Raw genomic sequence first — 72,089 nt, 5'->3', positions numbered from 1 at the left:
GGCAATTAAGGTCACAGTTATGAAAACTTAGGACACTAAAGAGGCCTTTCTACTGACTCTGAAAAAGACCAAAAGAAAGATGCCCAGGGTCCCTGCTCATCTGCGTGAACGTGCCTTAGGCATGCTGCAACGACGCATGTGGACTGCAGATGTGGCCAGGGCAATAAATTGCAATGTCCGTATTGTGAGACGCCTAAGACAGCGCTACAGGGAGACAGGACGGACAGCTGATCGTCCTCGCAGTGGCAGACCACGTGTAACAACACCTGCACAGGATCGGTACATCCGAACATCACACCTGCGGGACAGGTACATGATGGCAACAACAACTGCCAGAGTTACACCAGGAACGGACAATCCCTCCATCAGTGCTCAGACTGTCCGCAATAGGCTGAGAGAGGCTGGACTGAGGGCTTGTAGGCCTGTTGTAAGGCAGGTCCTCACCAGACATCACCGTCAACAACGTCGCCTATGGGCATAAACCCACCGTCGATGGACCAGACAGGACTGGCAAAAAGTGCTCTTCACTGACGAGTCACGGTTTTGTCTCACCAGGGGTGATGGTCGAATTCACGTTTATCGTCGAAGGAATGTGTGTTACACCGAGGCCTGTACTCTGGAGCGGGATCGATTTGGAGGTGGAGGGTCGGTCATGGTCTGGGGTGGTGTGTCACAACTGAGCTTGTTGTCATTGCAGGCAATCTCAACGCTGTGTGTTACAGGGAAGACATCCTCCTCCCTCATGTGGTACCCTTCCTGCAGGCTCATCCTGACATGACCCTCCAGCATGACAATGCCACCAGCCATACTGCTTGTTCTGTGCGTGATTTCCTGCAAGACAGGAATGTCAATGTTCTGCCATGGCCAGCGAAGAGCCCGGATCTCAATCCCATTGAGCACGTCTGGGACTTGTTGGATCAGGGGGGTGATGGCTAGAGCCATTCCCCCAGAAATGTCCAGAAACTTGCAGGTGCCTTGGTGGAAGAGTGGGGTAGTCCCCTGTAGCTCAGTTGGTAGAGCATGGCGCTTGCAATGCCAGGGTTGTGGGTTCGTTTCCCATGGGGGGCCAGTATGAAAATGTATGCATTCACTAACTGTAAGTCGCTCTGGATAAGAGCGTCTGCTAAATGACGTAAATGTAATGTAAATGTAATCTCTCACAGCAAGAACTGGCAAATCTGGTGCAATCCATGAGGAGGAGATGCACTGCAGTACTTAATGCAGCTGGTGGCCATACCAGATACTGACTGTTACTTTTGATTTTGACCCCCCCTTTGTTCAGGGACACATTATTCCATTTCTGTCAGTCACATGTTTGTGGAAGTTGTTCAGTTTATGTCTCAGTTGTTGAATCTTGTTATTTTCATACAAATATTTACACATGTTAAGTTTGCTGAAAATAAACGCAGTTGACAGTGAGAGGACGTTTCTTTTTTTGCTGAGTTTATTTACCGATGGTTTACCACCCAGTTCCAGATACTTCAACCATGTAATTGTATTCTTATGGTGAAAAACCTTGCCTTATTTAACTGCCTAGAATAGCAATGGGATTGACACCAACTCTGCAAAGGAAAGTCTCACACGAAAGGGTAGATGGAACGGCCTGCGAATCCACACTGGTTGTATCCTCTAGCGATGAGGAGATATCCTTTATCTCCCCAAGTGGTACCCCAGCTGTAAAATGTAAAGACAACACAGACTTTCAATTACAACACAATGAAGTTATATTACCCTTTAATCAACTGAATAATATTTGTTTGTCACTGAATTTACTTCATGGAATTTGTTGTCTTAATAAATATACAGATATTTTAGATAAAGTTTCCATTATCATGCCATGCCTGTCTTTGATACTGATGTCATGACAACAAACTTCATACTCTTACAATCTGCCAAAATGTGTATATCACTTGCATGTAATGTTTTATTCAATTTTGGTGACTGACCTGTTCTTCACAATCCAGTAGCCAATGTTGTGTCTGCCATACCCAACAGCCAAAACATTATGATTATAAGTTTTGGAGCATATAGAGGACTCCTAAAATGAATGATTGTGGTTGTTTTAATACACTTAAGTGTGTTATAATTCTGCAATGCAACGAAATGTAAAACCAATATTAAACGTAAGGTCCCTCCCCTCAGACCTTCTTCTCCAATGCGTTTTGAGAAGTAGGTGAGGAGAGAGGAATGGAGAAAAGGCTCACCGGCGTGGTAAAACTGGAAGGTCCGAGAGCTTAAATTCACGTACACAGTAATTAAGAATAATAATAATTAGTCATTTAGCAGACGCTCTTATCCAGAGCGACTTACAGGAGCAATTAGGGTTAAGTGCCTTGCTCAAGGGCACATCGACAGATTTTTCACCTAGTCGGCTCGGGGATTAGAACCAGCGACCTTTCGGTTACTGGCACAACGCTCTTAACCACTAAGCTACCTGCCGCCCTGCCGCCCCACAGTGACTGGGCCCACATTGTACAGACTGTCACGCATGTGCTCTTTCGTTGTCAACAGGAAATCTCTGGTATCCCTTGACACGTATTCCTTAAAAAAAGAAAATAAAGAAATAAAGGAAGTTCCTATGAATATTAGTCATGCAAAAATAATAATGTACTACTACACCATAACACCATTGTGTAGCTTTTCTGACACTTTACCTTGGGGGAGTAAGGATATCCTGTTTCTGACATAATCTCATACTTTCTGATCATCTCATAACAGAGAGCAATACGGCCCTCTTTGCAGCCCATGTTACCCAGTGTCCTGGTACAGTCCAGCAGGTTCTTCGCACTGAGGGAGCACAGCATGCCGGTCTTCCTGTAGACTTGTCCCTCCAGAGACCCAACAGCAGCAAATATGTAAGCGGAGGGGGGGCTGCAGAGTGGGGTGCGGGCTTTTTGTACGGCATGTGTCAATTGTCCGATTCCCTCTCATCTTTAAAGCAAGAGCAAATACGGGGGATGGAGTTTTGGAAGGTTACCTTGCTGCACTTTTCTCTAGCTACATCATCAGTGTCTGTTTACATGTAAGATATATAAAGAAAGTATTGTGAGTGAGTGAGATTAAGGAAATATGTGTTGTGTTCTTCTAAGGTCACATATCCGTAATTATGCCAGACCCATGATGACACGACTTTGGCAGTCCCGTTCCACTCAGAGAGGGGGATCTCCTCAAATCAGTCCTGATCCTCAGCATCATCAGGCAGCATGGCATTGTACTCTTTGTGTGTCTAGACGTGTGAGAGAAAAAAACAAGCTGTCAGTCTAATAAAAGAGCAATCAAATAATAATTATTACATTTACATTTTTACATTTTAGTCATTTAGCAGACGCTCTTATCCAGAGCGACTTACAGTTAGTGAGTGCATACATTCTTTTATTTTAATTTTTTTATTTTATTTTTATTCTTTTTTTATATATATATATATTTTTTTTCTTACTGCCCCCCCGTGGGAATCGAACCCACAACCCTGGCGTTGCAAACGCCATGCTCTACCAACTGAGCTACATCCCTGCCGGCCATTCCCTCCCCTACCCTGGACGACGCTGTGCCAATTGTGCGCCGTCCCATGGGTCTCCCGGTCGCGGCCGGCTACGACAGAGCCTGGATTCGAACCAGGATCTCTAGTGGCACAGCTAGCACTGCGATGCAGTGCCTTAGACCACTGCGCCACTCGGGAGATTGGCGCAGTGGATTGGAGATCAAATGATCCATTCACAGATCTTTTCAAGGTTATGGAATAACCTCAAATACAGTGGATATCATAAGTATTCACTCCCTTTGGATTTTTTCACATTTTGTTGCGTTACAAAGTGAGATTGAAATAGATTTAATTTACATTTTTGTCATTGATCTATACAAAATACTCCATAATTTCAAAGTGAAAACAAAATTCTACATAAGTATTCACCCCCTTTGATTAGGCAAGCCTAAATTAGTTCAGGAGTAAAATCTGGCTTAACAAATCAAATAATAAGTTACATGGACTTACTCTGTGTGAAATAATAGAGATTGACAAAATTGTTTTATGACTACCCCTTCCGCTGTCCCCCATACATTCAACATCTGTAAGGTCCCTCAGTCAAGTACTGAATTTCAAGCACAGATTCAACTACAAAGACCACAGAGCTTTTCAAAAGCCTTATAAAGAAGGGCAGTGATTGGTAGATGGGTAACAATAACAAATCAGACATTGAATATCTCTTTAAGCATGGTCAAGTTAATAATTATGCTGTGGATGATGTATTAAACCACCCAGACACATCAAAGATACAGTTGTCCTTCTGAACTGAGCTGCAGGACAGGAAGGAAGGAAACTGCTCAGGGATGTCACCATGAGGCCATTGGGGATTTTAAATCAGCTACAGAGTTCAATGGCTGTGATGGGAGAAAACGGAGGATGGATCAACAACATTGTAGTGACCCCATAATAATGACCTAAATGAGTGAAAATAATAATACAAAATATTCCAAAACATGCACAGCAAAGGAATACAGTTTTTTGGTGGTGGCTGCATCATGATATGGGTATGCCTGACATCGGCAAGGACTGGGGAGTTTTTCAGGATAAAACTAAATGGGATGGAGCTAAGCACAGGCAAAATCCTAGAGGTAAACCTGCTTCAGTCTGCTTTACACAAGACACTGAGAGAGGACTTTACCTTTCAGCAGGACAATAACCTACAACACAAGGCAAAATCTACACTGGAGTTGCTTACCAAGAAGACAGTGAATGTTCCTGAGTGGCCAAGTTACAGTTTTTACTTAAATTTGCTTGAAAATCTATGGCAAGACTTGAAAATTGCTGTCTAGCCATGATCCCCAACACCTTGACAGAGCTTGAAGAATTTTGAAAAGAATAATGGGTAAATATTGCAGTCTAGGTGTGCAACGCTCTTGAGGCCCAATTCAGACATAGGAAAGGTATGCCTTTCTTACGCACGCCTCAGTAGTTGATATTCAGACTTACCTTATGCAGGTGTGTAATGGGCTTTGCAGGCGTGGTTCCCTTGCGCACGCTGAATAAATGTAATTCAACCACTGAGAAATGTTCCGAATATTAGAGATCAATGAAAGAAAGCCATGTAAATACATGCAGATACACCATATTCTGACCTTGACTTAATTCCCTCATAATTCCACCACCTTTGCATGCGATGAAACTATTAATAAAGTCGAGCAAGTGGAACAACATCTACTTAATTTTTTTTTAAACTGCAGAGAAGAATGGGAGAAATTCCCCGAATACAGGTGTGCCAAGCTTGTAGCGTCATATCAAAAAGACTCAAGGCTGTAATCGCTGCCAAAGGTGCTTCAACAATGTACTGGGTAAAGGATCTGAATTACTCAAACCACTGTATTTTTGATTCACCAATATATTTCATGCGTAAAGGCTCACCAAACCTTTTTTTATTATTCATAAATACTTTCCTAACCCTTAATAATATACAAGATCAGAGTATTTTTTTTATCTACTAAATGGTGCTGAAAAGGAGACGAATATGCGTCTATTTACATAACTTTCTTTAATTGATCCCCAATATTCTGAACCGTTCTCTCCATGTATTCTACTGAATCTGTCGAGAAAATTCTAATTAAAAGGTACACCAAATTTAAAGGGATGGAGAAAAAATATGATGACCAGCAAGTGGGAGGACTTAATTACATTTATTCAGTGCTCATAAGGGAACCTGCAAAGCCCGTTACGCACCTGCAGAAGGTAAGTCTGAATGCCAACTACTGAGAAGTGCGTAGGAAAGGAGTGTGCAGGAAAAGTTGAAAGTCTGAATCGGGCCCTTAGAGACTTACCCAAGAAGACTCACAGTCTTAATGTAATAGCTGCCAAAGGTGTTGACTCTAAAATGTATTGACTCAGGGGGGATGAATACTTATCTATCAAGGTACAGTACCTTCGGAAAGTATTCAGACCCCTTGACTTTTTCCACATTTTGTTACGTTACAGCCTTATTCTAACATGGATTAAATAAATACAAATCCTCGGCAGGGACTGGGAGACTAGTCAGCATCAATGCAAAGATGAACGGAGCAAAGTACAGAGAAATCCTTGATGAAAACCTACTCCAGAGTGCTCAGGACCTCAGACTGGGGCGAAGGTTCACCTTCCAACAGGACAACGACCCTAAGTACACAGCCAAGACAATGCAGGAATGGCTTCCCGACAAGACTCCAGGCTGTAATCGCTGCCAAAGGCGCTTCAACAAAGTACTGAGGAAAGGGTCTGAATACTTATGTAAAAGTGATATTTCCGTTTTTATTTTTGTTTACATTTGCCAAAAATTCTACAAACCTGTTTTTGCTTTGTCATTATGGGGTATTGTGTAGATTGATGAGGGGAAAAAACAATTTAATAAATTTTAGAATAAGGCTGTAACGTAACAAAATGTGGAAAAGGTGAAGGGGTCTGAATACTTCCCGAATGCACTGTATATTAGTGTTTAACTTGTCATTAAGCATAGAAAAATATATACTTTTTCTTCTACTTCGACATTACAGAGTATTTTTTGCAGATCGTTGACAAAAAATTACAATTAAATCAATTTTAATCCCACTTTGTAACAAAATAAAAAGTGAAGAAATCCAAGGGGGGTGAATACTTATGATAGGCACTGTAAGTCCAACTATAAATTGAGGCACAATATCTGTGTATTTACATGGTAATCAATGTAGTATTTACAGTGTAATCAACTAAGTAGATATGCATCCCAAATAGCACCATATTCCCTATGTTTTTTAATGTTTTTTTTATTTCACCTTTTTTATACAGGTACACCAATCAGGAGCAAATTCTTATTTACAATGACGACCAGTCGAACACATCAAAAAACAACAGATCGTATTGACCAGAGCCTACTTTTGGGCTCTGGTCAAAAGTAGTGCAATACAGTAAGTAGTGCAATACATTGGTAATGCTATTTACTAGTGCAATACATAGAATAGGGTGCCATTTGGGACATAAGCATAGTTACAGGCCTTACCATGTCTCCAATGTGGTTCATTCTCAGGGTGTAGGTGTAATTGCTCTCTGCTGCCTCCAGGTTGTGTTGGTCGATGAATCGCATGTTGTCCTTCCAGACCATCTTCCTGTGGCTCTCCTCCACCTGGGCCATACAGTAGGAACTTTACTACTCGACTGTGTCCCAAATGGGACCTTATTTAGTACATTACTTTTGACCGAGACTCATACTGTAGGGTTCTAGTCAAAAGTAGTGCACTATATACCCAGCTAACAATTCTAGGGAGAGAGAACATTTTTGTAATGTTCCCCGTAATGTTCCCCTAATGTTTGAGTGTCCAGTTTTACGTTAGTTAGGGGAACATTCTACTTATGTTAGCAAAAACCTTCTGAGAACCTTTTTAGAATGTTTTGGTGTTCAAGTTAGGAGAACATTCCCTTAATGTCAAGCAGAACTTATATAGAATCTGGCTACGATGTTCTCAGAATATGCAACATTCAAGAACATTCATGTGTCCAGTTTTCTGAGGGTAAGGAGAATATTCCATCAACGTTCCACCAAACATACACAGAATAAGACTTTTCTGTAATCTCAACAGTAAAACACTGTAGAATGCACAGTATAATACCATCAATTATCAAAATGATCAGTTTCAAGCGGCAATATCATGTTGTTGGATGAGACACGACGCTTAGACTACTTTAGTAAAATGTATTTTTTAAGCGGCTATGAACTGTAAGAATATTTTCAGCAGCTGCTGGGTAGGTACCATGACTTGTTTCTAAGTATCTTTATTGCTAGCCAAGTAGCATGTTTATTGCTAGTATAATGTTTTCTTAGCTAGCTAGCTGGATAACGTTTGGAAGCTAGCTAGCTAGCTAGCTAGTTAGCTAGCTCAAATTGACACAAGCCATTTCGGTCTGTTCTAAATTGCTGTGCAACCTAGAAAAACATCACCCAAATAATAATTATTGTGATGGTAGGCTGTATCGCAGCCCCTGAGTGCCATAGAGAATACACTCAGTGCAGATTCATGACCATTATATTTTTTTGCTACCATTACTAAAGAGAAAATTGCTTGTTTCTAGCAGTTCAAAAGATGACCCATATTACCAGCGCAACAATTTTTTTTGCTTAATAGGTGTGATGAGTGTGATAGAACGACTCAGGCGCAGGAGGGTATATCACCGAATACAGAGTTTATTCCGTCGTACACAATTGCGCTGGATAGCGACAACAGAAAACAGGCACAGGGGAAACGATCTACCCTGGCAATACAAGGTACAGGTAGCTCCAACAATATACAGGCACAGGGGGAAAATCTACCCCCGCGATACAAGGTACGAGTAGCTCCACCGAGCTACACTACTCTCACAAATAAACATTCACCCACAAGGACAAGGGGGCAGAGGGAACACTTGTACACGGACTAATGAGGGGATAAGAGCCAGGTGTGTGTAATTGACAAGACAAGACAAATGGAATGATGATATATGGAGCGGCAATGGCTAGTAAGCCGGTGACGACAAACGCCGAAGCCTGCCCGAACAAGGAGGGGAGGCAGCCTCGGCGGAAGTCGTGACAGTACCTCCCCCTTGACGCGCAGCTCCAGCAGCGTGCCGACCCCGGCCTCGGGGACGGCCAGGAGGACACTTAGCAGGGCGAGCCGGATGGCGACAGTGGAAATCCCGCAACAGGGAGGGATCGAGGATATCCCTCACCGGGACCCAGCACCGTTCCTCCGGACTGTACCCATCCCACTCCACGAGGTACTGAAGGCCCCCCACCCGACGCCTCGAATCTAGGATGGAACGGACAGAGTATGCCGGGGCCCCCTCAATGTCCAGAGGAGGTGTTGTCCTTGTGGGTGAATGTTTATTTGTGAGAGTAGTGTAGCTCGGTGGAGCTACTCGTACCTTGTATCTCGCACCTCAGACTCCTGGAGCGGACCAGCCACAACCGGCCTGAGGAGAGACACATGAAACGAGGGGTTAATACGGTAATCAGGGGGGAGTAATAACCTATAAGTGACCTTGTTGATTCTCCTCAGGACTTTGAACGGCCCCACAAACCGCGGGCTCAGCTTCCGGCAGGGCAGGCGGAGGGGCAGATTCCGGGTTGAGAGCAGACCCGATCCCCCGGTACGAAGACCGGGGCCTCACTGCGGTGGCGGTCAGCGTTGGCTTTCTGACGACGCATTGCGCGCTGGAGGTGGACGTGGGCAGCGTCCCACGTCTCCTCCGTGTGCCGAAACCAGTCATCCACCGCAGGAGCCTCGGTCTGGCTCTGGTGCCATGGTGCCAGAACCGGTTGGTAACTTAAAACAAATTGGAATGGTGTTAGGTTAGTAGAGGAGTGGTGGAGAGTGTTCTGGGCATATTTTGCCCATGGCAAGAAAACCGACCGCTCCCCTGGCCGGTCCTGGCAGTAGGACCGCAGGAACCTACCCACATCCTGATTTACCCGTTCCACCTGCCCATTAGACTCGGGGTGGAACCCAGAGGTCAGGCTGACCGAGACCCCCAGACATTCCATGAACGCCTTCTAGACCTTGGACATGAACTGGGGACCTCGGTCGGACACTATATCCTCTGGTACCCCGTAGTGCCGGAAGACGTGAGTAAACAGGGCGTCCGCAGTTTGCAGGGCCGTGGGGAGACCGGGCAGAGGAAGGAGGCGGCAGGACTTGGAAAAGCGGTCCACAACGACCAGGATGGTGGCGTTACCTTGGGAGAGTGGAAGATCAGTCAAGAAATCAACACTTAGGTGAGACCATGGTCGTTGTGGAACTGGTAAAGGTGCCTAGGTGCCTTACTCTGGGCGCACACCGAGCAGGAGGAGACGTACACCCTCACGTCCTTAGCCAAGGTAGGCCACCAGTACTTTCCGGTCAGTCAGCGCACTGTACGACCGATACCGGGTTACGTGTGGGCCCAGTAGATCAGACAATCACGGATAAGAGCAGGCACATACCGCAGCCCAGCTGAACACTGAGGTGGAGATGGATCTGTGCGTAATGCCTGCTCTTTAGCCCATACTACTGGCGCCACAATGCAGGAGGCCGGGAGTATGGGTTTTTTGTCTCTGGGCCTCTCCTCTGTGTCATACAGCCGGGACAGTGCGTCTGCCTTCACATTCTTCGTACCCGGAATGTATGACAGTGTAAAATCAAACCGGGTGAAGAATAGGGCCCACCTGGCCTGGCGAGGATTCAGCCTCCTCGCTGCCCGGATGTACTCCAGGTTACGGTGGTCCGTCCAGACGAGGAAAGGGTGTTTCGCCCCTTCGAGCCAATGCCGCCACACGGTCAAAGCTCGGACAACAGCCAACAGCTCCCGATCACCAACGTCGTAGTTCTGCTCCGCCGGGCTGAGCTTCTTAGAGAAGAAGGCACAGGGGCGGAGCTTGGGTGGCGTGCCCGAGCGTTGAGATAGGACAGCGCCTATCCCTACCTCGGACACATCCACTTCCTCTACAAACGGTAGTGATGGATCGGGGTGGGCCAGTACCGGGGCTGAGGTGAACAGTACCCAGAGTTTACTGAAGGCCAGGTCAGCCTCAGCAGACCAACGGAGCCGGGACGGTCCACCCTTCAACAGGGATTAATGGGAGCTGCGACCTTGCCAAAGCCCCGGATAAACCTCAGAGAGTAGTTGACGAAGCCAAGGAAGCGCTGCACCTCCTTAACCGTGGTTGGAGTCGGCCAGTTACACACGGCTGAAATGCGTTCTCCCTCCATCTCCACACCTGAGGTGGTAATGTGGTATCCGAGGAAGGAGACGGAATGCTGGAAAATCATACACTTCTCTGCCTTGGCATGAAGGTCATTTTCCAACAGTCTGGCCAGTACTTTGTGAACCAGGGACACATGCTCGTCGCGAGTGGTGGAATACACCATGATGTCTTCAATGTAGACCACTACACTGCGACCAAGCATGTCCCGAATCACCTCGTTCACAAAGGACTGGAAGATGGATGGAGCATTCATCAAATCATAGGGCATCACCAGGTATTCATAATGCCCCATGGTTGTGCTGAATGCTTTCCTCCACTCATCCCCCTCCCGAACACGCACCAGGTTGTATGCACTCCTGAGATCTAATTTGGTGAAGTAGCGCGCCCCATGCATTGACTCAATCACTGAAGGAATGAGGGGGAGAGGATAACTAAATCTTATCGTCTCCTTGTTCAGTGATCGATAATCAATGCACGGGTGCAGACCACTGTCTTTCTTCTTCACAAAGAAGAAACTCGAGGAGGCGGGTGAAGTGGAGGGATGTATAAACCCCTGGCCCAGGGACTCGGTGACGTATGTTTCCATAGCCTCCATTTCAGCCTGCAACAGGGGGTACCCATGACTCCTGGGAGGTACAGTGTCTAACCCGAAAGGTTTATCGCGCAATCCCCCGCCCGATGAGGTGGTAATTTTGTCACCTGCGTCTTAGAAAACGCGTACGCCAAATCGAGGTATTCGTGGGGAATGCGCACGGTGGAGGTACCGTCTGGACTTTCCACCGTGGTTGCACCAACGGAAACACCTAGACACCTACCCTGATACTCTCGCGACCACCCCGTGAGAACCCTCTGTGGCTATGAGAAGGTGGGGTTGTGGAGTGCTAGCCAAGGGATACCTAATACCACAGGGAAAGCAGGAGACTCAATAATCAAAAAAGTTACCTGCTCACAATGAGTCTCCTGCGTGATCATGGTGACTGGTACAGTAACTTCCTTAACAAACCTGGACCCTAATGGTCGACTATCAAGTGCTCTGATGGGGAGTGGAATGGATAGGGGAACCAATGAAATGCCTTGACGGCGTGAGAATGCCCTGTCCATAAAGTTCCCAGCTGTGCCTGAATCGACTAGCTACCATGTGATCGGGAAAGTAGATAGGTAGGGTACAGTGTGCAGCAGAGGGCTCTGAACGAGTGTAGGTGTTTGATACCTGGGGTGATGCAAGAGTGCCCTGCCTGCCGCCTCCAGACCCAAAAGAGCATTGACGACGACGTGTGGTGTACTGTCCCTTCATGCCACCAGAGTGGCACTGTCGCTGTCGTCCTCCGCTCTCTCGGACGGCAACTCCACCCAGCTCCATCAGCTCGGGATCCGAGTCGTCCGGGGTGGAAATGGGAAGACCCCTACCAGGACGTCCTCTGGCTGCCAGCAGGTTGTCCAAACGGATGGCCATGTCCACCAGTTCCGTGAAGGACAACATGGTGTCCCGGTAGGCTAGCTCCCGTCGGACGTCCCCCCGCAGATGGCACCGGAAATGGTCGATCAGGGCCCGCTCGTTCCACCCGGACCCCGCTGCAAGATTCTAAATTCCAACGCAAAGTCCTGCGCGGTCCTCGTCCCCTGCCTCAGGTGGACCAGCCGCTCGCCCGCCTCTCTACCTTCGGGCGGGTGATCGAAGACAGCCCGAAAGAGGAAAGCAAACTCCCCATAGTTCTCCAATGCGGCTCCTCCTTCGTTCCAAACCGCGTTGGCCCACTCCAGGGCTTTCCCCGAGAGGCAGGAAACGAGGACGGACACTCCGATGGGGCCGGCCTGATGCTGAAGAAGTAGAGCTCCCGTTGGAGGAGGAATCCTTGGCAGAGCGCCGCCGTCCCGTCGAACGCCCGTGGTCGGGATATCTGGATCCCTCCGGGTGCTGGGGTGTAGGTGTCTGGATCTGGTTGGCCAGCTGGTCTCGACAGATCGGATCCTCTCCTCTTCAGGCGTTGGGCGACCTGAAGAACCCGATCCATCGCTTCCCCCAAGCTGGCCAGCATCGTGGAATGCTCCTGGACCCGTGACACGACTCCATAGCGGGTGGGTGATTCTGTGATGAGTGTGATAGAAGGAGTCAGTCGCAGGAGAGTATATCACCGAATACAGAGTTTATTCCATCGTACACAATTGCGCTGGATAGCGACAACAGAAAACAGGCACAGGGGAAACCATCTACTCTGGCAATACAAGGTACGAGTAGCTCCAACAATATACAGGGGAAAAATCTACCCCGGCAATACAAGGTACGAATAGCTCCACCGAGCTACACTACTCTCACAAATAAACATTCACCCACAGGGACAAGGGGGCAGAGGGAACACTTATACACGGACTAATGAGGGGATAAGAACCAGGTGTGTGTAATTGACAAGACAAGACAAATGGAATGATGATATATGGAGCGGCAGTGGCTAGTAAGCCGGTGACGACGAACGCCAAAGCCTGCCCAAACACGGAGGGGAGGCAGCCTCGGCGGAAGTCGTGACAAACGGGCTGCATTTTACACATAAACCACGTCGTGGGCCGTACTTGCGAGCCACTAAAGCCGATAATGCGAATGACCAGTGCACCGTTTTTTTATCGAGATGCCTGCCGACCTAAGAAGGTGCAGTGCCACTGGGCTGCTGTAGCCTATTCACACTCAGTGTCGCCGGCATAGCTAGTAATGTGGCCAGTTATTTTTCCCTCCCAGGATTATATTTCAAGTAGGATAGCAGCCTACACAAGAAATCACTAATATTGGTAGTCATCTAGATGTCACTGTGATATAGTCTACTAAATGGGGAGAGCATGAACTGCAAAAACACCGGGACACAGTGTGCTCCTTAAAGGCGTCTGCATGCTTCCCAGCCGAAACAGTTTGGTTGAGTTCGTGCATATACGTTTTTGTTCGTTTTGGACTTCGGCAAGGGTTTTTTCAGCTGTTCGGGCACACAATTGTTTTTCTGGAGGCAAGCCGAAGTCTACGCCCCTTCAAACATTTTCTTGGGGTTGCCTCTCGGGTCTCCGTCGTCGGCACTGTTGGCGCCGTTTCTCCTCTCCTACCTGGGCATCTTCCTTCATCGCCCTCCGGTAACGGACGGCCTCCTCCTCCGTAATTCTCCCCGAACCGAGGAGGACATCTACTAATGTAACCTCCTGTTGAATTCCCGGCATTTGCTCCTGAACACGCTGCTTGGTCCTCGTTTGGTGGGATCTTCTGTCACGTTCGCTTACAGACGGGACGGACCAAGGCGCAGCGTGATATGTGTACATGTTTATTTTTCCGAATAAACACAATGACAAAACAACAAACGAAACGTGAAGTCCAAGGTACACAAAACAAACATACCTAACACGGAACAAGATCCCACAACCCACTAGTGCCAATAAGCTACCTAAGTATGGTCCCCAATCAGAGACAACGAGCGACAGCTGCCTCTGATTGGGAACCACACCGGCCAACATAGATCTAGACGATCTAGATCTAAACTTAGAAAATACAACATACCACACAGAAAATACACACCCTGACTCAACAAATACGAGTCCCCAGAGTCAGGGCGTGACAGTAACATATACAATGACCGACAAAGACAAATGGCAGAGGGAGTATAAATAAAGTGATAGAGTGGGGATTGGAACCAGGTGTGTGTAATAATGACGAGACAAGTTCGGTGTTGATGAGTGAAGGGCGTTTGCCAGCAGTAGGTTCGGCAGCAGCTAGAAGGCCGGCGACGCCGAACGTCTGAGCTGGACAGGAAGGGGAGCCAAAGCTGGAATGCATTTCAATTAACAGGTGTGCCTTCTTACATTTACATTTACATTTTAGTCATTTAGCAGATGCTCTTATCCAGAGCGACTTACAGTTAGTGAGTGCATACCTTTTTTTTTTTTTATACTGGCCCCCCGTGGGAATCAAACCCACAACCATGGCGTTGCAAGCGCCATGCTCTACCAACTGAGCTACACGGGGACCAAAAAAGTTAATTTGTGGAATTTCTTTCCTCCTTAATGCGTTTGAGCCAATCAGTTGTGTTGTGACAAGGTGGGGGGGTGGGGGTGGGGGTGGGTATACAGAAGATAGCCCTTTTTGTTAAAAGACCAAATCCATATTCTGGCAAGAACAGCTCAAATAAGCAAAGTGAAACGACAGTCCATCATTACTTTAAGACATGAAGGTCAGTCAATATGGAACATTTCAAGAACTTTGAAAGTTTCTTTAAGTGCAGTCGCAAAAACCATCAAGCGCTATGATGAAACTGGCTCTCATGAGGACCGCCACAGGAATGGAAGACCCAGAGTTACCTCTGCTGCAGAGGATAAGTTCATTAGAGTTACCAGTCTCAGAAATTGCAGCCCAAATAAATGCTTCACAGAGTTCAAGTAACAGACACATCTCAACATCAACTGTTCAGAGGAGACTGTGTGAATCAGGCCTTCATGGTTGAATTGCTGCAAAGAATCCACTACTAATGGACACCAATAATAAGAAGATACTTGCTTGTGCCAAGAAACACGAGCAATAGACATTAGACCAGTGGAAATGTGTCCTTTGGTCTGGAGTCCAAATTGGAGATTTTTGGTTCCAACCGCCGTGTCTTTGTGAGATGCGGTGTGGGTGAACGGATTATCTCTGCTTGTTTTTTTTCCCACCATGATGCATGGAAGATGAGGTGTTATGGTGTGGGGGTGCTTTGCTGGTGACACTGTCTGTGGTTTATTTAGAATTCAAGGCACACTTAACCAGAAGGGCTACCACAGCATTCTTCAGCGATACGCCATCCCATCTGGTTTGGGCTTAGTGGGACTATCATTTGTTTTTTAACAGGACAATGACCCAACACACCTCCCTGCTGTGTAAGGGCTATTTGACCAAGAAGGAGAGTGATGGAGTGCTGCATCAGATGACCTGGCCTCCACAATCCCCCAATCTCAACCAAATTGAGATGGTTTGGGATGAGTCGGACCGCAGAGTGAAGGAAAAGCAGCCAACAAGTGCTCAGCATATGTGGGAACTCCCTCAAGACTGTTGGAAAAGCATTCCAGGTGAAGCTGGTTGAGACAATGCCAAGAGTGTGCAAAGCTGTCATCAAGGCAAAGGGTGGCTATTTGAAGAATCTCAAATATAAAATATATTTTGATTTGTTTAACACTTTTTTGGTTACTACATGATTCCATATGTGTTATTTCATAGTTTTGATGTCTTCACTATTATTCTACAAAGTAGAAAAACCCTTGAATGAGTAGGTGTTCTAAACTTTTGACCGGTAGTGTATATTGCTAAGAATGTGAGGGAAGGCCGACTCCCCTAGCTGGTCTCAAACCCAGGCCACCAGCACCAATGATGAACGCCCTAACCATGGTGCCAATAAGGGATATACAGTATCTAGAACATGTGCTTATTGGCCCCGTCCAGAACAAACCCTAAACCCTCCTCCCTAGGCACTTGTGTAGATCTGAAACACATTTATAGGTGTAAGCAATAAATTGAATGCACTTTGAAGTAAATCTCAGCTCTGTTAAAGGTACACTCAAGAAAATATTTTATTGATCATAGTGATTTAGGAGTATCATTAAAACAGGTTAATATGCCCCACCAACATTAGACAACTATACAGAAAGCCTTTCAATTGCTGAAATAAGTAAATCAAATCAATGATGAGAGAATGGTCAGATTAACTGATACCAGACAAGGACATGGTGGCACAGCAGGAAGATCGGAGTACTGAGAACAAAGAGGTTGTGAGTTCAAATCCCAGGTGTGGACATGTTGAATAATACTTAAATGAACATGCACAATGTAATCGTGTGTCAAATATGTTGAAAACACTGTATGCTAAAAGCATTGTATGTGTGAGTATCCCTAACCCTGCTAAAAGACAAAGAGCTATGAATAGAGCAGAGGTTGATGATGTGTAATTAATTTTTATTTAGACATAAATGTTCTTGCAATGTTCCCATGAACTGTATCTAGAACATGAATATCTTATATTTTGAGAACATTGCGACCATGTTCTGTGTATGTTTGGTGTGACGTTGATGGAATATTCTCCTAACTCACAGAAACTGGACATGTTCTTGCAACGTTCCCATGAAATGTGCCTAGAACATTCTAATCTTAAGCTCTGAGAACATGGTAACCACGTTCTGGATCAATTCTATTTGACATTAAGGGAATGGCTTGGAAACATTCCTTGCACATCATGGGAACATTCATATGAAAACATTAGTTAATGACCTAATGAGACTCTTAAGGGAATGTTCTCTAAAGTTGTGGGAACGTTTGTTGTTAGCTGGGTAGGGAAGAGGGTGCCATTTGGGATGCAGACCTACAGTAGCCCACGCCACCATGTGGGCGGCAGGTAGCTTAGTGGTTAAGAGCGTTGTGCCAGTAACCGAAAGGTTGCTTGTTCTAATCCCCGAGCCGACTAGGTGAACAATCTGTCGATGTGCCCTTGAGCAAGGCACTTAACCCTAATTGCTCCTGTAAGTCGCTCTGGATAAGAGCGTCTGCTAAATGACGTAAATGTAATAACGCCACCTTATATCTAGCATTATACAGTGCCTTCGGAAAGTATTCAGACCCCTTGACATTTTGTTACGTTACAGCCTTATTCTAAAATTGATTAAATCGTTTTTTCCCCTCATCAACCTACACACAATACCCCATAATGACAAAGCAAAAAACTTTTTAATTTTTTTTTTAATTCATAATTTGTTACAAATAAAAAAACGGAAATATCACATTTACATAAGTATTCAGACCCTTTACTCATGACTTTGTTGAAGCACCTTTGGCAGCGATTACAGCCTCGAGTCTTCTCGGGTATGACGCTACAAGCTTGGCAAACCTGTATTTGGGGAGTTTCTCCCATTCTTCTCTGCAGATCCTCTCAAGCGCTGTCAGGTTGGATGGGGAGCGTTGCAGCACAGCTATTTTCAGGTCTCTCCAGAGATGTTAGATCGGGTTCAAGTCCGGGCACTGGCTGGGCCACTCAAGGACATTCAGAGACTTGTCCCGAAGCCACTCCTACATTGTCTTGGCTGTGTGCTTAGGGTCGTTGTCCTGTAGGAAGGTAAACCATCACCCCAGTCTAAAGGTCCTGAGCGCTCTGGAGCAGGTTTTCATCAAGGATCTCTCTGTACTTTGCTCCGTTCATCTTTGCCTCGATCCTGACTAGTCTCCCAGTCCCTGCCGCTGAAAAACATCCCCACAGCATGATGCTGCCACCACCATGCTTCACCGTAGGGCTGGTGCCAGGTTTCCTCCAGATGTGATGCTTGGCATTCAGGCCAAAGAGTTCAATCTTGGTTTCATCAGACCAGAGAATCTTGTTTCTCATGGTCTGAGATTCTTTAGGTGCCTTTTGGCAAACTCCAAGCGGGCTGTCATGTGCCTTTTACTGAGGAGTGGCTTCCGTCTAGCCACTCTACCATAAAGGCCTGATTGGTGGAGTGCTGCAGAGATGGTTGTCCTTCTGGAAGGTTCTCCCATCTCCACAGAGGAACTCTAGAGCTCTGTCAGAGTGACCATCGGGTTCTTGGTCACCTCCCTGACCAAGGCCCTTCTCCCCCGATTGCTCAGTTTGGTCAAGCGGCCAGCTCTAGGAAGAGTCTTGGTGGTTCCAAACTTCTTCCATTTAAGAATGATGGAGGCCACTGTTTTGGTAACCTTCCCCAGATCTGTGCTTCGACACAATCCTGTCTCGGAGCTCTACAGACAATTCCTTCGACCTCATGGCTTGGTTTTTGCTCTGACATGCACTGTCAACTGTGGCACCTTATATAGACAGGTGTGTACCTTTCCAAATCATGTCCAATCAAGTTCCCCCCCCCCCCCCACACATTTATTTAACCAGGTAAGCCAAGTTCTCATTTACAACTGTGACCTCGCCAAGATAAAGCAAAGCAGTGCGATAAAAACAACAACACAGAGTTACATATGGGGTAAACAAAGCATAAAGTCAAAAATACAACAGAAAATATATATACAGTGTGTGCGAATGTAGTAAATTATGGAGGTAAGGCAATAAATAGGCCATGGTGAAAAATAGTTACAATTTCGTATTAACACTGGAATGATAGATGTGCAAAAGATGATGTGCAAATAGAGATACTGGGGTGCAAATTAGCAAAATAAATAACAATATGGGGATGAGGTAGTTGGATGGGCTAATTTCAGAATGGCTGTGTGCAGGTGCAGTGATCAGTAAGCTGCTCTGACAACTGACGCTTAAAGTTAGTGAGGGAGTTAAGAGTCTCCAGCTTCAGAGATTTTTGCAGTTCGTTCCAGTCATTGGCAGCAGAGAACTGGAAGGAATGGCGGCCAAAGGAGGTGTTGGCTTTGGGGATGACCAGTGAGATATACCTGCTGGAGCGCAGACTATGGGTGGGTGTTGCTATGGTGACCAGTGAGCTAAGATAAGACGAGGATTTGCCTAGCAGTGATTTATAGATCACCTGGAGCCAGTGGGTTTGGCGACGAATATGTAGTGAGGGCCAGCCAACAAAAGTGTACAGGTCACAATGGTGGGTAGTATATGGGGCTTTGGTGACAAAACGGATGGCACTGTGATAGACTACATCCAATTTGCTGAGTAGAGTGTTGGAGGCTATTTTGTAAATGACATCGCCGAAGTCAAGGATCGGTAGGATAGTCAGTTTTACGAGGGCATGTTTGGCAGCATGAGCATAGGTGGATTCCAAGTTGTATAAACATCTCAAGGATGATCAATGGAAACAGGATGCACCTGAGCTCAATTTCGAGTCTCATAGCAAAGGGTCTGAATGCTTACTTAAATAAGGTTTTTCTGTTTTTTATTTTTAATACATTTGCTAAAAAATCTAAAAACCTGTTTTTGCTTTGTCATTGGTATTGTGTGTAGATTACTATGGACATCTTTTTATTTAATACATTTTAGAATAAGGTTGTAACGTAACAAAATGTGGAAAAAGTAAAGGGGTCTGAATACTTTCCGAAGGCACTGTAGAAGCAGTAAAGAAATCTGAGATAGGAACAAAACATCTTTGAACTTAGGACTTTGAGTCCTAAGACATATTTATTAGGAGAAACACCTAAATCTTACTATCATCAGCTCACTGTTTTCATGTGTTGAGTTTATCATTATCAGGACATGTAAGGGTCTGTTTTACCTGGGCACATTGTTTGCTGGGTTGAGTTTTCCTGCCCTCCCAGACACCATCCATCTCAGAGCTCAGTGGTCGGTTCAGAGAGGACACTGTCGCCACGGCACCCAGGGCCATCAGCATCAGCAAGAGAGTCACCTTCATCCTGTTGCACAGATACAGGTACAGAAACAGTAAATGGTCAAATAACAATTAGCATATGATTCAGTTGCCTGGGGACCATACATCTGGTCCCCAGGCAAATGAATCAGGTAAGAACAGTTACTAAATTTCACTCGAATTATTGTGCGTTTCCACAAGTGGAAAAATGTATGACCTGGTGAAAACTTACTGAACATCACACAAAAATCAAGTGTATAAATAAATAATCAAAAAATTTAATAAACGAGCTCCTTCCTGCATTTCAATGCTCCAGTCACTGTATGAAGAGTAATGGGATAAGACCAGATTTAGACAGGAATGTGTTTTTGACATAGCTACAATACAGTTTATGTATTTTATTTAATAATAATGATATTATAATATATTTTTTGACTATATAGTGACCGGTATTTAAGTAATGGGTGTGAAATGCATTAATGTGGTGGAATGAGTTTGTCTCTACTTGATGAATGAAGGGTGTGTAGAAAACATGCAAAAATCTGTTAGGATTTATGTGATACTCAAAGGATGGATATAATATTTAAATTGTTTAAGCTAGAACAAGTCAGTTGCTCTTTAGGTCTTGATGGTCACACACATCTCATCTTGTCAAACCACTTGATCTGGATCTCTTGTGCTGTCTGAAATGGAATTGTTGCCGCTAATTGGTGCAAGAGGGGGTGCTGCATCATTCGTTGGGGACGACATGTTGACTGTTGCCTTGTTTGAAATTCAAGCACGCTACAAAGTTGCGGAAACAACACAAACAAATCAAAGCAGAGTTAAACAGCTCATTGTTTGAGTCCAGATTATAGTTATTTTCAGTTTTCAGGAGCCAATGCTGGGGGCAAATGGCTTCACTTGCGTAGCAATTCTTTGGTTTTGAGGGGATTTGTATTCTCGACCACCACACACGCATGTCATCCATGCTATGTAGAACAACAATCTTACGTATTTTACGCAAAATGTTGCGTTTCGAAGGCCCAGGTGGAAGGAAGTATCGTGGTGGGGTAGTTCCTGACAGCAGCAGGAGGGAGTGGAGGAGAGTGTATCAGACGAAATAAAAGGACAATTTTCAATCAAGACGGCTCAATAAAAAATATGTATTAGGTGAGGACGTTTAACGGAAGCACTAGGAATGCATGCTATTCCTTACTGGTGGCTTTGCGCGGGCTTTGTCGACAGAGTGAAATATGCCTTGTCGCACCCACAATATAAGTATATTTGCTTAAAAACTAAGCTAGTCAATAATGTTAACAAGCTAACGTTAGCTAGATAGCGTGGCTCACTTTCTTTGCACATTAATCATTATTCGAATATACAATTTACACATTGTAGCTTTGCATGTAACTATGTCCATCAGTCGTCTTAGACGAAATAATGTTATACATCTATGCTCTGTGTATTTCATTCTAATTAGTCAACCAGCCAACTAGTTAGCTACTTTGCTAAGCTGTCACTGTCAAATTCGGTAGCGACGCTAGCTGCACGCGTGGGATAGCAAGCAATTGCATCTATCAATCCATCAAAGAATAACCACATTAAATATTTGTTAATCTATTTAGACATTTGTCCAAGGTATAAACTTGTCCTCGTGGACGTGTTTGTTTGCCATCAGGTTGATGTAGCTAGCCACCTGTGGTTAGTTAGCTAGCTTGCTAAATGCTAACGGAACAGCCAGTTTTTATCATTTGCTCGCCAGCTAACGTTAACTAACTTGGCTAACTCGTTTCACTGAAAGGCCAAGGTCTCATTGGGGCCTAACGTAGAAACTATTCAAATATTAAGATGTATAGTTGGCTAGTCATTATTCTTTCCCTGGCCTGATCTCGTCGTAGTTTGGAATGTGTTGGTTGATGATTCGAAATGAAATTTGTTAGCAAGTTGCTTGTTGGTGGTGAGAAATTATGTTCTCAGTTTGAACTAGCTATATTTATGCACAATGAATGATGTGCTATGTATACATTTATGTTGACATTTTGTGGACTGGTAATGTTTTAAAATAAATGTCCTGCAATTCAACACATTTTGCCATAGTTTATGCCATGTTCTTATGCTATCAGAGTGACTCAAACATAACAATCAACTTTTTGCATTTTAGATTTTCCCTGATAATCTAGTTTTTATTTTGGTGATTGTTAGTGCTCGAAAATGATCTAATAAAAAAAATATCTATCTATCTATCTATATCTATATATATATATATATATATATATATAGGTCCATTATCTTTTCTACATACTTTATATCTGGTTTTAGTCATTTAAGTTTACACTGAAATGTTTTATCAACCTGTTGTTTTTCTCTAAAATATACAGTACCAGTCAAAAGTTTGGACACACCTACTCATTCAAGGTTTTTTCTTTATTTTTACTATTTTCTACATTGTAGAATAATAGTGAAGACTTCAAAACTATGAAATAACACATATGGAATCATGTAGTAACCAAAAAAGTGTTAAACAAATACAAATATTTTAGATTCTTCAAAGTAGCCACCCTTTGCCTTGATGACAGCTTTTTACACTCTTGGCATTGTCTCAACCAGCTTCATGGGGAATGCTTTTCCAACAGTCTTGAAGGAGTTCCCACATATGCTGAGCACTTGTTGGCTGCTTTTCCTTCAATCTGCGGTCTAACTCATCCCGAACCATCTCAATTGGGTTGAGGTCGGGGGATTGTGGAGGCCAGGTCATCTAATGCAGCACTCTATCATTCTCCATCTTGGTCAAATAGCCCTTACACAGCCTGGAGGTGTGATTTGGGTCATTGTTCTGTTGAAAAACGAATGATAGTCCCACTAAGCGCAAACCAGATGGGATGGCGTATCGCTGCAGAATGCTGTGGTAGCCATGCTGGTTAATTAAGTGCACCTTGAATTCTAAATAAATCGCAGACAGTGTCACCAGCAAAGCATCCCCACACCACCTCCCCCATGCTTCACGGTGGGAACCACACATGCAGAGATCATCCGTTCACCTACTTTGCGTCTCACAAAGACACGGCGGTTGGAACCAGAAATCTCAAATTTGGACACATCAGACCAAAGGACAGATTTTCACCCATCTAATGTCCATTGCTGGTGTTTCTTGGCCCAAGCAAGTCTCTTCTTCTTATTGGTGTCCTTTAGTAGTGGTTTGTTTGCAGCAATTCGACCATGAAGGCCTGATTCACGCAGTCTGATGTTGAGATGTGTCTGTTAATTGAACTCTGTGAAGCATTTATTTGGGCTGCAATCTGAGGTGCAGTTAACTCTAATGAATGTATCCTCTGCAGCAGAGGTAACTGTGGGTCTTCCTTTCTTGTGGCGGTCCTCATGAGAGCCAGTTTCATCATAGCGCTTGGGGGTTTTTGCGACTGCACTGAAAGAAACCTTCAAAGTTCATGAAATGTTCCATATTGACTGACCTTCATGTCTTAAAGTAATGATGGACTGTCGTTTCTCTTTGCTTATTTGAGCTGTTCTTGCCATAGTATGGACTTGGTCTTTTACCAAATAGGGCTATCGTCTGTATACCACCCCTACCTTGTCACAACAACTGATTGGCTCAAACGCATTAAGAAGGAAATAAATTCCACAAATTTACTTTTAACAAGGCACACCTATTAATTGAAATGCATTCCAGTTGACTACCTCATGAAGCTGGTTGAGAGAATGCCAAGAGTGTGCAAAGCTGTCATCAAGGCAAAGTGTGGCTATTTGAAGAACCTAAAATCTAAAATATATTTGTTTAACTTTTAATTTGTTTTTGGTTACTACATGATTCCATATGTGTTATTTCATAGTTTTGATGTCTTCACTATTATTCCACAATGTAGAAAATAGTAAAAATAAAGAAAAACCCTTGAATGAGTAGGTGTGTCCAAACTTTTGACTGGTACTGTGTATTTTTGTATCATATTTTTTGGCTGCTTAATGAATATAGGGGAAACACTGGGTTATGGTAAAGTACAGTTGCCCATCTCAATTTCACTAGTTTATTCTGTCTCTTTTACACACACACCATATACCCAGCCCTGTTCAGTTTCATTATTAGCCAATTGTCCTGAATGTGTATCATATGTGCAAGCGTGTGCAGGGGTTTTGAAGTGGAGAGGGTTGTCACGTAACCATTTAGCCCACATGTGCTTAGCAAATGTTTCTTCACACAAAATTGTTCTCTATCACTTCCCCCAAATGCGAGTGGCCGCAGAGAAACAGGAATAAATTATTGATGAAGCCTACTTTTAATAATCTGTTCCAAATGGCGCCCTATTCTCTATGTAGTGCACTATGTAGGGAATAGGGTGCCATTTCAGACACAACTAGCGTCCAACACTCCACCCCCTTTCTTTCTGGGTCACAGTAGTCAGCCGAGGTGGAAAGATAGGCAGATTGGCCCTAAGGGCTTGTTCTAGATTAGCCTTTCCGGGCTGTAGACATGCATTCGGCTTGTCGTGAGGAACTGCAGTATAGCGAATACATTTTTTCAGTGATTGCTATATCATTACTGCCTACTTCATCAGAGTGTTCTGGTTCAGAAAAGGTTGCACTCTTCCCCAGAGAGATCTTTGACATGGAAAGAGCAATGAGAACCAGGGAAAGTTGAGGCATGTCAGCAGCATGCATTTCATTTGAGGCAAGGCCTAGATGTGCATATTCTGTTGGATTTGTTTTATTTATATATGCGTGTATGTGCTCTTTCTCTGCATGGAGTCAGAGATTGCGTCCCAAATGGCATCCCATCCCATACATTCCCTATATAGTGCACTACTTTTGACCAGGGCCCATATACGGGTTGGTTGTTTAGCAACAAAAACAACGCGTGCGCAACCATGGGGCAAAACAGATGAGGTTGACAACATGTAAACTATATTTTGTCTCTAATGTTTATTGAACACATAAATACATTTGCGCAATGACCACTTGTCTCTCAAATACATTGTTACAGTTGCTGGTTAGCTAGCTAGTGAATTTGAGCCATATTAGCATTGACATGAAATCAGTCAAACCACCTCAAAACAAGACATGGTATCAGTAACAAGATGAAACAAGCTGAAACTAGACACTTACGATTCCCCACATGGCAGTTTCTTGTCATTCTTGCTAGCAATCTGGCCATCCAGAATCACGACAACAGGCTGACTACTGTCCCATGGAAGCGTGAACATTGTTTTCGTGATGTTGTCAGCCAACCCATCTATAGGGGCTTAGTGCACTATATAGGTAGTGCACTATATAGGGAATAGGGTGTCATTCGGGAGGCTATCAGAGAGCAAGAGAGCGCCAACAGCTTTTAACCAGCAGCAAATGTGAGCACTCTATAAAAATGAGGGCTTGTGCTGGCTAAACTGAAATGACTTCTGGGATTGGTTGCAGCTGGGTTCTACAGCAGTGGTCAGGGCAGGCGTGTGGTCTTGATTTTAGGGCAGCAAAAATGTGTTGAAAAGCCAGTTGTCATCCAGAATGTAGATCCCCCCCACCCCCCACACGCAGGGGCGCTTCCTTCTCCACTGCACACCAGCCCTCTCCCATTCCCGCCAAGCAAGATGTCTGTGTTGTCATTTATTTTCCCTCTCTGTCTGTGATTGCTGTTTAGGAAGGAAGAATCTTCAGCTCCTCAAGCCCTGTCATTACAGCCTTTCAACTGTGTAGAGGTAAAATTAGTTTTACCATAAGCCTAACGTGTAATAGATAGGATGGTTGGCCAGAATCTAGGACACCAGTATGATTCGCTTCGGTGTAATAGGCCTATTCATGGAATTTATGTAGGGGGGGTTGTGTGTTTCTCTGTACAGCTCCTCTAGTTGAGATGCGGGGGAGTATGATGAGCTGATTGATGAGCGTTGATCATGAAGCCCAGAGTTAGTGCTGCCTGGTCCATCACAGAGTCTATGACCCTATCTGTAAGTATACACTTGTGTGAATAATAATATCATGTTTATTATTGATCTTGTCAATAATATTAGTAATGATTGTATTATTAGTAACATCCGGCCGGCATGCTGCCTGTTGTTTTGTGAACCAGTAAGTTTTAGAGGAAGAGAATGAGGAAATGAGATAAAGAGAAAGTGGACGAGTGGAGGACTGCACCCCCAGCATCCCCCAGTCCTGAAGCAGCATGTCAGGACTCCAGCTGGTCACCCCCGCCTCCAATCCCATGGGGCCTTTCTTTGGTCTCCCGTGGCAACAGGAGGCCATCCACGATAACATCTACACACCTAGGAAATATCAGGTAAGGAAGGAGGAAGTCCAATTGACATTGGAGCTCAACCGTGTTTAAACTGACACTTGACTATGCACTAGGAAAGAGATTGCAGTGCGTTGTATGTAGACATTGTTGTCACTTTCCCCATTGATCTAATATCTGATAATGACTATAGCCTAACCTATGGAATAAAGATGGATACCCGCACGCAGATTAATGCTCCCGCAGTTTTTTGTGCAAAACTTTGACTGGCCTGACAGAAGTGTTAACTCAAAATGACACAACGACTAGGTTCCAGTTTAACAACGTTTACTTCACCGTATTAACCACAGTACATAGTCGCATCACGTATTATTTAAGTTCCCCATTACAAATGGGTTGTGTGACAAAGTTTTAATTTGTATTACTCAAGCTGCCACTTTCCATTACTTAGTGCCTTTAGGAGCACAAGACCGGATGCTCCCTTTTTAGTCAGACAGTCAGCAAGCTGTTCCTTTGTGGCCGACCAGGAAAACTTTGAGGTGGGGAATCACAGTTGTTGCAAAGGTCTGTGAGCCACCCCAGATGAAGTCATCAACATGACAGGCATGTACTCCAGTCACATTGCAGTCTTGATCAAGCCAATAGAAGACTGCAGGATCCACTTGTGACATTCTTCCACCTGTATTCAGCATTGTTGCCTTGACTTTATTGTACCAGTAGAGTGATGCATCTGCCAGGCCAGACACACACTTTTTTAGTTTCCACAGTGTTCCTTTGCTCTTAGCTTCAGGTGGAGGTCAGATGTGAATGTCCCTTGACAGCTCTGTTCCCTGCAGAAATGCAATGAAGTTTCCATTTTTTCTGGCAGATCAAAGTCAGCAGCAATCTGAGTGACTCTGAGGCGCATGTCGGTGAGTCTTTTGGGAGTTCTTTAGCAGCCAGCTCCTCAAAACCTCTAGCCACTAGATGTGCTTTTGGCACTATTCCAGTTAAGGATTCTTTAAGGGTACACACCCATCTTGTTGAGACACATTTTTGGCCAGTGTCTTTGACTTTCTCAAACACTCAATTTTTCCTCCAATTACTGAGCTCATCTTGTTTAGCTGAGTCAAATGACACATCCTTTGTTTCAAGTACATAATCATTTTGAATGTCATCCTTTTTTTCTCGATTTTCCATTGGTTAAATTCTGAGATGATCTACAAGTGACAGGTCAGCTGACCCTGTTGTACCAAAAGTGTAGCTGGTTCAGAGTACTGCAAGTTTCCTTTGGCTTTTCCTGCTTGTCCAATGACTGTTGCTGTGTGTGGAATACCACTTTCTCTGTCCATGTAAATGTCCAGTTTTCAGATTGGAACAACCATGTTGTCTTAACATGTGGCTGTTGTTGAACGTTTTCCTCATTTGAACCCTCAACAGTATTACCTGTGTTTTGGTTGAAGGTCTTTGATCCATTTCCTGTGTCAGTTTCAGTGTCCATATCATTGGATGCGACAACTGGTAGGTTTGTGTCTGTTAATGTGTCCTTTTTGTCATTTTCAGTAGGAGGCTGATTCTCAGCAACAGCCCTTCCATCTTGTTGATCATTTACTTTCCGCAATCTTGGGTGATGCACCCTGACAATTGTGCCTCACAAATATCACTACACCATCTTGGCCAATGATGACTCACGGTCCTTTCCACTCTTGACAGTCAACTCGTTTGTAGTACACTTTGTTTCCAGTCTCGTGGGTCGAAGCTGTTTACGCCGAGCCCTGCGAATTCTCTCTGAACACTCTGCTTCAGTGAACGCTTTTCTCGCTGCATGTAGTGCTGAAAGGTGCTGTCCCACCCATACACTCACACTGGTCCTTTCTAGTGCTGGTGGCTTGTCAACCTGTACAGAGGGAAGATTAGGGTTCCCGAACACTAGCTGGTATGGGCTGTATCCATGATCATTGTGCATTGAGTTTTTTGCCATCAAAGCCCAATCTAGGGCTTTTTTTCTAGTCACTTCTATTGTCTTGCTTCACTTTCAGCATGATCTCTTTGAGTGTTTGATTATGTCTCTCCAGAAGTCCATTGCTTCATGGACTGTATGCAGCAGTTGGCTTTACTTCCATGTTGAATTTTTCAGCCATTTCTCTTATTTCATTATTATTGATTTCTCCTCCATTGTCACTGTACAATTTCTGGGGCGGGCCATGCACACTTATCCAGGAATGAATGAAGTGCTTGATGATTTCACTGGGTTTCTTTGAATTCACGATGCGTCCAGCACTGAAGAATGTGAAGTGGTTGATTATGTGGTGACACTTAGTCTGACCAAATTTTGCTGGTATCTTGACTCTCTTGGTAGAATGGACGACTCTCCCATCTCCAAATTTGAAAGCTCTGTTGCTTGGTGTGTCAATCATATTTTGTACTTCTTTTATATTTACTTCACTGACATAGCTATCAAACCATTTTGCACCACACACTGTGCGTGTACATGCAGTATCAATCACAGCAGATCCTAAGGATTCAACTATAAAGATCTAAGAAGCAGATTCGTTTGAAAACAGTGTAATGTTACACTGCTCTATCTCTGTGTTTTACATTTTCCTCTGTTAGTTTAACTTGTTCATTTTTTATGAGGACAGTCTTTAACCCAATGGTAAGTGCTTTAACAAATGGCACATTTTGATCTCCTTCCAGTGGATTTGTGCCGGGCAATGGCGCCCTCGTCTGGCTGTCTTGAGAATGTGACTTGTTGGCGCCTTTTCCAATCTGCTCAGTGTAAATTGCCGCGTCACTCACTAGCATTCCATCTGTTATTGGCGCGACAGACGTCTTTTTACCAAACATCATTTTTAGTGCCGACTTCATTGACGCAAAAGTCAGCACAGTACAAGCAGTCAAAGCCAACTGTTTCTCCCTACCATCCAGACAGGCAGTATCTAGCAACTTGAAAGCTAACACTGCATCCGGGAGAACCATGTCGTAATTGCGCATTCTATTGTACCTCTGTTCGAAATCAATTATGTAGTCCGTCATTGCAACCGAAATGACTCTAGTAACAGTGTCAAAGTTTGAATATACCTCGTAGGCACGGTCTTTCTCTTCTTTAAGGAACACAGATTCCAGTGCTCTGATCAAAGTTCTCATACCGTCATCCTTGTTCAAATCCTCCACGGATATTTCCAGTGCTGTATCTCTCGCTCTTCCCTCAAGCAATAATACCACCGCAAGTGCTTGCTTTTTCACGTCCAGATTAGTAACCCGTGTCCAGATTCCAAGTTCATTTTTCCAACTTTCATATGACCTCTTCACGTCGAAGTGAGGTGGCACATTGTAGTTATTAGCCATCCTCTGCCACCAATGTTAACTCAAAATGACAACGACTAGGTTCCAGTTTAACAACGTTTACTTCACAGTACACAGTTGCCATCACACTCAGGCCAGGTCCCATCTCTAGTGAGACTACTGCGCAGGCGTACTAATAACAGAAATATAGGAATACTTCAAACATGAACAGGAAGACCTTCGGGTCTAAATGTTGCAAAATAAACTGTGGGAACATTCGTCAGTGTATGGGTATCTATCTATATTTTATCTGTATAAAAAAAAAAAGTGTAACCAGTTGAGTGTGCTTGCGCAACAGTTGAAACTAATGACTGTAACCTTCTCTGCCCTACCAGGTTGAACTTCTTGAAGCAGCTCTTGAACACAATACTATCGTCTGTTTAAATACTGGCTCAGGGAAGACCTTTATTGCAGTACTCTTAACTAAAGAGCTTTCCCACCAAATCCGGGGAGACGGGAAGAGGACAGTTTTCCTGGTGAATACAGGTAACTACATTTGGAGTCACAAAGAAATGCACTATTTGGTGCATCCGAATTCTTCACACTTCTCCCAAAGTGTGCATTTGCACTCCCCATCATGGATTTCAAAGCATTGGATTGGTGTAAGCATTGTCTGTAAGCATTGTGAAATCCATTAGAGGGAGTGTGGAAGTGCGCACTTTCAGGAAAAGGGTAAAGAGTCAGGATATGCAGCCTTTTAGAAGTATCAACTTCTAATAAGTGTACATCAAATATGGTATGATTGAGACCATGAGTTTTCTCTGTTTTCCCCTCTTTTCCTGAATGATAAATAAAGCATCGTCTGTGATTCAGCAAGCAGCTAGTGTTAGGACCCACTCTGATCTCCAGGTTGGAGAATACACCAGCACGGAGAAGACCTCTTCATGGTCTGGGGAAAAGTGGAGCCAAGAAATGATCGAAAATCAGGTAGGGGTTCATTGAACACAGACCTGGAAAATACAAATTTCTACCAATTTTGTCATATAATTTCAATTGCCAGAATAAAGTACCAATGGTTACCAATTACTTTCATGATAAATACCAGTGGTAATAGCATTACTAAAGTTTTCCCCTCTCAATTTCAACAACTTAGAAAAATAACACTGAATTCCCAGTGTCATTTCCATGAGGAGGGGAAAGTTAGTATTCTGTGGATGGATACAATCAATGTCATGACACTGTAATCTATTATTCAAGGCAATATGCCATCCCTCCAACCTCCCCTCCACTCATTCTCTCCATCATTTCTGTTCTTCTAGGTGCTCGTTATGACTTGCCATGTCTTCCTGCATGTGCTGAAGAATGGAGTGTTGCCACTATCGAAACTCAACCTGGTGGTGTTTGATGAGTGTCACCTGGCAATCACAGACCATCCCTACCAGGAGATAATGAAGGTACAATTACAGTCTGCTCTACGTAGTTATGCATTCAATTGTCGCTTGAAAGCCAAGCACATACTCTTCCTTCCCTGTATGGCGAGAGCCAAGGCATTATGGAGATTGGAGTTAGTCATTATATTAAAATGTTGTCAGTCAGCCGTCCTTATTGAACCCCATTGCAGGATGTTCAATGTTTTAGCATTTTCCTTGTTTTAATAAGACTGAAGCAGTCTGCCTCCTCTATCTGTTTCAGCTATGTGAGGGCTTTCTGTCCCTGTATCTGTTTCAGCTATGTGAGGGCTTTCTGTCCCTGTATCTGTTTGAGGGCTATTTACAGTGGGGGAAAAAAGTATTTAGTCAGCCACCAATTGTGTAAGTCCTCCCACTTACAAAGATGAGAGAGGCCTGTAATTTTCATCATAGGTACACGTCAACTATGACAGACAAAATGAGAAAAAAAACTCCAGAAAATCACATTGTAGGATTTTTAATGATTTTATTTGCAAATTATGGTGGAAAAGAAGTATTTGGTCAATAACAAAAGTTTCTCAATACTTTGTTATATACCCTTTGTTGGCAATGACACAGGTCAAACGTTTTCTGTAAGTCTTCACAAGGTTTTCACACACTGTTGCTGGTATTTTGGCCCATTCCTCCATGCAGATCTCCTCTAGAGCAGTGATGTTTTGGGGCTGTCGCTGGGCAACACAGACTTTCAACTCCCTCCAAAGATTTTCTATGGGGTTGAGATCTGGAGACTGGCTAGGCCACTCCAGGACCTTGAAATGCTTCTTACGAAGCCACTCCTTCGTTGCCCAGGCGGTGTGTTTGGGATCATTGTCATGCTGAAAGACCCAGCCACGTTTCATCTTCAATCCCCTTGCTGATGGAAGGAGGTTTTCACTCAAAATCTCACGATACATGGCCCCATTCATTATTTCCTTTACACGGATCAGTCGTCCTGGTGCCTTTGCAGAAGAACAGCCCCAAAGCATGATGTTTCCACCCCCATGCTTCACAGTAGGTATGGTGTTCTTTGGATGCAACTCAGCATTCTTTGTCCTCCAAACACGACGAGTTGAGTTTTTACCAAAAAGTTATATTTTGGTTTCATCTGACCATATGACATTCTCCCAATCCTCTTCTGGATCATCCAAATGAACTCTAGCAAACTTCAGACGGGCCTGGACATGTACTGGCTTAAGCAGGGGGACACGTCTGGCACTGCAGGATTTGAGTCCCTGGCGGCGTAGTGTGTTACTGATGGTAGGCTTTGTTACTTTGGTCCCAGCTCTCTGCAGGTCATTCACTAGGTCCCCCCGTGTGGTTCTGGGATTTTTGCTCACCGTTCTTGTGATCATTTTGACCCCACGGGGTGAGATCTTGCGTGGAGCCCCAGATCGAGGGAGATTATCAGTGGTCTTGTATGTCTTCCATTTCCTAATAATTGCTCCCACAGTTGATTTCTTCAAACCAAGCTGCTTACCTATTTCAGATTCAGTCTTCCCAGCCTGGTGCAGTTCTACAATTTTGTTTCTGGTGTCCTTTGACAGCTCTTTGGTCTTGGCCATAGTGGAGTTTGGAATGTGACTGTTTGAGGTTGTGGACAGGTGTCTTTTATACTGATAACAAGTTCAAACAGGTGCCATTAATACAGGTAACGAGTGGAGGACAGAGGAGCCTCTTAAAGAAGAAGTTACAGGTCTGTGAGAGCCAGAAATCTTGCTTGTTTGTAGGTGACCAAATACTTATTTTCCACCATAATTTGCAAATAAATTCATTAAAAATCCTACAATGTGATTTTCTGGATTTTATTTTCTCAATTTGTCTGTCATAGTTGACGTGTACCTATGATGAAAATTACAGGCCTCTCTCATCTTTTTAAGTGGGAGAACTTGCACAATTGGTGGCTGACTAAATACTTTTTCCCCCCACTGTATACTCTAATCTCTGCTTCAGCTATTTGAGGGCTGTCTCTATCTCTGTTTCAGTTATGTGAAGCCTGTCTATCTCTGTTTCAGCTATGTGAGGGCTGTCTCTGTCTCTGTTTCAGCTCTGTGAGGGCTGTCTCCATCTCTGTTTCAGCTATGTGAGGGCTGTCTACTGTATCTCTGTTTTCATTTATGTGAAGGCTCTCTATCTCTTTCAGCTATGTGAGGGCTGTCTCTCTGTTTCAGCTATGTGAGGGCTGTCTATCTCTGTTTCAGTTATGTGAGGGCTGTCTCTACTGTATCTCTGTTTTCATTGATGTGAAGGCTCTCTATCTTTGTTTCAGCTATGTGAGGGCTCTCTGTGCAGCCCTCGCATCCTGGGCCTCACAGCATCCATTCTGAATGGTAAATGTGACCCGTCTGAACTGGAGCAGAAGATCCAGAACCTGGAGCGGATCTTAAGGAGCAATGCAGAGACCGCTACTGACCTTGTTGTCCTCGACAGGTATTGTAATAATACACATCATGGCCCATATTCATTAAGCAACTCCTAGGAGGAGTGCTGATCTAGGATCAGGTCCCCCCTGTCCACAATCTTATTCATTATGATCGAAAACGGAAAACTGAACTTTGTGTGTGTGTGTGTCTCAGATATGCCTCCCAGCCCAGAGAAGTGGTGCTGGACTGTGGACTCTACCTGGACAAGAGCGGCCTCTCTGAGCGTCTGCTGAGCGAGCTGGATGAGGCTCTCCACTTCCTCAACGACTGCAACATATCTGTGCCTCGAGAGGACAGAGACCCCACCTTCATAACCAAACAGGTCTGACCCCATCTACATATCCAAGCTTGTATCCCAAATGGCACCGTATTCTCTATATAGTGCACTACTTTTGACCAGAGCCCTACAGCCTAGCCTATACAGCTGAGATTGTAATTGTCTGCTTTGTCTTTAATGTCACTTGTCTGCTTTGCTGCACTGTTTAATGCTCCTTCTTGGCCAAGTCTTCATTGTTAAAGAGAATGTGTTCTCAATTACTTACCTGTTTAAATAAAGGCTAAATAAATAAGTAAATGTCTCCCTGCTCTTCCCCAGGTGTTGAATGACTGCCGGGCGGTGCTGCTGGTGCTGGGGCCGTGGTGTGCCGACAAGGTGGCTGGCATCATGGTGCGGGAGCTACAGAAGTACATCAAACACGAACAGGAAGAGGTCAACAGGAAGTTCCTGCTCTTCACTGACACCATCCTGAGGAAGGTATGTACAGTATGCTGTCTATATATTCCTTTGTGTTTGATGTAAGGTATGTGTATACTAACTAGCCCCTGTGTGTATGTTGTAATTCGTGTTTAGTTGAGTTCCGTAAAGCACTTTGTGACAACTGTTGCTGTAATAAGGACTATATAAATCAGTTGTATTTTGTGTTCCTGTGCAATCTACTGTGTGTGTGTGTGTGTGTGTGTGTGTGTGTGTGTGTACAGAGGCAGGTGAATTTCCCCTCTGGGTATAGGCTAATTAAGTTATTTATTTCTGGTATCCTAGGTCCACGCTCTGTGCGAGGAGCACTTCTCCCCGGCTTCTCTGGACCTGAAGTTTGTGTCCCCCAAAGTCATCCGTCTCTTAGAGATCCTCCATGAGTACAAGCCCTTCGAGAGGCAGCAGTTTGAGAGCGTGGAGTGGTATAACAATCGCAACGAGGACAACTACGTATCGTGGAGCGACTCAGAGGACGAAGACGAGGATGAGGAGGTGGAGGTGAAGGAGAAGCCCGAGGCTAACTTCCCCTCGCCATTCACCAACATCCTGTGTGGGATAATCTTCGTGGAGAGGCGCTACACGGCCGTCATCCTCAACCGGTACAATTCTGGGATTCAATGCCATTTTCGTTAAAATGTGTGATGCCTCTGCTACCTTGTCTCCTTAGATTCCTTATTGTACACTGCTCAAAAGGACTTGTCACCATATAGGAAGAAAATAATAATAATGTCTTATTTTGGGAGGATTTAGGTTGTCTTAATACCATTTCCATGATTACTGTCCCTCTTTGTGTCAGGCTGATAAAGGAGGCCGGGAAGCAGGACCCAGAGCTGGCCTACATCAGCAGTAATTTCATCACAGGCCACAGCATCGGCAAGAACCAGCCACGCAACAAACAAATGGAGGTAGAGTTCAGGAAGCAGGAAGAGGTAAGAACACACTGATGCCATTTTGTATTTTCTGACTTCATCCTCTGTAGATACATCGAAATTGACCTACCCCGACATTTGTATCTCTGTCCATCTGTCCATCCCTTCATCCATCCATCCCTTCATCCATCCATCCCTTCATCCATCCATCCATCCATTCATCCACCTATACTTCCATCCATCCACGCCTAACTACCTTGCGTCATCATCCCTCAGGTTCTGCGTAAATTCCGAGCCCACGAGACCAACCTGCTCATAGCGACCAGCATCGTGGAGGAAGGAGTGGATATTCCCAAGTGTAACCTGGTGGTGCGGTTCGACCTGCCCACTGAGTACAGGTACAGCACTGCTTATCCATCCACTGCCTTGTTGCTTCCTGCCCAATGGACTATTGGCTTCTCTTTTTAGCTTTTTATATTTTTATATTTTTATATTGTTGTTGATATTATTTCCCTCCCCTTTCTACATTGTTTTGTTCCTGTTTTTTTAATCATATAAAGTGTGTTGTGCACTTTAAATAAATGTTGTCTATGACTTGACTACAGGTCCTACGTTCAGTCTAAAGGCCGAGCCAGAGCTCCTGTATCCAACTACATCATGCTGGCTGACAGTGAGAGGACCAAGACCTTTGAGGACGACCTGAAGACCTACAAGGCCATAGAGAAGGTGTGGTTTTCAGAGACTGTCCTCAAGACCCCAATGTGTGTGTCTGTCTGAGGAACACGGTGATTCTCAGAGATTGTTGTCTAAGTATGCATCTATATAGGGAATAGGGTGCCATTTGGGACTCAGCCTAAGTATCTTCCTGTGTTTGCTGATTATGGTTTCACCATACTCCACTCAATTATGTTCAATTGATTGGTGTGTCTGTTTGAAGAACACTGGTTTTCAGAGCCTGGCCACAAGGGCCATCCTTGGATGATATGTGAGGTCATTGGTGAATGCTACTTAATTGCCAAATCCTGACTGGACGATTTACATGTGGAACTTTTCACGTAAATCAAGTTTTGATGTCAAGGGGAGTTTGACGTGTACGTTTTGAGAAAAGGAAAATGGGAACACTGATGACATTTTTTTCTCTGTTTCTCTACTAGTATTGTGACAACCCTAATACTGACAAATGTAGATCTTCTCTTGATGTCTCCAGATTCTGAGGAATAAGTGTTCCAAGGCAGCGGGGGTCGGTGAGTTTGAGGTGGAACCGGTGCTGGATGATGACAACATCCTGCCTCCATACGTGCTCCGCTCTGAGGACGGAGGGCCCCGCGTCACCATCAACACGGCCATCGGACACATCAACAGGTAAGAGGAAATGGGGTTTTAAAAGGGTGCTCGATGGAAACAAGACTAAATACACTGAGAACAAAATAAGTTGGAGTCTCAAAATACTGTAAATATCTGGCAGTGTTGCTAAATTGGATTTGAAGATTACATTTTTGTTGGTTCTTGTTCTCTTGGTGGTCTGCTGTGCTAATGTCCCTCTCCCCCATGGCTGCCACAGATACTGTGCCCGTCTGCCCAGTGACCCGTTTACCCACCTGGCACCCAAGTGTAAGACCAAGGAGCTGAAGGATGGGCGCTACCAGTCAACCCTCTACCTGCCCATCAACTCCCCTCTACGGGTGCCCGTTGCTGTGAGTCTGCAGGCTTTCGTCATTGATTGGATTTATAGGTCTGCATCCCAAAGATTCACCTAACGGTGTGTATAATGGATGTCTTTGAGACCAATGTACACTTTGTTTTGTCACTGCAGGGGCCGACAATGAACTGTGCAAGACTGGCAGAGAAAGCAGTAGCACTACTTTGTTGTGAAAAGCTTCACAAAAAAGGTAAATAAAATGAGCTATTTGATTGGTAGAATGTTCTTCATGTAGTGCTCACTGCTAGCCTGGGTACCAGTCTGTTTAGCTAACATTCTACTACTTGTGTCATTATGCCAAAGATTATGCCATGTTTAGCATGACCGGAGTGGAATGATAGCTAAACAGACGGGTACCCAGACTAGCTCACTGCAGCTAGTCCCAGATTGTATCTCTCCCTCCCCATCTTTCTTGGTGGGAGAAGAGGGGGACCTGGTATTAACTGCTGTGACATATTTAACTTCATTTTGCCATGCATGTACAGTAGCTAAATGGTGCCAATAAATGTCTCTCTCTCCCTCCCTCCCCCAGGTGAGTTAGATGACCACTTGATGCCTGTGGGGAAGGAGACAGTAAAGTATGAGGAGGAGCTGGATCTCCATGACGAGGAGGAGACCAGTGTTCCAGGCAGGCCAGGATCCACCAAGAGGAGGCAGTGCTACCCTAAAGCTGTGAGTAGTCATCACTCCTGATGCATCCCAAATTGCACCCTATTCTCTATACACTGAGTATACCAAACATTAGGGACACCTTCCTAATATTGAGTTGTACCCCCTTTTTCCCTCAGAACAGCCTCAATTCGTCGGGGCAAGGACTCTACAAGGTGTCAAAAGCGTTCCACAGGGATGCTGGCCCATGTTGACTCCAATGCTTCCCACAGATGTGTCAAGTTGGCTGGATGTCCTTTGGGTGGTGGACCATTCTTGATACACATGGGAAAATGTTGAGCGTGAAAAACCCAGTAGCGCCTGGCACCCACTACCATACATCGTTCAAAGGCACTTAAATCTTTTGTCTTGCCCATTCATGACACACATACATAATACATGTCTCTGTTGTCTCAAGGCTTAAAAATCCTTCTTTAACCTGTCTCCTCCCCTTCATCTACACTGATTTGAAGTGGATTTAACAGGTGACATCAATAAGGGATCATAGCATTCACCTGGTCAGTCTATGTCATGGAAAGATCAAGTGTCCTTAATGTTTTGTATACTCAGTGTATACTGTAGTGCACTACTTTTGACTGGGGCTGTTTTCCATTGCTGATATGGTGCCCCTCATCTAAATGGTGTGAAGCTGCTTCCCTCCTTGGTTACTGTCTGATTCTCTATTCTCCCAGAAGTGTTCACTCATTCACTCCCTCCCCCATGGATGTAAATGTAATTCACTGGTGTAAGAATTATGGTGGAAAGTCGTTTTCACCAATCCAATGCTGTTTTCCCCCCAGATACCAGAGTGTCTTCGGGACAGTTACCCTGTACCAGAGCAGTCTTACTACCTGTATGTGGTCGGCATGGTCCTCACCACCCCTCTGCCTGATGAGCTCAACTTCCGGCGCAGGAAGCTCTACCCTCCAGAGGACACTACCAGGTGCTTCGGCATCCTGACCGCCAAACCTATACCTCGGGTAAGGAACACACCTATCTCAGTTTCCCATTGATTTGTTTCCTGGCAGGTCCTCAAAGCAATATTTAGGGATGCAAACATTAACAATTTCTATTGAAACTGATCGAGAACATATTTTTCTAGGAAGCAACAGCTAGACAGCAGGGGCCACTTGCTTTTCCAAAGTTAGTATGCCCTTTATTAAGTGTACAGTGAAACTCACCTAACCCCCTCATCCCTCTCCACAGATCCCCCATTTTCCTGTGTACACACGGTCTGGTGAGGTGACCATCTCCATCGAGCTCCAGAAGGCAGGGTTCACCCTGAGTGCTGTCCAGCTGGACCTGATCACCAGATTACACCAGTACATCTTCTCTCACATCCTCCGCCTGGAGAAACCTGCTCTGGAGTTCAAACCCACGCAGGCCGACTCAGCCTACTGCGTTCTACCTCTCAATGTTGGTGAGTTAGTCTGCTGTATACTACCGCTCAATGTTGGTGACTTATACTGTTAGATACACACATGTTGCCTCAATGTTGGTGTGAGAGCCCAACGTTGCGCACATACTGTAGGCCTTACTCCATTAGTAAGCCTATGGGTGTGTACCAAATGGCACTCTATTCCCTTTGTAGTGCACTACTTTTGAGCAGGGCCCATAGGGATGTGCACTGTGTCAAATAGGGTTGGGCGGTATACACTACCAGTCAAAAGTTTGGACACACCTACTCATTCAAGGGTTTTTCTTTATTTTTACTATTTTTTACATTGTAGAATAATAGTGAAGACATCACAACTATGAAATAACACATATGGAATCATGTAGTAACCAAAAAAGTGTTAAACAAATCAAAATATATTTTATATGAGATTCTTCAAATAGCCACCCTTTGCCTTGATGACAGCTTTTGCACACTCTTGCCATTCTCTCAACCAGCTTCATGAGGTAGTCACCTGGAATGCATTTCAATTAACAGGTGTGCCTTCTTAAAAGTTAATTTGTGGAATTTCTTCCCTTCTTAATGTGTTTGAGCCAATCAGTTGTGTTGTGACAAGGTAGGGGTATACAGACGATAGCCCTATTTGTCCATATTATTGTGACGAGTACTAAGTATACGAAGAGGCAGGACATTGATGGAAGTTACAATCTATCTGCAATATTAAAGCTGATCTACCCCCTAAAAAAATAATAAGAATAAATAAATAAATAAAAACACTGTGACGAGGACTGAGGATACGAAGAGGCAAGACGCAGACGCAGGAATAAACAAGGTCAAGGTTTACTCAAACAATGACAAAGAGAAATAAAAAAAGATAGAGTACACGACACGAAGCTAAACAATCACACACAACATCATAAGGAACAGTCCAGGGCTAAATAGGAGTGGTGATGAGATGATGAGGTGCAGGTGCACTGGAGGTGATTAGGGTGCGTTGGGTTTCCATTCCGGTGTTGCCGAGGTGGTGCGCTCAGACCGATGGCTCAGTAGACCGGCGAATCAGAGTGCCGGAGGGGAGCAACGGGAGGAGACGTGACGTGGCCCACCCTTAAGGAGAGAGGTGAGCGGGGCAGCTATGAAGCTGAAGGACCTGATGAAGCGGCAGTAGAAATTAGCAAAGCCCAGGAAGCTCTATAGGCCCTTGATGGTGGTGGGAACTGTCCATGACCTGACGGCGAACACCCCCTGAGGACATCCGGTATCCCAGGAAGGAGATGGCCTGTTGGTGGAATTCTCATTTCTCCCCCTTCACCAACAGGCTGTGTTCCCGGAAGCGGAGTAGGACAGCTCGGACGTCCCTGACGTGCTCCTCGAACTTAGCCGAGTAGATCAGGATATCGTGGATGTACACCACCACCTGTCTACTCAGCATGTCCTGGAACACGTACAGTGGGGAAAAAAAGTATTTAGTCAGCCACCAATTGTGCAAGTTCTCCCACTTAAAAAGATGAGAGAGGCCTGTAATTTTCATCATAGGTACACGTCAACTATGACAGACAAAATGAGGAAATAAAATCCAGAAAATCACATTGTAGGATTTTTAATGAAGTTATTTGCAAATTATGGTGGAAAATAAGTATTTGGTCAATAACAAAAGTTTCTCAATACTTTGTTATATACCCTTTGTTGGCAATGAGGCACAGGTCAAACGTTTTCTGTAAGTCTTCACACACTGTTGCTGGTATTTTGGCCCATTCCTCCATGCAGATCTCCTCTAGAGCAGTGATGTTTTGGGGCTGTCGCTGGGCAACACGGACTTTCAACTCCCTCCAAAGATTTTCTATGGGGTTGAGATCTGGAGACTGGCTAGGCCACTCCAGGACCTTGAAATGCTTCTTACGAAGCCACTCCTTCGTTGCCCGGGTGGTGTGTTTGGGATCATTGTCATGCTGAAAGACCCAGCCACGTTTCATCTTCAATGCCCTTGCTGATGGAAGGAGGTTTTCACTCAAAATCTCACGATACATGGCCCCATTCATTCTTTCCTTTACACGGATCAGTCGTCCTGGTCCCTTTGCAGAAAAACAGCCCCAAAGCATGATGTTTCCACCCCCATGCTTCACAGTAGGTATGGTGTTCTTTGGATGCAACTCAGCATTCTTTGTCCTCCAAACACGACAAGTTTAGTTTTTACCAAAAAGTTATATTTTGGTTTCATCTGACCATATGACATTCTCCCAATCCTCTTCTGGATCATCCAAATGCACTCTAGCATTGGAGTGTGACTGTTTGAGGTTGTGGACAGGTGTCTTTTATACTGATAACAAGTTCAAACAGGTGCCATTAATACAGGTAACGAGTGGAGGACAGAGGAGCCTCTTAAAGAAGAAGTTACAGGTCTGTGAGAGCCAGAAATCTTGCTTGTTTGTAGGTGACCAAATACTTATTTTCCACCATAATTTGCAAATAAATTCATAAAAAATCCTAAATGTGATTTTCTGGATTTTTTTTTCTCAATTTGTCTGTCATAGTTGACGTGTACCTATGATGAAAATTACAGGCCTCTCTCATCTTTTTAAGTGGGAGAACTTGCACAATTGGTGGCTGACTAAATACTTTTTTCCCCCACTGTAATTGACGAAGGACTGGAACATAGAAGGGGTGTTGGCGAGGCCGTAGGGCATGACTCAGTATTCATAGTGGCCTGAGGTAGTGCTGAGTGCCGTCTTCCACTCGTCTCCTTCCCGGATTCGGATCAGGTTGTAGGCACTCCTCAGGTCCAACTTGGTAAAATACCAGGCCCCTCATAGCTGCTAACATTAGCAAGTTAGCAAAACCCAGCTGGAGAGAATTTATTTGGCACATCACTTAGATAGTTAACTTAATAATTATAAGATGTATAGCTGTCAAACATTAGGAGTGAATTTCATAGAAGTGCAACTTGATCACCTCACTTAAGTTGCGCTGCAGGAGTGATTCACCTCACGAAGCTCCCATTTTGCTCGTTGTTCTTTTGAACAAACGAATGTGACAGGCTCAAACAGCTGTTTTTGGAAACTATTACTGGTAAGCTTCAAAATGAAAAATAATCTTAACAGGCGAAATGATTAACACAATCTGCTTTATCTATTACCTAGTGCACAAGTTGACTGCAGGTATATATTTAAATAGTACAAATATTCCAATTCATAAAAAAGCGGTATTGGAAAATCATACCGAGGGTATTTCGAAATACCCCAGGATATGGTATATACTGTATACCACCCAACCCTAGTGTCAAATCAGTGAGTTTCCAATGTCTGAAAGTATTCATTCACCATGTAAGCTCCCATTGTATACGTTTTTTCTTCTTCCAGTTGAGGATTCCAACACTCTAGATTTGGACTTTAAATTCATGGAGGACATAGAGAAGTCTGAGGCTCGTATTGGCATTCCTACCACCCAGTACACCAAGCAGAACCCCTTCACCTTCAAACTGGAAGACTACCAAGACGCTGTCATCATTCCACGGTATGCTGCTTGCTTGCTGACTGAGGAGCCAATGGAGTTTTAGATGAAGTTCTAAATAGCTCCCTATACAGTGAGGGAAAAAAGTATTTGATCCCCTGCTGATTTTGTACGTTTGCCCACTGACAAAGAAATGATCAGTCTATCATTTTAATGTTAGGTTTATTTGAACAGTGAGAGACAGAATAACAACAAAAGAATCCAGAAAAACGCATGTCAAAAATGTTATAAATTGATTTGCATTTTAATGAGGGAAGTAAGTATTTGACCCCCTCTCAATCAGAAAGATTTCTGGCTCCCAGGTGTCTTTTATACAGGTAACGAGCTGAGATTAGGAGCACACTCTTAAAGGGAGTGCTCCTAATCTCAACTTGTTACCTGTATAAAAGACACCTGTCCACAGAAGCAATCAATCAATCAGATTCCAAACTCTCCACCATGGCCAAGACCAAAGAGCTCTCCAAGGATGTCAGGGACAAGATTGTAGACCTACACAAGGCTGGAATGGGCTACAAGACCATTGCCAAGCAGCTTGGTGAGAAGGTGACAACAGTTGGTGCGATTATTCGCAAATGGAAGAAACACAAAATAACTGTCAATCTCCCTCGGCCTGGGGCTCCATGCAAGATCTCACCTCGTGGAGTTGCAATGATCATGAGAACGGTGAGGAATCAGCCCAGAACTACACGGGAGGATCTTGTCAATGATCTCAAGGCAGCTGGGACCATAGTCACCAAGAAAACAATTGGTAACACACTACGCCATGAAGGACTGAAATCCTGCAGCGCCCGCAAGGTCCCCCTGCTCAAGAAAGCACATATACATGCCCGTCATAAGTTTGCCAATGAACATCTGAATGATTCAGAGGAGAACTGGGTGAAAATGTTGTGGTCAGATGAGACCAAAATGGAGCTCTTTGGCATCAACTCAACTCGCCGTGTTTGGAGGAGGAGGAATGCTGCCTATGACCCCAAGAACACCATCCCCACCGTCAAACATGGAGGTGGAAACATTATGCTTTGGGGGTGTTTTTCTGCTAAGGGGACAGGACAACTTCACCGCATCAAAGGGCCATGTACCGTCAAATGTTGGGTGAGAACCTCCTTCCCTCAGCCAGGGCATTGAAAATGGGTAGTGTATGGGTATTCCAGCATGACAATGACCCAAAACACACGGCCAAGGCAACAAAGGAGTGGCTCAAGAAGATGCACATTAAGGTCCTGGAGTGGCCTAGCCAGTCTCCAGACCTTAATCCCATAGAAAATCTGTGGAGGGAGCTGAAGGTTCGAGTTGCCAAACGTCAGCCTCGAAACCTTAATGACTTGGAGAAGATCTGCAAAGAGGAGTGGGACAAAATCCCTCCTGAGATGTGTGCAAACCTGATGGCCAACTACAAGAAACGTGTGACCTCTGTGATTGCCAACAAGGGTTTTGCCACCAAGTACTAAGTCATGTTTTGCAGAGGGGTCAAATACTTATTTCCCTCATTAAAATGCAAATCAATTTATAACATTTTTGACATGCGTTTTTCTGGATTTTGTTGTTGTTATTCTGTCTCTCACTGTTCAAATAAACCTACCATTAAAATTATAGACTGATCATTTCTTTGTCAGTGGGCAAACGTACAAAATCAGCAGGGGATCAAATACTTTTTTCCCTCACTGTATATAGTGCACTTCTTTTGACCAGGGTCCATAGGGAAGAGACTTCCATTTGGGATGCTTTTGATTTAAACATACATACAATACTCATACTCATACAATTAATTTGGTATGAGCCATAAGATTATAAACTGAACAAAAATATAAATGCAACATGTAAGGTGTTGGTCCCATGTTTCATGAGCTGAAATGAAAGATCCCAGAAATTTTCCATACGCACAAAAAGCTTTTCTCGTCCAACCGGATATTAGGAAGGTGTCCTTAATGTTTTGTTCACTCAGTGTATATCTTCACTGTTCCATTTATGCCAACCCTTGACCTCTAATCCCTATCTTTCTCTCTCAGGTATCGTAACTTTGACCAGCCTCACCGTTTCTACGTGGCTGACGTTTACACAGACCTCACGCCGCTCAGCAAGTTCCCGTCGCCGGAGTATGAGACTTTTGCTGAGTACTACAAAACCAAGTACAACCTGGACCTGTCCAATGTAAACCAGCCACTATTGGATGTCGACCACACCTCCTCACGGTGAGAGAGAGGAGAGGTGGAAGGAGATGGGGAGGAAGGAGGGAGAGAGAGGAAAATTCATCTTATTCAACTCTCCATCATCATAAGGATGCCCTCTGTCTCTCAGACCTCCATGGGTGGTGGGGGGAGCATGATCACCATCAAAATTTATAAAGATATGGGGAGAACCCTTTATCTGTACCTTACACCCATGAAGGTTACTGTATCTGAACTACTGTGTAACTCATCCAGTGTCTGACCTCTCCCTGCAGACTGAACCTGTTAACCCCTCGCCACCTGAACCAGAAGGGGAAGGCACTGCCCCTCAGCAGTGCAGAGAAGAGGAAGGCCAAGTGGGAGAGTCTACAGAACAAACAGGTAATCTAATCTACACACATAGCCATAGATCCACCTTCCACCATATTTAGAGATGAACCAATGGCTGAAGACTAACTCTGAAGATGGTCTAAAATAGGATTCCCCAATTGGCGGCCCGTGGGCTGAATTTGGCTCGCGTGTGATTTTATATGGGCCCCCATGTTTTCTGAGCAAACAACGTTTTTTGTTTTTTTTGGGACGTAAAAGACTGTAAAACACCAGCAAATCAGCTGCAAGTGATAAACATTTTGGAAATCTGTTCCAAAGCATTCCCACGCATAATATATTCAAATTATTATGTTTTTTTGTCAAATAATATATCTGTTTGGGCTTCTCGTGGTCCATTTGCAGTCTACCATTTATTTGTAATTATGTTCTGGCCCCCTGACCATCCGCTCAATAAATAATTGGCCCGCGGCTAAATCTAGTTGATGATCCCTGATCTATAATCTAGATTAGAGCATGTTGGAGAACCATTTTCTCCTACTTCTGGAAGGATGTTTCCTCCCCTCCACAACTTGGTCTCAGAGCTGTGTGCCATCCACCCCATCCCAGCATTGACTGTATTTCTGGCCCTAGCCTACAAACATTTGGAAGGATGTCACATTTTCTTTCTCTTTTTCCTCCCCTCACTGCCCCTCCAGATCCTGGTCCCAGAGCTGTGTGCCATTCACCCCATCCCAGCCTCTCTGTGGCGGAAGGCTGTGTGTCTCCCCAGCATACTGTACCGCCTCCACTGCCTCCTCACAGCTGAGGAGCTGAGGGCCCAGACAGCCAGCGACGCTGGAGTAGGAGCCCAGACCCTGCCCCCTGACTTCAGGTACATCTGATACATTTTGTTTTGATGAACTTGATGACATTTTGAAGAACTATCCCTTTTAATAATTCATTTCATGACTGGTTGTTTGATAACACTCCACTCTCCAACACTACATTCTGCCCCTAAATCTCACTCTGTCTTTATAGGTATCCAAACTTGGACTTTGGATGGAAGAAGTCCATCGACAGCAAGTCTTTCATCTGTCCGTGTGATGAGGAAGAGGATGAGGAGGAGGAGGAAGAGGACAGTGGTGATGAGAACTGTAAACAACAAGGCCAGACTGTAGCCCCTGACCCTGCTGTTGCTCAGCAACCCTGTAGTGACTGTCATGTCTCCTCCCGGCCTGAGAGGGGCGACGTCAGCAAACACCCAGAAGATGACAGGCCAGAGGAGGAGGAGCCCCAGCAGCCAGACTCTGCCTCCTGCACCAATACCCTCACTAACGGCACTGCTGCCGTCGCCAAAGACAACGGTGACTACGGCGACCACGCTAACCTTCACGACGGACGGGATAACTGCCAGTTCCTCCCGGGTGGCCCTGGTTCGCCACTGGAGAGCGAAGAAGAAGTATCAACAACAATGACAACACAAACCACTACCTCAGTTCTTCCTGTGCAGCCCTCTCCAAGCACAGAGAACCAGAATCTAACCCCAACACCACCCCAGACCCAGTCTCAGCTTCAGCCCCGGACCCAGCCTCGACCCCACCAGGCTAGCGATGAATGTAAACCAGGGGGGACCACAGAGCTCCGTGAGGGCGATGGACACCACATGAATCAAGCTACCTCAGACTCCTGCAGCCCAGCAACAGTGATGTGGCCCAAGGGCACTGCTCCCATCACAACCACAGCACCTTTACCTGACTACTCAAAGACCCAGGAGACCAGCTCCACAGGGGGGGACACCCCTGGCCCCTGCCCCAAGACCCTGGGGCCCAACCCGGGGCTTATCCTTCAGGTAGGGATGGGTTCAACACAAGTTTTTCAGAGTCAGTTGATTGTTTTCTTTGGTCGATTAATTGATTAATTGACCTAATTGAAGTTTTGATTGTTTTAACTAATAAATATGAGTGCGCGTGCTTACTGCATACTAGACGCATGCTTACATGTCTATTGTGGGGGAGAAAGGCCACACATATTCTGAATCAAAACAGAATCTTGTTTATTTAAACTCAAATCTGTGTCCAGCAATTCAGAATATCAGTTAAATGTGTTGTTTTCGATGTTCGATTCCCACATTTTTTTTATCAATTCGGATGCTCTGAATAGACTAACCAATTAATGTAACTGATCCCTACCTTCAGGCCCTGAACAAAAATATGTATTACTTCAAAAATGAAAAAGGCCAGCACTCACTTGGATATAAGTTTCAATTCAATCTTGTTTTTTACATTTCTTTTACATTTCTGCAGGCCCTGACCCTATCCAACGCTAGCGATGGCTTCAACCTGGAGCGTCTGGAGATGCTGGGAGACTCGTTCTTGAAGCACGCCATCACCACCTACCTGTTCTGTACTTACCCTGATGCACACGAGGGACGACTCTCCTACATGAGGAGCAAGAAGGTGAGTCTGGCGGGGGGGAGGATGGCGGATGCGTCCCAAATGACACCCTATTTACCTCAACTAGCCGGTACCCCCGCACATTGACTCTGCAACGGTACCCCCCTGTATATATAGCCTCCCTACTGTCACTTTATTTTACTTCTGCTCTTTTTTTTCTCAACACTTTTTTTTGTTGTTGTTTTATTTTTACTTTTTTTGTTTAAAATAAATGCACTGTTGGTTAAGGGCTGTAAGTAAGCATTTCACTGTAATGTCTGCACCTGTTGTATTCGGCGCATGTGACCAATAAAATGTGATTTGATTTGATTTGATTTATAGTGCCCTACTTTTGACCAGGGCCCACATAGGGTAGTGCACTATATAGGGAATAGGGTGCCATTTGGGACATATCCACAGAGTTTAGGTTGAATGTCTGAATTTAATGTTTGTCAATGGAATGCTTTGTGTTTGCCTATTTGTTATTGATACATAGGCCCATAATTTGCTCATGTTTCATGTATTTTTAGAAAGTATGGATATGATCCATGTGTGAAATGGTGTGAATATAATTATTTTCTGTCTAACAGGTGAGCAACTGTAACTTGTATCGTCTGGGGAAGAAGAAAGGTCTTCCTAGCAGGATGGTAGTGTCCATCTTTGATCCGCCGGTCAACTGGCTGCCCCCTGGCTACGTGGTCAACCAGGACGAGAGCAGCGAAGACAAATGGGACGAGGATGAGGTACGTGATGCTCTGTAATTCATGACTAGACCACCAGAGGGCAGGCTTTCACCTTACTGGTATAATTCAACTGGTAGCGTCTTCTCCATATGATACATTTACATTTTTGTCATTTAGCAGACGCTCTTATCCAGAGCGACTTAAAGTTAGTGAGTGCATACATTTTTCATACTGGCCCCCCGTGGAAATCGAACCCACAACCCTCGCGTTGCAAATGCCATGCTCTACCAACTGAGCTACACGGAGGAGATTGTCAATAAGTGCATGTGGGTATGCTTTATAAACAGAACATGAAATATCTCTTGTTATGGTAGCTTTCTCTCTCTTAGTGAACATGTAGACATTCTTATACATTATCCAAATAAATGCCAAATATAAAATAAAAAAATGCATGAAATACCTTAAATGTAGCACGAGTTAGTATGAGAACAGCAGGGTAGTAAACAGTACAGGGTGATATGGGGTTGTTAGGGAAACTTGGGTATAGCTGGAGACTCTGCCTGGCCTGTTAGGGAGGTGTGTATCTGAGGTAGATGTGTTGAATGGTGTTGAATTTTGTTAAGCTAGCAAGTGTGTTTGTCAAGTGTGTGTGTGTGTGTGCGTGTGTGCAAGAGAGAAAGTGGAGAGTGTGTGTGTAACACAGTGTGTGGTGAACCATGTGTGCATAATGCACTCGGGGCGATGTAATTTTCAGCGTCAGGGCCTGGCTGTATTCTGACAATATTAGATGTCAGGGCCATTAGCATTTAATGAATATGCATCAGAGAATTTCCCACATGGTCAACTTTTAACGATTATAAATGTAATATTCAGGATGCCGCTTGTCAGATATTGAATTGCATTAGGCCTACGAGTCATTGAGTTGGATAGGCCTGGCTCCCCTCTCACATCCAAAGCCCTCTTAGTTGACCTAATGCTGCAGTGAGAGTGAAACTCTGAGACTATAATCTGTGTAAATCCCACTGTGGGACTTGACCACGGCTCCAGGAGTCAACTACAGGCCTGGAGGCACTGCTGGATTAAAGAGACGTTGGGTAATGAGACATTAATACAATCCACATAGTAATCCATCCACTTTTTCTGTCTCCCATTCTCTCTCTCCTTCTACCCTCTTCCTTTTGTTGTTTCTCTGTCGCCATCCTCGCACTTACTCCCTTGTCTTTCCCTCCTCTCTCCCTCCTTCCTTCCTCACTCCCTCTTTCAGGCCAAAGAGGACCCCCTAGACAACGGTAGTGCTGGAGAGGAGTTCTGTGAGGATGAGGAGGAGCTAGAGGAGGAGGTGCTGGAGGAGGATGAAGATCTGATGTGGAAGGAGCCTAAAGAAGAAGTCAACATCGAGGATGACCTGGAGTACTACCAGGTAGGGAGGAGTTCAGCACAAGGGGTCTGTCCCAAATGGCACCCTATTCCCTATAGTAGTGCACTACTTTTGACCTGGGCCTATAGGGCTCTGGTCAAAAGAAGTGCACTACTATAGGGAATAGGGTGCCATTTGGGGCGTACCCAAGTTTTTCAGGATTGATTAGGCTAGTTGATGGTTGTCAGGGGTGATTAATCGAAGTTAGTTTTTTTAAACTAATAAATCTAAGTTCTCTCTGCCAAATATAGTAAGAGGTATGCATGCATACTAGACACATGCTTACTTATCTATTACAGGGGGAAAAAGCTGAATCAAAACACAATCTAGTTTATTTAAACTAATTTGTCTGTCCAGCTATGGAAAACATCACGTTTTTTAGTTTTTTTATCGATACGGATGCCCTCCATCAACAAATTGATTCATTACTCTAACTCATCCCTACTACTAGGAGCACATCAAGTTCATCGACAACATGCTCATGGGCACCGGTGCCTTCGGCAAAAAGATCTCCCTCAGGACCTTCCCCCCTGCCCTCACCACCGCGGCCCCTGGCCCCAGCCCCTCCGCCCGCTCCTCCTCCCCTGCAGCCGAGCCCAGCTACGGGGAGTGGAAACCCCCCAAGAAACCTGTCCCGGTCCCCACCCCCCACTACCCCTCGGAGCCTAGCGGTGGTGGCTCAGCAGATGAGTTTGACTACAGGTGAGTCCCCCCCATACTATGTAAAGTGGAACCTGAGCACCTAGGTGGAAAAACGCTATATAAATACAATCAATTATTATTAAGTAAGTAAGCCTTGTCCGAGCCAGAACGGCCTATAGGGCAGGAGCCGATTTCCAGTTTCTGTAGCGTGAGGCAGCTTTGATGTACAAGTAAACCCCCTGGACAAGTGCTATATAAATCCAATAAATGATGATGAATTATTATTAGCTCGTGGGACGCCATGTGTTACTTGGACCCCAGCAAGGCGGGGGAGGAGGATGATTTCGTGGTGGGTTTCTGGAACCCGTCTGAGGAGAACTGTGGAGTGGAGCTGGCGAAACAGTCCATCTCCTACGACCTGCACACGGAGCAGTGCATCGCTGACAAGAGCATCGCTGACTGTGTGGAGGCACTGCTGGGCTGCTACCTCACCAGCTGTGGGGAGAGGGCTGCTCAGATGTTCCTCTGCTCACTGGGACTCAAGGTATGGCCTCACATACACCACCTCTATCTATAATTAACTTTAATGTCCCCAAAGAGAAAATTGTCTTATACACACAGTACTGTGTTTTAAAAAATTCAGAACTAAGAACAGATCTCCTCAGACTTGACTGCCTTTGACCAGCACAAAAACATCCTGTGGCGTACAGCATTAGCATCAAATAGCCCCCGCGATATGCAACTTTTCAGGGAAGTTAGGAACCAATATACACAAGCAGTTAGGAAAGCAAAGGCTAGCTTTTTCAAACAGAAATGTGCATCCTGTAGCACTAACTCCAAAAAGTTTTGGGACACTGTAAAGTCCATGGAGAATAAGAGCACCTCCTCCCAACTGCTCACTGCACTGAGGCTAGGAAACACTATCACCACTGATAAATCTACAATAATCGAGAATTTCAACAAGCATTTTGCTACGGCTGGCCATGCTTTCCACCTGGCTACCACTACCCCAGTCACCAGCTCTTCACCCTCCGCTGCAACTTGCCCATGCCCCCCCCCCCCCCGCTTCTCCTTCACACAATTTCAGACAGCTGATGTTCTGAAAGAGCTGCAAAATCTGGACCCCTACAAATCATCTGGGCTAGACAATCTGGACCCTTTCTTTCTAAAATTAGCCGCCGAAATTGTCGCAACCCCTATTACTAGCCTGTTCAACCTTTCTTTTGTAACGTCTGAGATCCCCAGAGATTGGAAAGCTGCCGCGGTTATCCCCCTCTTCAAAGGGGGTGACACTCTAGGTCCAAACTGTTACAGACCTATATCCATCCTGCCCTGCCTTTCTAAAGTTTTTGAAAGCCAAGTTAACAAACAGATCACCGACCATTTCGAATCACACCGTACCTTCTCCGCTATGCAATCCGGTTTCCGAGCTGGTCATGGGTGCACCTCAGCCACGCTCAAGGTCCTAAACGATATTATAACCGTGATCGATAATAGACAGTACTGTGTAGCCGTCTTCATCGACCTGGCCAAGGCTTTCGACTCTGTCAACCACCGCATTCTTATTGGCAGATTAAATAGCCTTGGTTTCTCAAATGACTGCCTCGCCTGGTTCACCAACTACTTCTCAGATAGAGTTCAATGTGTCAAATCGGAGGGCCTGTTGTCTGGACCTATGGCAGTCTCTATGGGGGTGCCACAGGGTTCAATTCTTGGGCCGACTCTTTTCTCTGTGTATATCAATGATGGCGCTCTTGCTGCTGGTGATTCTCAGATCCACCTCTACGCAGACAACACCATTTTGTATACATCTGGCCCTTCATTGGACACTGTGTTAACAAACCTCCAAACGAGCTTCAATGCCATACAACACTCCTTCCGTAGCCTCCAACTGCTCTTAAACACAAGTAAAAGTAAATGCATGCTCTTCAATCGAACGCTGCTGGCACCCGCCCACCCGACTAGAATCACTACTCTCGACGGGTCTGACCTAGAGTATGTGGACAACTACAAATACGTAGGTGTCTGGTTAGACTGTAAACTCTCCTTCCAGACTCACATTAAGCATCTCCAATCCAAAGTTAAATCCAGAATCGGCTTCCTATTTCGCAACAAAGCCTCCTTCACTCATGCTGCCAAACATGCCCTCTTAAAACGGACTATCCTACCGATCCTTGACTTCGGCGATGTCATTTACAAAATAGCCTCCAACACTCTACTCAGCAAATTGGATGTAGTCTATCACAGTGCCATCCGTTTTGTCACCAAAGCCCCATATACTACCCACCACTGTGACCTGTACGCTCTTGTTGGCTGGTCCTCACTACATATTCGTCGCCAAACCCACTGGCTCCAGGCCATCTATAAATCACTGCTAGGCAAATCCCCGCCTTATCTTAGCTCATTGGTCACCATAGCAACACCCACCCGTAGTATGCGCTCCAGCAGGTATATCTCACTGGTCATCCCCAAAGCCAACACCTCCTTTGGCCGCCATTCCTTCCAGTTCTCTGCTGCCAATGACTGGAACGAACTGCAAAAATCTGAAGCTGGAGACTCTTATCTCCCTCACTAACTTTAAGCATCAGTTGTCAGAGCACCTTACCGATCACTGCACCTGTACACAGCCCATCTGAAATTAGCCCACCCAACTACCTCATTCCCATATTGTTATTTATTTTGCTCATTTGCACCCCAGTATCTCTATTTGCACATCATCTCTTGCACATCTATCATTCCAGTGTTAATACTAATTGTAATTATTTTGCACTATGGCCTATTTATTGCCTTACCTCCATAACTTGCTACATTTGCACACACTGTATATATATTTTCTATTTTTCTGTTGTATTTTTGACTTTATGTTTTGTTTTACCCATATGTAACTCTGTGGTGTTTTTATCGCACTGCTTTGTTTTATCTTGGCCAGGTCGCAGTTGTAAATGAGAACTTGTTCTCAACTCGCTTACCTGGTTAAATAAAGGTGAAAAAAAAGAAGAAAAACTGCTGTATACAAAATAGACACTGTACATTACACACTCTACATAATACATACATTCCACGTTATCCCTGTCATACACATTGTACACTTCTCATATAGCCACATACATACATACATACATACATACATACATACATACATACATACATACATACATACATACATACATACATACATACATACGTACATACACACACTACATTACCAAAAGAATGTGGACACCTCCTCGTCGAACATCTCATTCCAAAATCATGGGCATTAATATGGAGTTGGTCCCCCCTTTGCTGCTATAACAGCTTCCACTTTTCTGGGAAGGCTTTCCACTAGATGTTGGAACATTGCTGCAGGGACTTGCTTCCATTCAGCCACAAGAGCATTAGTGAGGTCGGGCACTGATGTTGGACGATTAGGCCTGGCTCGCAGTCAGCGTTCCAATTCATCCCAAAGGTGTTCGATGGGGTTGAGGTCAGGGCTCTGTGCAGGCCAGTCAAGTTCTTCCACCACGATCTCGACAAACCATTTCTGTATGGACCTCGCTTTGTGCACATTGGCATTGTCATGCTGAAACAGGAAAGGGTCTTCCCCAAACTGTTGCTACAAAGTTGGAAACACAGAATCGTCTAGAATATAATTGTAAGCTGTAGCGTCAAGATTTCCCTTCACTGGAACTAAGGAGCCTGAACCATGAAAAACAGCCCCAGACCATTACTCCTCCACCAAACTTTACAGTTGGCACTATGCATTTGGGCAGGTAGCATTCTCCTGGTATCCACCAAACCCAGATTCATCCGTCGGACTGCCAGATAGTGAAGTGTGATTCATCACTCCAGAGAACGTGTTTCTACTGCTCCAGAGTCCAATGGCGGCGAGCTTTACACCACTCCAGCCGACGCTTGGCATTGCGCATGGTGATCTTAGGCTTGTGTACGGCTGCTCGGCCATGGAAACCCATTTCATGAAGCTCCTGACGAACAGTTAATGTGCTGACGTTCCTTCCAGAGGCAGTTTGGAACTCGGTAGTGAGTGTTGCAACCGACGACTGACGATTTTTATGGGCTACGCGCTTCAGCGGTCCCGTTCAGTGAGCTTGTGTGGCCTACCACTTCGCGGCTGAGCCGTTGTTGCTCCTAGACATTTCCACTTCACAACAACAGCACTTACAGTTGACCGGGGCAGCTCTAGCAGGGCAGAAATTTGAAGAACTGACTTCAGTAAGGCCATTCTACTGCCAATGTTCTCGTATGGAGATTGCATGGCTGTGTGCTCAATGTTATACACCTGTCAGCAACGGGTGTGGCAGAAATAGCCGAATCCACTAATTTAAAGGGGTGTCCACATACTTTTGTATATGTAGTGTACTTTTGTGTGTGTATGTAGGTCAAAGAAAGATATCTTCGGAAAGTATTTAGACCCTTATTCTAAAATGTATTTAAAAAAAAAAATTCTCCACATCAATCTACACATAATACCCCATAATGACAAAGCAAAAACAGGTTTTTAGACATAAAAAACTGAAATATTACATTTACATAAGTATTCAGACCTTTTACTCAGTACTTTGTTGAAGCACCTTTGGCAGCGATTACAGAATCTAGTCTACTTGGGTATGACGCTACAAGCTTGGCACACCTGTATTTGGGGAGTTTCTCCCATTCTTCTCTGCAGATCCTCTCAAGCTCTGTCAGGTTGGATTTTCAGGTCTCTCCAGAGATGTTCGATCGGGTTCAAGTCCGGGCTCTGGCTGGGCCACTCAAGGACATTGAGACTTGTCCCGAAGCCACTCCTGCGTTGTATTGGCTGTGTTTAAGGTCGTTGTCCTGTTGGAAGGAAAACCTTCGCCCCAGTCTGAGGTCCTGAGTGCTCTGGAGCAGGTTTTCATCAAGGATCTCTCTGTACTTTGCTCCGTTCATCTTTGCCTCGATCCTGACTAGTCTCCCAGTCCCTGCCGCTGAAAAACATCCCCACAGCATGATGCTGCCGCCAACATGCTTCACCATAGGGATGGTGCCAGCTCTAGGAAGAGTCTTGGTGGTTCCAAACGTCTTCCATTTAAGAATGATTGAGGCCACTGTGTTCTTGGGGACCTTCAATGCTGCAGAAATGTTTTGGTACCCTTCCCCAGATCTGTGCCTCGACACAATCCTGTCTCAGAGCTCAACGGACAATTCCTTCGACCTCATGGCTTGGTTTTTGCTCTGACATGCACAGTCAACTGTGGGAACTTATATAGATAGGTGTGTGCCTTTCCAAATCATGTCCAATCAATTGAATTTACCACAGGTGGACTCCAATCAAGTTGTAGAAACATCTCAAGAATGATCAATGGAAACAGGATGCACCTGAGGTGAATTTAGTCTCCTGAGTGGCGCAGTGGTCTAAGGCACTGCATCGCAGTGCTAACTGTGCTACTAGAGATCCTGGTTCGAATCCAGGCTCTGTCGCAGCCGGCCGCGACCGGGAGACTCATGGGCGGCGCACAATTGGCCCAGCGTCGTCCAGGGTAGGGGAGGGAATGGCCGGCAGGGATGTAGCTCAGTTGATAGAGCATGGCGTTTGCAACGCCAGGGTTGTGGGTTCGATTCCCACGGGGGGCCAGTATAAAAAAAAATATGTATTCACTAACTGTAAGTCGCTCTGGATAAGAGCATCTGCTAAATGACGTAAAATGTAAAAAATGTAAATGTAATTTCGAGTCTCATAGCAAAGTGCCTGAATACTTATGTAAGTAAGGTATTTCTGTTTTTTATTTTTAATAAATATTCAAACATTTATTAAAACCTGTTTTCGCTTTGTCATTATGGGGTATTGTGTGTAGATTGCTGAAGAAAAAATAAATATTTAATCCATTTTAGAATAAGGCTGTAATTTAACAAAATGTGGAAAAAGACAAGGGGTCTGAATACTGTCCGAAGTCACTGTATATATTTTGTTATTTCATAGCCAATGTGGACCTGACAGAGACAATATAATATTTGTAATGTTTTGGCAATTGAATGTTCACTGTTTTTGGCTTTGGAATTTCCATTAAAAAGCTACGAAATCATTGTAATGTAATTATTTCATAATGCGTTTAATGATTTAAAAAATCTCTAAATCGAAAACCGTGATAATTTTTTTCAATGGTGTCTTATGTTATGTCCAAGGTGGTGGTGTTATATTATGTTCCAACACCACATGATTGTGACTTTGTATTTCAATAAAAATGTCAATATATCAAAACAGGTTTTACCGGTGGAGAGGAAGTTCTTCCACTACAATACAAATACTTTTGGACAGCTCAAGCAAGCACACCATTTTTCTTCAGGAAAATTACCCTTTCTAGTTCAACAATAAAATCTTTCTATATCAATGTATCAAACAGGTGTTACCGGTGGAGAGTCGGAGTCGGAGTCTGAGGGAGGAGGGTGGAGTCACAGAGGTAGCGAACCTTGACCTCCAGTATGGCTGGCTGAAGATCCCGCCCCGCTGCATGTTCGACCACCCGGACGCCGAACGCACCCTCAACCACCTCATCTCCGGCTTCGAGAACTTTGAGAAGAAGATCAGCTACACCTTCCAGAACAAGGCCTACCTGCTGCAGGCCTTCACACACGCCTCCTACCATTATAATACCATTACAGGTTAGAAATATCACCATTTTAGGTGAGACCTAATAATAACAAGGTGAGGGCCTGTAGTAGCACAGCAACCCAATTCAGTTGCAATACGATCATACCTAAGGGGCTGTAATATTAAAACAACAATACCATTAGCTGAACCACTTTAAAGAGGCACGCAGAAAAACTTGAAGTAGTTGATTACAGCTTCGCTTTAGTATGCCTGCTGGTGCCTCAGTAATAAGCTTATTTTGTGTCGACTTAGTATGATTGACACTTCCTCTCATCACTCCCTCCCGCTCTTTCTCTCCCCGCTCTCTCTCTGTCCCAGATTGTTACCAGCGGCTGGAGTTTCTTGGCGATGCAATTTTAGACTACCTCATAACGAAGCACCTTTATGAAGACCCGCGCCAACACTCTCCCGGCGTGCTAACAGACCTGCGCTCGGCACTCGTCAACAACACTATCTTCGCCTCCCTGGCCGTCCAGTACGACTACCACAAGTACTTCAAGGCTGTGTCGCCCGAGCTGTTTCACGTCATTGACGACTTTGTGCAATTCCAGCTGGAGAAGAACGAGATGCAAGGCATGGACTCTGAGGTGGGTTTACGGTTAGGTTGTCCATCTCCGGGATTTTGAAGTTGGATTGCATCTCAAATGGCACTCTATTCCCTATATAGAGCCCATAGGGCTCTGGTCAAAAGTGGTGCACTATATAGGGAATAGGGTGCCATTTGGGATGCAGCCTTGGTGAAGAAGTTGTTTGTTGTGGTGTAGTTATTGGTGCTTTCTGGATGTGGAACAAAAGTTGCGTGTGTTTGTTTGTCGTAGTGGGATGTACACTACCGGTCAAAAGTTTTAGAACACCTACTTATTCCAAAAAAAATGTTTTTTTGTGACTCTTTTCTACATTGTAGAATAATAGTGAAGACATCAAAAGTATGAAATAACACATATGGAATCATGTAGTAACCAAAAAAGTGTTAAACAAATCAAAATATATGTTATATTTGAGATTCTTCAAATAGCCACCCTTTGCCTTGATGACAGCTTTGCACACTCTTGGCATTCTCTCAACCAGCTTCACCTGGAATGCTTTTCCAACAGTCTTGAAGGAGTTCCCACATATGCTAAGCACTTGTTGGCTGCTTTTCCTTCACTCTGCGGTCCGACTCATCTCAAACCATCTCAATTTGGTTGAGGTCAGGGGATTGTGGAGGCCAGGTCATCTGATGTAACACTTACACAGCCTGGAGGTTTGTTGGGTCATTGTCCTATTGAAAACCAAATGATAGTCCCACTAAGCCCAAACCAGATGGGATGGCGTATCGCTGTAGAATGCTGTGGTAGCCATGCTGGTTAAGTGTGCCTTGAATTCTAAATAAATCACAGACCGTGTCACCAGCAAAGCACCCCCACACCATAACACCTCCTCCTCCATGCTTTATGGTGGGAAATATACATGCGGAGATCATCCGTTCACCCACACCGCGTCTCACAAAGACACGGCAGTTGGAACTAAAAATCTCAAATTTGGACTCCAGACCAAAGAACACATTTCCACTGGTCTAATGTCCATTGCTCGTGTTTCTTGGCCCAAGCAAGTCTCTTCTTCTTATTGGTGTCCTTTAGTAGTGGTTTCTTTGCAGCAATTCGACCATGAAGGCCTGATTCACACAGTCTCCTCTGAACAGTTGATGTTGAGATATGTCTGTTACTTGAACTCTATGAAGCATTTATTGGGCTGCAATTTCTGAGGCTGGTAACTCTAATGAACTTATCCTCTGCAGCAGAGGTAACTCTGGGTCTTCCATTCCTGTGGCGGTCCTGATGAGAGCCAGTTTCATCATAGCGCTTGATGGTTTCTGCGACTGCGCTTGAAGAAACTTTCAAAGTTCTTGAAATGTTCCGTATTGACTGACCTTCATGTCTTAAAGTAAGGATGGACTGTTTGTTCTCTTTGCTTATTTGAGCTGTTCTTGCCATAATATGGACTTGGTCTTTTACCAAATAGGGCTGTCTTCTGTATACCTTATCACAACACAACTGATTGGCTCAAATGCATTAAAAAGGAAAGAAATTCCTCAAATTAACTTTTAAGAAGGCACACCTATTAATTGAAATGCATTCCAGGTGACTACCTCATGAAGCTGGTTGAGATCATTTCAAAAGTGTGCAAAGCTGTCATCAAGTCAAATGGTGGCTATTTGAAGAATCTCAAATTTAAGATATATTTTGATTTGTTTAACACTTTTTTGGTTACTACATGATTCCATATGTGTTATTTCATAGTTTTGATGTCTTCACTATTATTCTACAATGTAGAAAATAGTAAAAAATAAAGAAAAACCCTTGAATGAGTAGGTGTTCTAAAACTTTGACCGGTAGTGTACATCTGTTGTATTTCTCTTGTTCTACTGTTCGAAGTGTCCGCCCATTCCCAATTTTCCCAGCATACCTCAGTGTATATGTCAACCAATACATTTTCAGGGACATAATGATAGCTTTTGGCCTTGTTGATAATTACTAACATTTAAATATGTTTTGTGGGACATAATCATGTTTTTTCTGCCCCTATTGCTAATTATTAACAGCCCAAAACATGGGCTGTCAGTTCTTATGAATCTGTTTTATATTTTGTTGAGTTTTGAGTATTGGAAAGAGAGTTGGATTGGAGTGAGAGCAGTTGGATTTAATTTATTTTGAAATGCCTATCTTGGCAGTGAATCTGGTCTCGTTTGAGCAGTGCTGGTTTTATGCCTAAGGGACAACATTGGATACAGTAAGAGGAAAAACAAATTCAGGAAAATCGGTAAATATTTCCCCTTAATAGCACAACTGGACAACGGGGTCTCTGGGTCTCCAGAGTGTGCAAGGGTACAGCTGAGTTTTTGGTATTAAACTTAATACAGTAATAACTTGAATACAGTTCAATACTTGTATTAAACCATTGAAGCTTGCCGATTATACATTTGCAATTTTCTGTCGATGTAGGCCTATACGTAAAATGAGGTGTGTAATAGATATTTTTCTCCTCAGATATTACATTTTCAAAGGAAAATACTAAATTCACACTATAGCTAACGTTGACTTTTTTCTAAGCGCATTTGTTACTAGATGGATATTAAATGAAATTGGTGACAATGCTCAGTCAGCGTTATTAGAAAGATGCCATACTACAGCACAGACAATCAATTTTTACTTTAATCCACTCGAGAGAAAATCTTTCTTTTTTTCACCCTAACAAAACAACTTGTACTTCATCTCTGTTATTCCCCCTTTCTTTCAGCTGCGGCGGTCAGAGGAAGACGAGGCAAAAGAGGAGGACATTGAGGTCCCCAAAGCAATGGGAGACATCTTTGAGTCGCTAGCCGGAGCAATTTACATGGATAGCAGGATGTCACTGGAGACTGTGTGGCAAGTGTATTATCCAATGATGAGGCCACTTATAGGTAAGGAGGAGAGAAACGGAGAGAGGGAAACTTCGTCCACATTTAGATTTTCGGTTTTCTGATTGTTCCACTGATTTGCAAAATGTAAATGTTCTCATATTTGTCTGTCCCAGTGATACATCATATTGAGGAGTTAAAAAGATGAAGGTTCATGTTATAACGTTTTTATTTTCTCTCGCAGAGAAATTCTCGGCTAATGTCCCTCGCTCTCCGGTGCGGGAGCTGTTGGAGATGGAGCCAGAGACGGCCAAGTTCAGGTAAGAATTATTTTGTTTTGTTTTAGTTTTAGCTTACTTACTTGATTGCAATTAATGTAATCTTTCCCCTTCTTTTCTATCCCCTCACCCTCTACCCCATATAGATCCTAAAATTCACATATGCATTGTTTTATACAATATTTTACCATATTTAATCAGTGTCTAGAATAAAAGCTTTCCTGACCAAGATGGTTGTGTTGCTAGAATGCCATTGTCCCTCAAGTGTCCTTTATGTCATTATTTGCCCTCCTCTTCAGCCCTGCAGAGAGGACGTACGACGGGAAGGTCCGTGTGACGGTGGAGGTCGTGGGCAAGGGCAAGTTCAAAGGCGTGGGCCGCAGCTATCGGATTGCCAAGTCTGCCGCCGCGCGCCGGGCCCTGCGCAGCCTCAAAGCCAACCAACCTCAGGTCCCGAACAACTGAGCGTCACACGCTAACTAGCTAGCTACTGATGCTAGCAACTGACACTAGCTACCTACAACTGACACTAGCCAACTGATGCTAGCTGCTAGCTAGATACCGACGGTAGCTAGTAGCCACTGATGCTAGCTACTGACGCTAACCAGTAGCTACCGGTGCTAGCGATTGATGCTAGTTACCAATACACCGCAACGTTAGCCCTGTATCTCCAGCCCTCAACGGCACAACTAAGGCAGCCAGGGAACGTTATGTAGAGTCCTGGGGATGTCACAACACAACAAGAGAGCTGATCTAGTCGTAACGGATTTCACATTGGATGTTTTTTTTGCGCAAACACAATCTTTACTTTACTTCTCTGGTTTGTGTAATCACGAGAGTGCTTTATTAATGTATAGCAAAGTGTTAAAAAGAAAAAAAAGGTCAGGTGTCACTTTGTTTATTTCTGTTTTTTATTTTGTTTTTTTACTTTGGTTTGTTTAACCTCTACTTTGTGTCAGTGAGATATGAGGCTTATGGTTAATATGAGTCGTTTTAGATTGTACATAGATGGTTCAAATCAAACGTGTAAATCAAACAATGCTGAACTCCTCAGTCTGTGCACTAGTGCCAGTTTTAAAGTGGTTTTTAAAACGCTATGGCTAAGAACATGGCAAGCAGAGGCCAGACCACCGACAAAATAGACCATTGGGGCCCACCTCGGTCTAAACTCTCTTGAGATGGTATTCTTAGGATGCGTCTCAAATGGCACCCTTTCCCCTATATAGGACACTATGGGCCCTGGTCAAAAGTAGTGCACTATATAGGGAATAGGGTGCCATTAGGAATGCAGCGTCAGTCATTATTGCACTTATTCCATTAGGGTCTGTTATGTTGAGAATTGTGTGGTCGGATGGACACCACAATACTATACGTAACAATATCTATAACTATATGATGAAATATGAATATTATTTGCCTTACATACTAAGGCCCTCCCTCGTATCCTGAAAAAAAAGGATAGAAAGTCAACATTCCCAGTTACTGTAATTTAAAAATAGTTTTTAAACAGCACTTGAGGATGCATGTTCATGTAGCTTATGTATTAATAACCATGGCAACTGGATGGCTTATATAAACATTATAAATCTATCAATATATCTAAAGCAAAAGAAAGAGATTATATGTTTATTATGACATAAGTCGAAACTTTGGTTTCAAGTACACTACCGTTCAAAAGTTTGGGGTCACTTAGACATTTCCTTGTTTTAGAAAGAAAAGCAATTTTTTTGTCCATTAAAATAACATCAAATCGATCAGAAATACAGTGAAGAGATTGTTAATGTTGTAAATGGCTATTGTATCTGGAAACGGCTGATTTTTTATGGAATATCTACATAGGCGTAGAGGCCCATTATCAGCAACCATCAGTCCTGTGTTCCAATGGCACGTTGTGTTTGCTAATCCAAGTTTATAATTTTAAAAGGCTAATTGATCATTAGAAAACCCTTCTGCAATTATGTTAGCACAGCTGAAAACGGTTGTGATGATTAAAGAAGCAATAAAACTGGCCTTCTTGAGACTAGTTGAGTATCTGGAGCATCAGCAATTGTGGGTTCGATTACAGGCTCAAAATGGCCAGAAACAAATAACTTTCTTCTGAAACTCGTCAGTCTATTCTTGTTCTGAGAAATGAAGGCTATTCCATGCGAGAAATTGCCAAGAAACTGAAGATCTCGTACAACGCTGTGTACTACTCCCTTCACAGAACAGCGCAAACTGGCTCTAACCAGAATAGAAAGAGGAGTGGGAGGCCCCGGTGCACAACTGAGCAAGAGGACAAATACATTACAGGTCCTCAACTGGCAGCTTCATTAAATGGTACCCGCAAAACACCAGTCTTAACATTAACAGTGAAGAGGCGACTCCGGGATGCTGACCTTCTAGGCAGAGTTGCAAAGAAAAAGCCATATCTAAGACTGGGCAATAAAAATATAATATTAAGATGGGCAAAAGAACACAGACACTGGACAGAGGAAGATTGGAAAAAAGTGTTATGGATAGACGAATCGAAGTTTGAGGTGTTCGGATCACAAAGAAGAACATTTGTGAGACGCAGCCCAAATGAATAGATGCTGGAGGAGTGCTTGATGCAATCTGTCAAGCATGGTGGAGGCAATGTGATGGTGTAAAGTGGGAGATTTGTACAGGGTAAAAGAGATCTTGAAGAAGGAAGGCGATCACTCCATTTTGCAACGCCATGCCGTACCCTGTGGACGGCGCTTGATTGGAGCCAATTTCCTCCTACAACAGGACAATGACCCAAAGCACAGCTCCAAACTATGCAATAACTATTTAGGAAAGAAGCAGTCAGCTGGTATTCTGTCTATAATGGAGTGGCCAGCACAGTCACCAGATCTCAACCCTATTGAGCTGTTGTGGGAGCAGCTTGGTACGTAAGAAGTGCCCATCAAGCCAATCCAACTTGTGGGAGGTGCTTCAGGAAGCATGGGGTGAAATCTCTTCAGATTACCTCAACAAATTGACAACTAGAATGCCAAAGTTCTGCAAGGCTGTAATTGCTGCAAATGGAGGATTATTTGACGAAAGCAAAGTTTGAAGGACACAATTATTATTTCAATTAAAAATCATTATTTCTAACCTTGTCAATGACTACATTTCCTATTCATTTTGCTATATTTCCTATTCAAACTCATTTCTTGTACGTTTTCATGGAAAACAAGGACATTTCTAAGTGACCCCAAACTTTTAAACGGTGGTGTATTTCTTTTGATACTAAGATTGATAATATTCCTTTTGATGGTTATTTTTTTAGCATTTAATTATGTCTCTTTATTGACTGAGATATTATGAAAAAGACATGAAAAATAAGACTTATCACCCAGGTAATATGCTGCAGATTTTGTATGAATTGGATACTTCTGTAAGGCACAGAGCACCTTTTAAGTACAGTCTTTAGAACACACAGACAACGTTGTTCTTCAACAGACTTGCGGTTCACACATCCCTTCACTTACCAAAGCTTATGTAGATGTGGCGCTACAGGGTTGCACATGTGAGTTCCTAGGGATATGGATACCAGCGTTTTTGTTTTATTATTTAGTTCAAACACATTGTGACATAGCTTATGTGACAACATAGCTTTGTAGACTAAATGTCTTTATTTTCTCTCAAAAGTATCATTAGGCCCTTTTCACTTGAATACCTCAGTTGATTGCATGCATTTTCTTTGGTGCCATGTTTTTTTGTGTGTTAAGCTTGAATTTCTCATCCTTTTTGCACTGTACCTATAATACCTCTTTATTTTACCTTTGAAATCTGAGTCGGGTTGATTGACCTGTTTTAGCAGCCGTCAAGCTGTAGAGGTTTAGCTGCATTGTTGTCGTTGTTTATTTCCATCTCCCCTCTTTTGATTTGGTGGGGTGAAACTGGATGTTATTCTCATTCTGCACATACATAGGCCTAAAGTAATGTGTTTAGTCTCTGTTGAGCATCAAAACTCTACAAATGGAAAAAGAAATGAATTCACAATGATCAGAGGAGGGTTCCTTCTGTACTGTAGCTTGTTGGGGTAAGCAGATTGCACTCTAAATCTCTCTCTCACCTTGTGTGGCCAGCCCAGTCTTACTGTAGGTCGAAGACTCGAAGATTCTAGATTTCCAGATTCTAAGATTCTAGATTCTAAGATTATTTTGCACTCTACTCTCAACTCACTTGAAAATGGCATTCCTCACAGATGTTTAATTCCTTAACTTGTACACCCGTGTTGTCTTAAAACAGTGGGTGTGCAAGAAACGTAATTAAGCTCTTTCAAATTATTAACTTGGTAGTGCCCAAAGTGAATGAATGAATTTGGAGTTTTGTGGTGCATTGTATGGTGTTATATTTCACATATATATCATGTATGCTTCCATGGCTTTCCGTCAGTATGGCAACTTGGGCAAATGTATGGCTAAGTCATAAAATCCTACCGTAGGTAAACTACCTCAGAAGACACTGCAGTCTGCTCATTGCCAGTCACAATGTCTTATTCAAATATATACACTACTCATTCAAGGGTTTTCTTTATTTTTTTCTATTTTTTACATTGTAGAATAATAGTGAAGACATCAAAACTATGAAATAAGACATATGGAATCATGTAGTAACCAAAAAAGTGTTAAACAAATCAAAGTATATTTGATATTTGAGAATCTTCAAATAACAGCTTTGTACACTCTTGGCATTATCTTAACCAGCTTCACCTGGAATGCTTTTCCAACAGTCTTGAAGGAGTTCCCACATATGCTGAGCACTTGTTTTCTGCTTTTCCTTCACTCTGCAGTCCGACTCATCCCAAACCATCTCAATTTGGTTGAGTTTGGGGGATTGTGGAGGCTAGGTCATCTGATGCAGCACTCCATCACTCTCCTTCTTGGTCAAATAGCCCTTACACAGCATGGAGGTGTGTTGGGTCATTGTCCTGTTGAAAAACAAATGATAGTCCCACTAAGCCCAAACCAGATGGGATGGCGAATCGCTGTAGAATACTGTGGTAGCCATGCTGGTTAAGTGTGCCTTGAATTCTAAATAAACCACAGACAGTGTCACCAGCAAAGCACCCCCACACCATAATACCACCTCCTCCATGCTTTACGGTGGGAAATACACATGCGGAGATCATCCGTTCACACACACCGCGTCTCACAAAGACACGGCGATTGGAACCAAAAATCTCCAATTTGGACTCCAGACTAAAGGACACATTTACACCGGTCTAATGTCCATTGCTCATGTTTCTTGGCCCAAGCAGGTCTCTTCTTCTGATTGGTGTCCTTTAGTAGTGGTTTCTTTGCAGCAATTCGACCATGAAGGACTGATTCACACAGTCTCCTCTGAACAGTTGATGTTGAGATGTGTCTGTTACTTGAACTCTGTGAAGCATTTATTTGGGCTGCGATTTCTGAGGCTAGTAAATCTAATGAAATTATCCTCTGCAGCAGAGTTAACTTTGGGTCTTCCATTCCTGTGGTGGTCATCATGAGAGCCAGTTTCATCATAGCGCTTGATGGTTTTTGCGACTGCACTTGAAGAAACGTTCAAAGTTCTTGAAATGTTCCATATTGACTGACTTTCATTTCTCTTTGCTTATTTGAGCTGTTCTTGCCATAATATGGACTTGGTCTTTTACCAAATAGGGCTATCTTCTGTATACCCCCCTTCCTTGTCACAACACAACTGATTGGCTCAAATGCATTAAGAAGGAAAGAAATTCCACAAATTAACTTTTACGAAGGCACACCTGTTAATTGAAATGCATTCCAGGTGACTACATCATGATGCTGGTTGAGAGAATGCCAAGAGTGTGCAAAGCTGTCATCAAGGCAAAGGGTGGCTATTTGAAGAATCTCAAATATAAAATATACTTTGATTTGTTTAACACTTTTGTGTTTACTACATGATTCCATATGTGTTATTTAATAGTTTTGATGTCTTCACTATTATTCTACAAAATTAAGAAAAACCCTGGAATGAGTAGGTGTGTCCAAACTTTTGACTGGTGCTGTATATATCAATACAAATGAACTGTTTTTTTCCTGGACACAACTGCAATTTGACAAATATCTATGGCAGTGACATATATACTGTAGTCTTTTTACTGTGATATCCGTACCTTGAAAAATAAAATCTATCTATATACATATACAAACTCACATAATTATTTGCACAGAGAGGCAACATTCCCATCTATTTGATGATGACGTAGATTTTTGCCGGCCAGATAACGCAAACTAAAACAGTGCCTTTCGACTTATAGTATCCTAACTAATCAAGTGAATCCTGCAACTCTTTGTCTCTCGAAGGCAACCTTGCCTAAAGTAGCTGCAATGAGCCAAGTACTGTTTGTTCATAGTGGGAATGTGTGTATGCATGCAATACTATTACTTAACCTGGTGCCATACAATGTAATTTTGTTTCTGAACTTTGGAATACCCATGTATATATGCAAAAATATGCTATACTTGCTAAATGTATATGTTATTGATAACAGCATTCAAAAGTTGTGTGTGACTAGAAGGGAGGCTTAACTAAACTACAGTGGTGGTAGATATTCTGACAGTTTGTTTTATATCATATAATTTGACATCAGATGCCATCGTATAGAGTGCAATCTGGATTTACGCTCTCAAGCAGCAGATGTGTGACCCCGTTAAGCATTCGTTAAGTAGTGATATTTGGTCTAAAGTGTGCATTGGTTCCCCCCCAAGGAGGGGGACTTTATCATAATAAGCATCGGACTGGAGATTGGAGCTTCAGGAACAAACTGCTTCAGGCACTACCAGGCACACTGTCTCTCTCCAACACTCAGTCAGTCTAGAGAACTACAGCTAATGTAACATTCATTTATACAGTGGGGAAAAAATGTATTTAGTCAGCCACCAATTGTGCAAGTTCTCCCACTTAAAAAGATGAGAGAGGCCTGTAATTTTCATCATAGATACACGTCAACTATGACAGACAAATTGAGAATAATTTTTCCAGAAAATCACATTGTAGGATTTTTAATGAATTTATTTGCAAATTATGGTGGAAAATAAGTATTTGGTCACCTACAAACAAGCAAGATTTCTGGCTCTCACAGACCTGTAACAACTTCTTTAAGAGGCTCCTCTGTCCTCCACTCGTTACCTGTATTAATGGCACCTGTTTGAACTTGTTATCAGTATAAAATACACCTGTCCACAACCTCAAACAGTCACACTCCAAACTCCACTATGGCCAAGACCAAAGAGCTGTCAAAGGACACCAGAAACAAAATTGTAGACCTGCACCAGGCTGGGAAGACTGAATCTGCAATAGGTAAGCAGCTTGGTTTGAATAAATCAACTGTGGGAGCAATTATTAGGAAATGGAAGACATACAAGACCACTGATAATCTCCCTCGATCTGGGGCTCCATACAAGATCTCACCCCGTGGGGTCAAAATGATCACAAGAACGGTGAGCAAAAATCCCAGAAACACACGGGGGGACCTAGTGAATGACCTGCAGAGAGCTGGGACCAAAGTAACAAAGCCTACCATCAGTAACACACTACGCCGCCAGGGACTCAAATCATGCAGTGCCAGACGTGTCCCCCTGCTTAAGCCAGTACATGTCCAGGCCCGTCTGAAGTTTGCTAGAGTGCATTTGGATGATCCAGAAGAGGATTGGGAGAATGTGATATGGTCAGATGACTTTTTGGTAAAAACTCAACTCGTCGTGTTTGGAGGACAAAGAATGCTGAGTTGCATCCAAAGAACACCATACCTACTGTGAAGCATGGGAGTGGAAACATCATGCTTTGGGGCTGTTTTTCTGCAAAGGGACCAGGACGACTGATCCGTGTAAAGGAAAGAATGAATGGGGCCATGTATCGTGAGATTTTGAGTGAAAACCTCCTTCCATCAGCAAGGGCATTGAAGATGAAACGTGGCTGGGTCTTTCAGCATGACAATGATCCCAAACACACCGCCCGGGCAACGAAGGAGTGGCTTCGTAAGAAGCATTTCAAGGTCCTGGAGTGGCCTAGCCAGTCTCCAGATCTCAACCCCATAGAAAATCTTTGGAGGGAGTTGAAAGTCCGTGTTGCCCAGCAACAGCCCCAAAACATCACTGCTCTAGGGGAGATCTGCATGGAGGAATGGGCCAAAATACCAGCAACAGTGTGTGAAAACCTTGTGAAGACTTACAGAAAACGTTTGACCTGTGTCATTGCCAACAAAGTGTATATAACAAAGTATTGAGAAACTTTTGTTATTGACCAAATACTTATTTTCCACCATAATTTGCAAATAAATTCATTAAAAATCCTACAATGTGATTTTCTGGATTTTTTTTTCTCATTTTGTCTGTCATAGTTGAAGTGTACCTATGATGAAAATTACAGGCCTCTCTCATCTTTTTAAGTGGGAGAACTTGCACAATTGGTGGCTGACTAAATACTTTTTTTCCCCACTGTATATGTTTTGGTTTGTTCCATTATGTGTTCCGGAATTTCACAGTGTGCGCGCACACGTTTTATTTGGGGCGATTACTGTAATAGTCTTTTTTTCACTGATGAAAATACACTATTAAGAAATTATCATTCAAGCCAGATGTTGCGGCATGATCAATTTCCAACAACCTGAGTGTTGTATTAGTAAAGGTGTTTGATGGGAGTGTATTTATAAGGTAGTCCTCAATCGTTTGCAGACTGGCAACGGATCATTGTTTTTTGTTTGGTTTTGCTTTTTGTACATGTAGCACAATTGAGCATTGCACTTGGGCACCATATTTTACCTCATGTCAGAGAAAGAGTCAAAGTATTTATATGATGCTGTCGTTACGTGAAGAGGAGGAATAACTTGTAGTTTAGACTTTGCTGCTGTTTCAATTGCTGGTATTTTACAATTGTATTTAAAGGGTCAGACACAGAGAAATCTGACTGCCGATGTGTACATGGCACCTCTGCCCAGAGTGTCAGCAGTTACGTTTTTGTTGTTCACATAGAACTGTTTTACCTCTGGTTTGCTTTGTTTAAATACTCCAGGCCACAAGGCGGCAGTAGCTTGTTTGGCTTGTGCCTGCTGTAGCTAATCTAAGCTAACGTGCTAGCTAGAATTTGTAGTAAGCCCTTGTTCATACTAACCAGATGGCCACAACTAGATAACTAGCATAGCTAGCAATATTATAATTAAATCACACTGGATACATTTTGGAATGAAGCATCTTGCTAGATAGCTAGCTTGGTTAAGCATTTAGTGCATTGTGCTGCACTTACCACCCCATTCATTTCATATGAATTGTGTGTGACTGCCTAGCTCAGTATTAGCAAGCTAACATTAGCTAACTAATGAGCAGGTGCACATGATCAAACTGAACCTAACAAAAAATCCTTCAAGCACAAAACTCCTTAGCTAGATGTAGAATATGTAAAGACTTGCTCTAGAAAAAAATGAATTATGCAGCTTTATTATTTTAGTTACAACAATTGTGATGAAAAGGGGGTGGATTACACTGGGAAAAGTGCTCTATTTTTTCTGTACAAATAACTCACTTCTGTCAGCTCCTCCACGTGGAGGTTCGTGCTCTCTGATTGGCTCAAAGTCAAGTTCTCGGCCACTGACGAGCATTGTGGTTCTACAAGTAGAAACGACAGGTTCGTCTGTACCAGGTCGGTACACAGCAGGGGCGTCTTTTGTTCTAGCAAGTGAAGGAACGGCCTCCTATCGGCAATCAGATGTCTGTGTGTCTGTACCATAAGAAGCGATGGATGGGAAAGATACGATGTGCCTACAGCAGTATACCATCTGATGAATACACTGTAGTAAATAAGTAAAATATCTCTGCGATAGATCAGGGGCTAAAATGTATGTGTTGTGTATACATTGATGTCCTGCCTTCAATGTAATTCTTTGAATATTGAATTGTAATGTAACCCACAAACTACCATGTCCTCCGATAGGCATGACTTGAATTATGTTTAGTCAACTATTTCCCCCCCTTTAGTTAGATTACATTTGACTAGTTCCATATGGAGTAGTGCATGTCCAGTAGAAAGAGGTGCCCCCCCCCCCCCCCCTTTTTCCCTTATTTTGCATAATGTACTATTATGATTTAAATCAACAGCAAACTTTTCCCAGCCGCTATACATTTGTAAACAAGGGCTGCTACATTGGACATGGAGTAAAATAACTTAATAATCAAATGCACTCTTTACAGCAGCAAGTTGCGCTAGCGAAGCCGGATGGGGAGACTTGACAGACAGTGACTTTGGGAATGAACTTGTGAGAATGTAATTGTCACCAAACAGCGAAACACCAGCAGAATGGAATGGAACAGACTTGATGACGTATTGATTTCAGTATGGGGAAATATGGGCCATCACAACCTGCAGCGGAATTTTAAGGGACATTGAAAATAATACCAACTTCTCACTCATACTGTAATACCATGCTGCAGTGGTTTGCAGTATGCACCTTATGGATCACAATTACCTTTAATATTCTTTTTAGTTTTTGTTTAATTTTTGTAATAATTGTAGCCGAGTAAATCTACAATAAAGCTATGGTATGGTTATTCATTCTGGTGTAACACTCTGGGTATGTTATTATGAGTTTCCCCCACTTTTATTGTGATGCTTTCAATGTTTGGTGTACAATTTCATATACTTGAGTTTAGTATTCTTCTGTGATTTTATGTGCCAAATTTCCAAAGAGGAGTATTGAAATCAAATAGTCATCTAGTTTCACCCATAAACACTTGGAGGAGAGACGTCCAGGCAGAGATGACCAAGAGCGGCCTCAACTGTTGTGACCTGGAAAAACATGCCCCGAACCAAGTGAAATGCAGGACATTTGTCAATGGCATATGCACCTTATAGGGGCCAAGGGCTTAAGTCAAGTCAGTTTCACGATTTAAGATTACAAACTACACTCTATGAAATCTGTGTTTACCTTCCAGTCCAGTGGTCAGTCCAGCATTTAATAGTGAGGTTTGCTGTATGTGTAAGTGGGGTTTGCTGTGCTCCTGTGTATGTGTGTAAGTGGGTTTCACTGTGTGTGTGTGTGTTAGTGGGCGCTGGTGGTGACCTCAGTACTCCAGCCCAGCTTTGTGAACCGCTCTACCCGCTCTTTATGGGCACTGAGAGGCTTCGGTCAAGCCCTGCTCCCAAACCACCCACCCTACCCCCCTTTCCCATTTGATCACATCACACCAATGCCTATGGAATAGATGAAGTATAACTATTAAGTATATGTTTGTCTGAGTGTACTTTTACACTCTCTCCGGGCTCTTTACGGGGTTGTGTGTTCAGTTTTTGTGCTTACACATGGCCCTGATTGCCAAGCTGAAGGAAGAAATAGTGGTTTATCCTGCTTGTTGAGGTGGAGAGAAATGACCTCATGTACTCTCAGCTGTACAAGCATCTCACCAGGCATTTTGATAAAAAAAACTTTTATTGCACCACCACAGCATAGTCCAAGATACACATCTTACGTTTACTCTCAGAATTGTCTCTATTATTTTCATCTGAGTGGTTATAGCTTTGGAGGTACTCTCTCACTCTCCCTCTCTCCACAATTAATAATTTTGCTTAAAGGCAGATCAAATCAAGAGTTTAAGGGTTGCCCTAAGAATATGGTTCTTGAAGAGCCAGATCTCCCATTTCTAAGGCATAATAATGTACAGTGAGGGAAAAAAGTATTTGATCCCCTGCTGATTTTGTACGTTTGCCCACTGACAAAGACATGATCAGTCTATAATTTTAATGGAAGGTTTATTTGAACAGTGAGAGACAGAATATCAACAGAAAAATCCAGAAAAACGCTTGTCAAAAATGTTATAAATTGATTTGCATTTTAATGAGGGAAATAAGTATTTGACCCCTCTGCAAAACATGACTTAGTACTTGGTGGCAAAACCCTTGTTGGCAATCAGAGGTCAGACGTTTCTTATAGTTGGCCACCAGGTTTGCACACATCTCAGGAGGGATTTTGTCCCACTCCTCTTTGCAGATCTTCTCCAAGTCATT

At 43.7% G+C, this 72,089-nt stretch overlaps 1 protein-coding gene across 1 annotated transcript; it reads left to right on the top strand.

Annotated features, from left to right (window-relative positions):
- The first annotated feature begins 26,108 nt into the window (after positions 1 to 26,108).
- On the top strand, positions 26,109 to 64,657 carry dicer1 (dicer 1, ribonuclease type III). The gene is made up of 32 exons (XM_084182434.1): positions 26,109 to 26,226; positions 29,841 to 29,991; positions 30,302 to 30,432; positions 30,765 to 30,899; positions 33,160 to 33,320; positions 33,467 to 33,635; positions 33,909 to 34,067; positions 34,353 to 34,666; positions 34,864 to 34,996; positions 35,213 to 35,334; positions 35,542 to 35,662; positions 36,144 to 36,298; positions 36,498 to 36,630; positions 36,750 to 36,825; positions 37,168 to 37,307; positions 38,084 to 38,263; positions 38,490 to 38,703; positions 42,036 to 42,189; positions 44,193 to 44,375; positions 44,627 to 44,732; positions 45,377 to 45,552; positions 45,699 to 46,509; positions 46,964 to 47,116; positions 47,683 to 47,835; positions 49,040 to 49,195; positions 49,644 to 49,894; positions 50,123 to 50,378; positions 56,197 to 56,455; positions 56,763 to 57,031; positions 59,721 to 59,883; positions 60,065 to 60,140; positions 60,398 to 64,657. The coding sequence occupies exons 1-32, from the start codon at positions 26,113 to 26,115 to the stop codon at positions 60,561 to 60,563; spliced, it is 5,940 nt and encodes a 1,979-aa protein (XP_084038560.1). The 5' UTR covers positions 26,109 to 26,112; the 3' UTR covers positions 60,564 to 64,657.
- Positions 64,658 to 72,089: the final 7,432 nt, after the last annotated feature.

This window comes from Coregonus lavaretus (genome assembly GCF_964263955.1).
Source record: "Coregonus lavaretus genome assembly, chromosome: 18".
Taxonomy (NCBI): Eukaryota; Metazoa; Chordata; class Actinopteri; order Salmoniformes; family Salmonidae; genus Coregonus; species Coregonus lavaretus.
This window is presented reverse-complemented; position numbering and strand designations above follow the sequence as displayed.

Bases quoted from the DNA above. Each gene is read 5' to 3' on its own strand.
- dicer1 (XM_084182434.1), top strand. From the start codon at position 26,113: ATGTCAGGACTCCAGCTGGTCACCCCCGCCTCCAATCCCATGGGGCCT. The intron at 29,992-30,301 runs GTAACTACATTT...TGATAAATAAAG, and splicing joins AGTTTTCCTGGTGAATACAG to CATCGTCTGTGATTCAGCAA. The intron at 49,196-49,643 runs GTAGGGAGGAGT...CCCTACTACTAG, and splicing joins ATGACCTGGAGTACTACCAG to GAGCACATCAAGTTCATCGA.